Genomic DNA, 72,089 nt, shown 5'->3' with positions numbered 1-72,089 from the left:
TTTGGTGGTATGGGAGGACTCATGTTTCCACTTTTTAACAACAGGAAAGGAAGGGGTATCCTCCCCAAATGTTTGCGTCATGTCATTGTTGATCTCCTGTGTACTCATGCCCTTTTTCAGTAGAAACTGGATGACCGCACGTTTGCTTCCTTCATTCATTTTTCAAAATGTGTGTGTCACCTTCGCAACTTCAATCTTCAATATCTGAAATAAACAAAAAGATGTTAACGTGAAATTTGGTATGTAAGCTAGCAAGAATACATACTATTAGCTGCTAAAAGGATATTTATTTAGGATAAGTATTTCACAGGTAGGCTGAAAACTTTTCAGTCATTCCACGTATATTCCTGAAGAATGTGATGCTAGCTGGAAGCAGAGAATCTGTGTTCTATTTAGTACAAAATCTTTTCTTTTTGCGCATTTTGTACGGAAATTGGGGACTTAAAATGCCTGAAATTATCTCTATTGTATCATATGGTTCAGAAACATGGACGTTTGGTTTTAGCAAAGAATACAATCTGAACGTATTTGACAAAAAGTCCTTGAACGAATATTCGGAACAAAGACGAAAATGAGGAATTGCGGAAACTCCATAATGAAGAACTGCATAATTTAGTCTGCTTTCTTAACATTGTTACTTTCATTAGGTCTACTCAGCTGTGTAGGTTATGTAACCAGAATGTAAGAAAGTTAGAAAAAAGGTTTTTAAGATTTTAACTGGAAATCCAGTCAGAGAAAGACCATTAGGAAAACCTAGATATAGATAAGAGGACAATAAGATGGACTTCCCAGAATAGGAATTCAAAGTTGAAACTGTCCGGTTGGCTAAGAACAAAAGTGAATGGAGGTCTTTAGCTCACATAATTGAAGAACTGATGATGAGGATGGAGGAAGGAATTCCAATGGTCTCAGTCGAAATATTAAGTCGAACTGCGTCAAGTTCTCGCGAATGTGTGTCGAAATTGAAGGCATATTGAGAAATTTACAATACAATTTGGAAAATTTGAAATTAATGTTATGTTCAGCAAATGATGAGGTGCATTCTTCGTAATAAATATATGTACACTCATGTCCAAAATGATTGTCGCATATCTATAAGTGTCTTCTTGTAAGAATAAAATTTGATAATGATTTTGAAGAGCACTCTCAATACTGATACTATGTCTTTAATCGAGAAATATACATTTGTGGTAAATGTCATAAGGAAATAATTATAAATACGAAAATTAGAATGAGTAAAACAAAATCTTGCTAAAGAGACAAGAAAGTTTTATATTCGTTTTATTGTTCTTATTTACTGCTCTTTTGACATTAAAATTTGCCACATACATGTCTTTGCCGATTATACACATATTATTATAAGAAATACCGAGCGAATTCGCTATCAAATTATATTCTTAGAACAATATATTTATAGATATGCGACAATAATTTTTGGACGTGAGTGTAAATGGGTCGTTCATTATATAAGATTCCCTTTGATGAAAAAACAACTTTTAATATACATTTGTAAACTATACACTCATCTCTAGGTGGTTCCTTCGTCACTTCTCCACATGATTTCTGTCGAGATACAGGCATTTGTCTCACCACTGAATCAAATTCCGCCACATCCATTTCGCTTAGTTTCGAATGATCTCGCGAAACGTGTAGTGACGTTTTGAATTTTTTTTATTTTAGTATGAAATACTAAACTTTTAAACAAAATTCTGCTTCCATGGACTTCCTTTAGATCAAACATATACCAAGCCATATATAACCAAGGGCGCCGATCCTGGGGGGCCGAGGGGGACCAACCCCCCAAAGCTCATGTTGCCCCCCCCGTATTGTATTTATGAATATACAATATTTCGTATAATTTTAAAGCAATTTGTCTTAAAATCCTCATATATGCCTTCTGCATCTGAATTGGGCCCCCAAATTTACAGAGAAAACGGCTCCCTTGTATATAACTCAATTTCTGCAAATGTTGTTTGTTTTCCCATGATGCTTTGAAAAATTTATAACTTACGTACCTTCATACTTAAAATATTTCGGCTGACGCTTCGTTGTCCCATGATAAGTATTGTTTTTCTTTTACTCTTATTATTTTTAATTTTTATTTACCTTGAAACCTAATCTTAAGTACTGTACTATTTAAAGAATATTTCGTACGTTTTAATGATTCCAAAGAACTTAAAATTAGCTTGTGGATAACTTAGGAAACAGAAGCATGCACGATATAATATTTCAAACGCTTATAGAACAGATCAAGGTCTGACAGTAAACTACGAACGATCTCTGATTGGATGACGTATATGTTTATCTGTTTCGAAACTATAACTCAAAATTTGATCGCCCATTATTCAACAACCGAAATCCTGCACAACATAATTTTGACGTTTATATAGCAGACCATAATGCAAACTTTACTCCCGATTGGATGTACTCGGTGTATGTACGTTTTTGAATATATGAAGAAATATTTGAGATCCAAAAATCTGGATAACATATTTTACACGCTTATACTTGCACAACAGCTTAAAATCTACCCCCATTCCAAGGTTATTCTACGTAGATTGGTTGAACTGCACAATTTTAGTGCCCTTAATTTTTCAGGGAAAAGTGAAACGAAGGATGAAAAAGTAAACTATTTATTCATATTTGAGATACAATGAATTTGTCCTTTCGTCATTATTCATGTCAGAAATAACTACACTTTTCATTAATGATCCAATAATGAGAGGTAATCTATTTCTCCTGAAAACTTCCAAAAGGTGTATTTAATTCTAGATCCATTAACTTGGAACACCACCATCCCAAATTCACTGTTTTATATCTCATCGTTTTGCGTTCATTTTGCACCGTGTTGAACCTTGATTTAAACATTTTGTAACTCACTATTACTGAGAAATTCAAAATTCAAAATGGTGTTCCAAGTTAATGGTATTTTAGCCACTAACTCATTTTCAATATTCGACAGTACCATTACCATCCCTTAGTTTCCCACTGTTTTGCACCCTTTTAAGAAAAATGTACCATCACCCTAACTGAGAAAATAACATTTCAAAATTCAAAATTTGAAATTTGACACACAAGTGAAATTTAAGTTTCAACCTGCCGTAAGGTAGAGCACGTTTTGCACCCTCAGAAAATACCAATATTTCATTTTGTTCTCTCACATTTACCGAGAAATTTAAAATTCAAAATGCCGAATTTCCAATAACTAGGAACGCCACCGACTCGTTTCGAAGAATTAAGAACAGCAGCTTCCAGACGAGCAGACTTAGAATGGTTTGATGGATTTTGCTGGACATCACTTAAAGTAGGCCTATCTTCAAGGATTTTATTATCATATTCATCTGGATTACCTTAAGTCAAATAAACATAAGCAACAAAATTATTTCTAAGAAAATGAAATAATCCTAAGCTAAAATTATCCCGGAGTCGTTTTGCCTTTTGATATGGCTTCCATTAAATATGATCTTTTGTGACAAAACATGGAGAAGGCTTCAGCCTACATTGCTAAATGTATTCAGTAAAGCACCGAATTTTCAACAAATAGTGCCTCAGTTATATTCTAATTCATGCGTTAGTACAATTACAGCAAAAAGTAGGATTTACCTTATAAGCAATATTATGAAAATATCGTTTTCTTCGTATGGAAAACTTACAAAACGTTTCCCATCCAAAGAGAACTGATGAACCCGGACAGCTTATTTTGTGTGGAGAAGCAACCACGAGATACAACGGGCAAAGCCACCAGTTTCCGCTGTAGGGGTAGTGGATCATTTTAGCTGTAGGAATTATTTTACCCATCTCTCCCCTAAATATACCAAGCAGTGATCTGATGAGGCTGTGCCTAGTTACACCCCAAAAAACAGTGGGAAAAAATGAAAAATATATGCAGGTAACCTGATACTTACGGGAGGGTCCACGTAACGAAGAATACGGCAATACTGTCCCGCTAACAGTGTTGCCACGCAAACACAAACTTATAGTTTTATTCAAATAGAACGTATACCACTATATAGCATTAAAATAATTGACATAAAACGTGAAAGGAAATAAGAAAAAGGTGAGTTATCAGTGTTGCCATTTAAGGGAGATATGAGTCTGTAAAATTGAGAAATTATAGGGTCCGTATAATAATATGAACAAATATACAACAACAATCAGACTGCTGAAAGAGCAAATGTATAGTAAGGAGTAAGCCACAACATGCATAACATCCAGTGACCAACGGATTTGGTATGCCATATCGAGTGTGTGGCTAGGAAGAGAAATGTACGTATTTTTGCATACTATCTTTGGCTTTTTTGTTGTATGTATTGGTGTGTTATATTAACATATTTTGCGTCTGTATATTACTGGTAATCTGAATACAGTGTCTTTTATCTTTATCGTTGTGCCACATGCTAACGTTTAGTACGCTCTCCACTGACACTTATCATAAATCATTAATCTTTGCGAACCGATTCTGGAATACTTTCTTGTCACAGATTTTTTACCTTTCATGCTACAGCTTTTCTATACTCTTTTCAGAAGTACTTCCTCGTCGTTTCTGTGGTTCTGAAGGCATGCAGGATTTAATGCGGTGTTGCAACCCCAAGATAGTTCGTTTTATAGCTCTTGAAAACGGTTCGAGATATCGGTTCCACACAAATGCGATTGCTGCACTACAGGAAGACTTGCTGTTCACATTTCCGCTTTATGTCACATGGCGCTACCCTAACATGTGCCCTATTTGGGTGAATTCTATATCAAGCTCATTAGTCAGTGGGTGCTTTGCATGCTGTAGTTTACTTCCTACTCTATTTGTTGCTTCTGCAGTCTTGTTGTTCGTTCGTTTCTCTGTATTGACACCATAATTTCACAACTTTACAGAATCATGCCTCTCTTATTTGACAACACTGCTTTTGCTTATTTTGTTTTACGTTTTCTGCCAATTGCTTTCATGTCAAAAAATGGTACACATTCTATTTGAAAAACTGTACGCTTGTGTTGAGATAGCAACACTGCGTAGCGTCGGCCAAATGTTCTGCGAAAATTTCGCAAATTTTTGCCGCACTCCATAAAAAAATAATCAATTAACTACAATTAGCTTTGCTAATTACGCTATATAATATTATTTTTTTAAAAATCCTAAAACAGGAATAGAGAAAGAAAATATAGAAATCCGATATCATCTTTGCGCTCATCCAGCCCCTTCCAGCTGCTTTATTTTTTTCCTTTCTCAGTTGACAGATTTGTTATATTGTACCTATTCCATTCTCCTTCAGAAAGCTGACTTCATCTGCTTTGAGAGTAGTTAACCTATTATCCCTTTCGTATGGGAAAGATATTTTTTTTCTCTTTAGGAGAACAAGTAACAGATCGTCACTTCGTTATCACAGCTTTAAATAAATAGAAGAGACAGAAATACTCCAAATTAAATTTTATTTTGTTCACAGGTATACAAACTGCCAGTAATATATTCTGTAAGGCTAACACAATTTCCTTACATCAGAACCACAAGTGTTTGATTATAAATTTTATTACTCAGTGTGTTTTTGACGGTTTTCGTCATACAAATTGTCATAGGTCCTAAGTTATTATTTTCACAGTGCATGTGTGAAGATTGAACTTTTAAACTCTTCAAATTTAATTTGGATTATAATGTGTCTGGCTAGCAATGGAATAATTAAAATTGTCATATTAAATTTCCGCTTTCTGTAACCAGATGTGACTCTTTGTATACATGAGGTCAAATATCTAACCTCTTAAAGTTATCAGTATTCTGTATAAGAAAAGTATCTAATGTACAGGAAGCTTTTAGGAAACGTCTCTTTGTTGTCTTGTGCAACTCAGAGTCTCAATTTCATTTTACAGATAATTAAACTCCAATTAGGTAAGTCTCAAGATTACCCTTGTATCTACCCGACACTTCCATAGTGCAATTGATAACGACTAATCAAAAACCTAGTGCACCCTCTCTCTTGTGGGGAAACTCCCTCGAAATTTCACGACGTATTCATGCTGACAGTCGCGTAATGGGGAATTAGTGCGTTTTGTCGAGGCACCAGCCTTGCACTCACTGCTGTTCCGTTCATGGATGAATTAAGGTGTTGTCGCCGAGGTGCGAGCTTTACTGCTCGCTGCCCCTTTTACGGGAACTTATACTTGGAGACCTTGTCTCTGGTTGACACTTCATCTCCCGTCACCCCTACTACCGACTAGTGCTACTTAATTGTGTCGGTATTGACTCTTAATTCCAACTTAAGGCGTACGAACTGAGTATTTTAAATACGACGGTCGCTAAGTTAAGAACTTCCATCTCTTAACTTCAATACGAACAGTGCGTGTGTTATCGTCTATTCATTCAGCTGTGGTAACTTCAACTTAAGTTAAGAACTTTCATCTCTTAATTTCACTACGAACAGTGTTATTGTCCAGTCATTCATTAGCGGCAACTTCAGCTGGACAGTACTATATTTCTACTTGTGAGTATGCAGTCGATCTAGAACTTATTTGCTGCTAATTAGACTCTGTCTATCAATCTCTGAGAACCGACTATTCACGGATCCCCATCATTAACACTGACTTCTTTGGCTCCTAAACGCCTCCTCGTTCGCAATTATTGTTTGCTTGTGCTAATAGTGACATAATACTCGAGACCTCATGTAGGATGTCACTTGTCGTTGTATCAAGTCCACGGACTTACCGAGCCAAATAATAAAACTCTTTCTAACTCGAACAACTTGTGTCATTTACGTCATTTCAAATTCTCAATACTTCCTTATCCGGCTCTCTCATCGTTTTCTTGAGACATCTATTAACGCCTCATTCATCGGCGTGTGACTGCTATAGTCTACTAGAGAAGCAGACGACCTGTGCAGTGAAGTCCCGTTGGATGCCATTCTACTTGGGTACTGTGTTCTACCATTTGTCTCACCTATATTCCAATATATTCGATCCAGGAGAAGACCAGCCTGTGCGAACTCCCAATGCTCAGAAGATCTCTAATCCGGTATGAATCCCAGAGACGACGTCAATCTGTACGAAGTCCTGGTAATAGTCTGTTTATCCTGACCTTGTGTTTCAACTGCCCGAAATACAATTGAGTAATTGTAACAACAGTGTGAATTAGTGTGTTAAGTGAAACTTGCTACCTGGTGTGTGCGAAATGTCTATACCAACGCCGAGGTAACCCAGGAGTCTTCACCATCTCGACTTCAGAGTGCCTGCAGGTGCGACCATGGACCTCAGATGGGTTACAGCAGCTTCCTCCCAAGTAGTCTCAATATCACTTTGAAACTTTTGTATTGTTTTGATATAACTTATGTGAATGTTGATATAGCAAATCCTAAGCGCTCCTCTCTTTTGATTAATTGTTATTCATATTTGATTCCGAAGATCTCTTTTTAATCCGAGTGGTAATATCTTTTATTTAATGGTAGCGATATGAAGTATTTTGATATGGTAATTGTTAAGTAATCTAAAACTGTCTGACAGCAGTGGTATTCCAACTCGCTGAAGCCTACACACGAATATTAATTGTGCTATGAGATCTACTTTGGCATATTCTTTAAACGTTAATGCATCTTATTATTAATCATTCATAGTTTTGCGTGCTAACACCACTTGTCCGAATTCTAACGAGACCGCCACATTCTAGTTATTTGTATTGCTTTGGGACCCGAACTCTGTCCCCTTTGACGAGTGGTCATTCGGTAGCCGTATTGCTTGAGATGGGCATCTGCGCCTTTGCGCCTTGACTTAATTGATATTGTAATGTGTGCTAATAAATTATATACCACCCGAGCTGCATAGCTCGACTTTGATACGGACTACCCTAAAGTTCTTGTATAAACAGCCTTTTTCAAGGCTACCTCTGATTCTTTAATATTGTTATTTTGCAGTTTATCACAAGTGCTGGTGGCTGACAGTCTCCCCGATACTATTTATTCTAATGCTATTGCGCCCGATGAGCCCTGATATGAATTATGACATTCTAATGTGGTAGATTGTTACGAATTGTTCTTATTATGTGATATTTATTATCTGGCGGTATATAATTTGTTGTTGTTGGCTATCGTTCTCTGTAGATGTCTTAACGCCCTGTTAGTACGCAAATAAATTCGTTAAGCGCTCGTGTATGTTTACATCTATATTTGTGGATACTACCAAAGCCTACTTGGGAGAGTGAACAAACTATTCATTATTCTTTGAATATAAATGATAGAAGCAGTGTTCTCTTAACTTAGAAACACTTAAAAATCCTACCAGTCGACCACGAAGGTCTATTTCCCTTTGGGATTATTCGTGGGAGCGACAACTGCTTATGTATTGCCATGTTGTTGGTTAAGTGTTCTCCACCGTGTAGGTATCAGGTTACCTGCGTACATTTTTTTCATTTTCTGCCTTTTTCCGGTGATTATGGGGTGTAACTCGGAAAAGCCTCATCCGGTCACTGCTTGGTATATGCATATGTATACATAGAGGGTAAACCAGACATTTCCGTACCGAATGACTACCACCCCTATGATCCAAAATTAGCCATGGTACCAATTTTCATAAATATCTAGCTGTCACATTTCGCATACATCCCTTGTAAGATAAATACACAAAAACCCTAATATGATATGAATTTAGGAACTTTACCACTACCCCTTGATGAAATCCTGCACAAGCTGCTACTTACTTAGTTGAGTAGCAAGAGTTGTAACTCTTGAAGTAAGATCTTTTCGGATGATTGCCTCAATCATCACACAGGCAGTATGTTTTATTTTATAAATTAAAATTTTATTAACAACCTCATAACGACGTAAAGGCATTTCTCCGGAGAAAATTCACAGGAGGTACTGTATTCTTGTGGGACAAATTTTCAGGCGATTCTTTTCCATATTTCACATTCGTTTGTTGTTTATGATTATATGTAAGTTATTTTCCCTGAAATATTTCTAATTTGGCTCTTGCGTTTTATTGTATGAAGCGGTCATTTAAAAGATTCAGTCGAATTTGTTCGTATTTCTATATATATATATATATATATATATATATATATATATATATATATATATATATATATATATATATATATATATATATTCATACGCTTTTCTAAAAAAACTACTGAGCCTATTTGGTTAGTATTTCACTAAGAAATGTTAAAAGACAAATAGTATTTTCCTGGAGATATGTTTTCTCTATAAACCTATAACCCCTACTGTTAGGGCAAATCTCTTCAGGCAACTTTATCAGAAAGTGTTGAAGTCACTTTGTTCATATTTCATAAATAAGTATTTCATTAGGAATCTCATAATGTGGCATAGTCCGTTTCTTCTAAAGATATTCACAGAGGGTTTATATATTGTAGGTAGTTTCTATAGAGGAATTTAAAAAGCAAATAGTAAGTCACTTTTGTTCGTATTTCTGAAATAAACATGCCTGGCCTAAATGGGACATATGGCTCATCGAGACAAATCAATCTATGCTAGAACTGTCTTTCATATTGTTTTAAGTATTTCATTCATCCTTAATTTGATTTCCATTGTTTCTGATCCATTCGTTTCTCTTAAAAACTAAAATACACCAATATCTCATTGTTTCTATAATATTATCAACTAGTATCTGCATATGTAAGACAGATTATTGGATTCGAGAATAGAAACATATAAATTCCTAATTTATAAGACTAATTTATTCGTATGCAAATATGATATTTCCTAAAGAAATTCTTTATTAATTTAAACGAAAATTATTACGGAGGTGAAAGACGTGCTACAAACGAAATCATAAAACATCCGAAATTCTTTGAGATAAATTTTTCGGCTTTCATAGTGTAATAATAGTTTATTTTACAAGTTTTAGCACTTCGATTCTTTTAAACATCTAAATTTATTATAATATGATTGAGTATTAAAGTGGGGATCTGTTATGAGACTTTTGAATTCTCTTAGAAAATGTATCAGAATTTTTGATTCAACTAATTGTTTAAAATCTCTTCTTTTTGGTCAAAAGTTCCAGATTAAACTGAAATCATTTACCTATGATCACATTGAATTTTTGATAATTTGATTTTCCGTCTATGGATTTTCTGTCTATTGATTTTCTTCTAAAAATCTTTTTATATTTCATCATATCTTTCCAGTATCCGTTGCATTTGGAGATTCATACAACTCTACTAATATAAAAGAGATAATTAGGTAGTAGAGTAAAATAAACTGACTTTGTTGTGAACTTCGTTTTAAGAGTGCATTTATTTCTCAAGCACAAATGACATTTCAAACTTTTATGAAACGGAAGCACCATCTGAAATTTATAAGAATAGAAATAGTGAACACTGCCTCGTAAATAAATTTTATTGTTTGATCGTTGACTCCAAAATCTGTATGTAGTTTATATGCATGGAAAGAAAGATAGTTTTTACATTCAAGTACACTTTAGTACCGGTAACACCACATTCCATATTAATCGGTGGTCAGTTTTCTGCTTTTTAAAAGAACTTCTAATTGATTTCCACTGATGGAGCAGAACGTTATTGCTGAAAGAATGTGGTATTCTATTAATAGCTAAACTGAATAACTTCTAACACTTTTACACGGTGCAAACAATGTATAATAGCTAAATATAAATTGCTGTATTATTATAATTACAATGCATATTTATCGGTATGAATGTGCGTATGTTATTCAGAAACTCGTTACAGTATTCAATTTTTGGAATTTTAAATTCCTTTCCCTTTGTTACATTAATTATTGAAATTATCTAACAAATTTGGTCATAGTTTTTGTTCTTTTCATAGAAATTCCAGTCTTTCTCTCCGCTGCTGCCGATTTGCGTCCCTTGGGGTTTTGTTAGTGTACGAATTGATTCCCACATTCCACAAGTTTGTCTAACGTTAACATCCGAGTTGATTCCCAACACTACAAACCCTCAATATCCGTGTTGTTGCCCGGGCTGCTTTCACACAGTTCCTGCAGGTATCGCTACTCACTTGCGAGAAACCAGTTCATTGTGTGCCAGCCATGGAGTTTGAAGTGATACCAAGTGAAAAAGGAAACTACTGTTGATGATAGATGGTTACAAATTTTGTTTCCATAAGTGTCTCGTCGGTGGGGTTGAAACATATAAATGTACGAGAAGAACATGTAAGTCTTTTGTAAACCTAAACTCTTTAAATTGTGTTGTTCGCTCGCAATTAGATCATATTCATGAAAAAGATAACTCTGGTACATTAAACCGGGGAAAACAGTAATTCATTCAAAAGGAAGAAGGAAGGAAATTTGTGTGAGCGCCCGTCGAAACTTATACGCATCGAGTTAGCTAATAGTGATATCGACACACTCATAACACGTGATTTAGTTCGAATTAGGAAAAATATTAATGCTGTTCGCTCACGCAAGCTTCCGAAGTTGCCTAATAATTTAAAAGAACTGCACGAAGCCGTAGAGAAAAGTGTTTTGAACACAAACATGGGCGAAAACTTGTTTGTTTGTGAACGACTCAGAAAAGAATATTGTTGGTTTTTCTTGTGAAAGTAATTTGGATTTTCTTAAGAATTCGAAAACTTTACATGTAGATGGGACTTTCAAGAGCTGCCCTAGACTGTTTCACCAAATATTTATAATTCACGGTATAAATCAAAAACTATTTCCCGTTGGTATTTTTTCAAACAACACCTCTGAGGCATACAAGGAAGCTTTGTATTTAATTAAAAATATCACCAATCCAGACATTATATACGTTGAAAAATGAAATGAAATCTTTAAGTTTTACGTCCCTCGGTTATGCCGGTTAGGCTAAAGGAGACGGTGATGGTGAGAGATGAGTGAAATGGTGGAAGGAAGGGAGTGGGAGGAAACGGGAGAACCCCGGACGGTGTTTGTCCACCACAAAGTCCACTCGGCGAATATACGTTGAGTTTGAGACCGCAATCCACCAAGCAATTACTTACTTTGGCCTCAAACGACTATAAAGGGCTGCAGATTCCATCTCCGTCAGTCATGGTGGAGAAAAATTCAATCCTTGGGACAGTCAAATGATTTTAAATCAAAATACTCTGAACTAGGAGCACTTCTTAAAAGCTTGTTTGGACTGCCTCTTCTCCCACCAGATTAAATTGAAGACAGCTTCCTAGAAGATCTAATGTCCCGCAAACTTACACATGAAAAACTGGATTAATTTTTTGATTATTTACTTGAGACCTTTATTGTCGCAAACAGCGACTTCCCACCCATAATGTGGGGCTACTTTAATAGTAGTTTTGAACGTACTACTAAGTGTTGCGAAGGATTCCACTCTAAACTGAACACTTACTTTTACTCTTCCCATCCAAACATTTTCCAGCTGATAGAAACATTGAAGGGTGTTCATACTGAAACGTATCTTAAAATGAGAAGCGAGAAGAAGACTACTCCCAAAAATACGGAACAAACAGAACTATATAGAAGAACAAATTATTAAAGTAACAGAGTCTGCCATTACCCGTTATGAATATCTTCGGAAAATCTGCTAGAAGTTTCTACCATATATATAATTCCATTACTTATGCCTGATAGTTTAGCAGGTAAATTATGAGAGTAACAATACAAAAATAATAAAATGTGTAATGCATGTGAACTAGTGTTTCTTAATAGGTGGTCCGCGGCACCTTTGCTAGTAATTGTTTTCTGACTGTGTTTTGTGAATGACTGAGTTCAGTGATTAAAAATATTTTAGTGATGTGCTTAGTGATGCAAATGAAGTTATTATATTTACTCCAGCATCTTCCAAGTAGCGACAATGATGAGTCAAATGTAATTTTCTTCTTTTTCTGTAGTTTGTTCACTGTATAAAACTTCTCAAATTTATATTGCAACTTCTATCTGTCAAGTGAGTTATTCAAAAGTTGAAAGTTGGAATTATTTAGGATAGTTTGCTTAACTACAACTTCACAAGCAGCCAAGATGTGGTTGGCATACGTGAATCGGTACGGTATGCGAAATCGGAATCGCACTGTATGGGAATCAACTCGTACGCTAAGGGCAAATACGCACTCACCAGATGGGAATCAACTCGTACGCTAGAGATAAATCCACTGTCAGCTAATGGGAATCAACTCGTCCGTTTCGGAATCAATTCTGTACCAGCCTTTCTCTCGGAAACGAAATTGCTTATTATTATTTAGACATTATTTTCAACAAAGAACTATCTTTCCCTCAGTTGTGTAGGTTATATTTGTTTACAACTTTTCACAATTACTCTGGGGCACGATGTACTTTCCACTGTCCTATATTGTGCTACAAATTTGATTATCTCCATATGCAGTAAAATACTATGAGTTGTGAATATATCGATATTTTTTGTAACTTGACACCTTCTCGATCGATATTAGATCGAGTTATATTAGCATATCTATTAAAGGCTAACAAAAAAATTGTGTAAAAACAATGACTCAATTTCAATACTTCGGAAAGATTCAAGTTCATAAACTGGGATAGCAAAAGATTAAATTCATGAACTGATCCGATACAAGTTATTCGTCCTCTAATTCTGTATAGCCTAATATTAGATCCTTGCCAAGTTAAAAGATGGGCTAAAATTCTTGATGAGTCTTCCAATTTTCTATAATAGTTTAATTGGGAGTAAATTGGATTATGCAGCTATTATTTTTAATCCTTATTACAAGGATCATGGTATACATGGTATAGAACATATTATTTTTTTAAAGATTTTTTTATTACCAGGTCAATCATACATATTGCCCTTATTATTTATCCAGTACTATACTAAGAGAATACTTTGCACTAAGTTCACTCAGAGTTAGCCGATCAGTATCGTCGTTGATTTTTCTGATTAAAAAAAGCTATTGAATAATAGAATAGATTGTCTTTCCTTACTCCCTCATGTTTCTTATTATGTACCACGCTTTCGGCCTATGACCTTTTCTTTTATGTTTCATTTTCAAGGACTACTGAACATAAAAATTCATCGATTGTTAGAACTTAATATAATTTAGTGTCTAAATAATATGATATGCTTTATAATACTGAACCACATTTTCGTGTAAAAATTATGCAATTATGTAAGGATGAGGAGCTCTCAGGGTTAATGTTTTGAAAAAGGATTTTGGATTTTGATTGTAATGTATACACCGTAAAAATAATAGCACTAATTAAAACATTATTGCTATGTCCTTTGTATAGGCAAAGCGTATTGATAATATTTTTGACGTCGTAAAATAATGAATTGAAATTAATATTTATAATGCATTTAAAATATAAGTACATGTTGCAGGAAAGTGTTTATTCTTACATTTCATCTTTTTTTGTCTGTTGTATTTCGTATTTTGCATTTTTATCTTTTCTCGTTATGTCTTTGCAGCTTGCTTATTTTCTTTACTTGCCAATTTTCCTATAGACTAATGGCATTGTATTAAAATATTGTTAATAAGGCAATTGTAGGATTGTAATCCTCTATGACTTTTACAAATAAATAAGTAAATAGCTATTATTTATAATTAATTTACTAATTAAATTATACAAACAAGCCATTCCATCTATTCTCAAAAAATGCAACATTGGATACAGTGATTGGTCGCACTGCTTAGGTCTATTTTGTTGTTGTTTTTGTTGTTTTCATTATATTTGTTTATCTTTACTACGGTTTTAAAATAGACCTGTCATCTAGAAAGCGTCGCAGATGACAACGTTTTCTGCGGATGCTGGGTTGACATGCCTTATTCCTCTCGGTCACTATGTTGAAATATAAACAGCATTAATTTTAGCTTTGCTGTTCAGGATTGTTCTGACTTTTTTGTCTTATCGGAGGGTAAAACATAGCCTTTGTATGTACATAAACTTGGTCATGTTTCTATATTTATATATGTTTTTTTTAAATACTTTTAACGAGTGAAAACTTTGCACACTTTTCAATGAGTGATATACAATTTTAATTTTAAAATTTTACATTACAGAATATATGTTGGTGAAGAAATGTTGAAAATAAGAACATTATTTTCTAATCCAATTGAACTGAGATCATAAACTGTGAACAGTTAAGTCAGAATGAAAACACTGTAAGATTGGGTTTTTACTTTACTTCAGCTGGTCAATATAGGTTACTTTACGAATTTTAGGCATAATATTTCATGCATTGTAGAAAAAAAAGTTGGACAAATTAAGACTTCAGTTAACGTTAAGTTTAACGTCCACGAATATGCTCTTTATGGTAGTTTTCAAATCAGAGACATTTTCTAAGCCACACTCACCTCCTCGTTGGAAACCGAACTCGCAGGATATCTATACAGAAAACACGCACATTAGCTGCTTGATACCAAAGAAGCATAAAAAGTAGGATTAAAATAGTCTGTTATAAGTCTGTCTATTTTGGGGTGAAAACAGGAAGCAGTGGTATATTTAGAGAGTGGCTATCGGGTTCAAGCCCCCCTCCCGAAATCAATTTGTTACATGCAGAACTTCATTAAATTTTGTCGTCACACGAAATGAACAATATAAGTGCTTATTAACGTCTTATGCAAAGCCCCCCTAATCAAAATTCTAAACGTGCAACTGGTGGGAAGTATTCATATCAGAGATTCAATGAAATTACGTTGTTTGCAAATCAAAGTTGCAGTTACTTTACTGTGAAGTCGCAAAATAGAGAGACAATTTATAACGCACAACCATTTCAAATGTAGTTATTATTTCTGTTCTCTCATTGCGATATCAAACATATATTCCAACATTTACATATTATTATTATTATTATTGATTTATTTATTTATTTTGTAGTATAAGAAAATTAAAGAGTTGATATATTAGAGTTGAAAGGTATCTGATTTTTTCATTTGACGTGTCTATTATGAAAATAAAGGTGTGTCATATATATATATATATATATATATATATATATATATATATATATATCATATCATATTACCATTTCTTTTGATATTAAAAGTTGTTTGTGCATTTTAGCTGTTATTTCTTTGCTTTCACTTATTCATTAAAATTCTTTTTTTCATTTTCTCTATATTTCGTTTCTTTGCCTTTTCCTTTCATTTTCTTTGTTTTCATTCCTTCTCTTCCTTTTATTTCCTTCTGCAAGATTTGCATAACATTCTACATCTTCCTTAATTTTTCGGTTTCCATATCCGTTATTCCTTTTTTCCTTCTTTTGTTTTTGCTCCTTTCCTTCTCATTCTCTTCTTACTGAAATAGTTCGTGCAAGAAATATATATCGATCCTTTAGTTACGATTAGGAATTAGATCTCTGGGCTTTTAGTATCTACGGCCATTTAGCCCGTTACACATATGAGGGATAACGTCCCTGGATGATAACACTTTTCGGGCAATTGGGAGAGAAAAATAGGAGGCATGGGGAAGGAAGGATGCTGCCTGGGACTATTATTCTAGGTAGCATCTCGGCATTTGCCTGGTGCAAATGAGGATAACGAAGGAAAAACCTCATTCAGGATGGCTTGCCTGAAAACGCTGTTACACTTTTCCGGTGAGTGTCTCTATCGGTAATCGAACCCGGAACCGCTTTGACGTTTATTAACATGAGTTTATAGAAACTATCACAGTATAAAATATAACAAATGCTTATTCAAATAAGTGATATTGACATTTTTTAAGCTCGTGTTCCATTCAATCAATACAACATGAGAAAGATCTCAGAAGTTACCGATCTCTCATTGAAGTCGTTGCGTATATATTAAGATTAGTAAAACGAAAAGTAGAGTAAAACTAGATGAAGTGAACTTGGTATGTTCTTCCGTTCAATTTGACCACCGTGGTGGAATTACTCTTTCTTATGTTTAGTGACTGATGTGACAGAAAAGTAGGAAATTCAACAGGTAGGAGAAGACTAAGTTATCAAGTATATTTTTTCTAGAGACACACACATATCAAGATGATCACCGATAAAATACAAGTAACATGGGTAAATAAAGTCCTTCATTTAGCACAAGTAAGCAATGGGATATTGACTTCAAGAGAGGGAGAACTTCGACACAAAACAATTCGACCAAAACTGAAATTACCGTTGAAAACTTTATTTGCAGAAGACCATCTTCTCAGACAGAGAAATTTGCTGGAAGAGAATTGCAGGAAAGTATGTTCACCATATTGTTAATAAGTAACTAGGTATCAGGAAGTAGGTCTCAGAGACTTGAATGCCGACCAAAAACTCCGTCGTGTGCTCGCTTTACGAGCAATATTGGCCTACTTTCAACGTAATTCCTCCGACTTTTTAAGCTGTTCAGTGACTGTTGATGAAACATATCTCTATCACTATGACACAGAAGCCAAACAGCAGTATATAACTGTTGACATACTGCTTCACCGAAGTGAGAGATTTTGAAGACCATCAACCCTAATTAATAGAAAAAGCATTTGCTTCACGCTATTAAAATTCTAATTAAAGTACAAACGAAGAGCCTCTTTATCGCATAGTCTAATGCACGAATCTATTCGCACCATTCTATGTTAGGCCAGAAACTTTTAGACTTTCCTTTTCCTTCGTATGCTTTTAGTAAGAGTACAAATATAGCTTTGGAAATATTCGATGATGTTAATAAAGCAAAACTGACTACATATATATTTACAATACTTGCGTAACAGTTTCAGGCATGTAATATCGCCTTCTTCATTAGAAACGCTATGAAGATCGTCGTCGACAATGTAACATTGCCTTCATCAGAAAACGTGTCTGATAAAGGTGATGTTACTGCTGAAACTGTTACACAAGTGTTATTAATATACATCTAGAGAGCTGGGCAGCTTTTTAATTTTAATACTCTAAAATATATATTAGTTATTGTAGACCAACTATGTTCGTCTCTCTGTTTGTGAACACGTACCGCAGCAAAACAATAAGAGATAGATAAATAGATAGATAGATTCTACCGCCCAATGAAAGCTTTCTTCTACTCCAATATCATTCTACCAAACCGAAAATGGTAAAAAAAATCTACGATTTCAGATTTCAATACAGAACGCATATAGAAAAGAAATAATAACGGTAATATAAAAAAAGGATATTGAAACAGTATCGCAAGAATAGCTTCTTAATCGACTTCTATATCAAGTAAAACAGAAAGCTGTAGAAACCTACAACTTTCGATTTTAATTTTGGTCACCTTAGAGCAAAACTTGAGATATGTAGTCAGATTTTACCCCATATGAATTCAGATCTCAAGAATAGATTCCACATCTTATGATATCGTGCTATTGGAACCAATAATGAGTCTAGCATAGTTTTGAAGATCTGGAGTCTACTGAAACCTATAGTAATTTAAGACTGACCCTCTACTTACTTGTTGTTCATTTCGTATATGCCACTTCTTTCATATACCGGTACTCAAAGAAGTAGAACTAATATATAAAGTTAGAAGAAATGCAGATATTAATGACGTTCTACATAATGATGCAACAGGGGTTTAGCTTCGGTTTGCTCCTCCTTAAACGAAATGTGAAGCAGACCCAAGGAACAAAATAAGTTATCAGTGCACATGCGAATCAAGTGTTTTTTTTGCCCATTTTAGACATACTTCTTATCAAATCTAACATCTCTGTCTTAAGCTTCATGCAGGACTTAAACTAGTCACGCACACATATTGTAAATAACTGTTATAATTAAATAAATAAATATATCTTATGATTAAAAAATCGGAGATAAAGCAGTGCTAACATTTCCATGTACTTGAGCGTACAAAATTTTATCTCTCTCCTTATTACATTTGTAACAAGACACATGTGCTCTTATTACTAATTGTCCTCGATATTTCCGTGTTTGTGTTCCTATCGTTTTGATTTAAGTAGAAAATAAGATGGGAAAAGTGCAATTAGTAAAATAATGGTAGTTAAAAAAATATAAATGTAAGCAAGAAAGTTCTGTTCTTTTTTAAGATGCCTGTGTTCAGTTGCTCCTCATATTGTGCCTTGAATGCAAATGGAGATAAGGTGAAGGTTAGTTGTTAGTGTGGGTATGTCTAACATACTACCTGGTTGTGGCGGTTCAGGACAGAGTGAACATGCTATCTCAACAGAGCGTCATAAGGGGGTGTATGCTTTACGAGTTCAAACTGGGGTCAAACTCCACTGCAACGGGGAGGAAGATATGCCAGTCGTTTGGTGAGGGTATCGTGAATACCAAGAGAGTACAACGGCGGTTTCACAAATTTAAGGACGGTCAAGAAACACTCAAAGACGCACCACGTGCCGGAAGACCACACATGTACAAAATAAAGATCTTCAGGCAAACACTGGTCAGACATGTGAGGAACTGCCCACCCAACCAGGTACATTCTAGGAACGTGCCATTTAAGTTCCATATGTACCGTTTACGTACCTGGTACCTGAAAAATGTACATTTCATATGCATAGCACGTGTCGCTAGGTACGTGCCTTTCGAGGAATTTCTGACACTTGAAAGGTACTTTTACATGCTTCACTGGAATGTGAGGAATGTGAATGGCACATACCCCATGTACCATGGCATGGTTGTGCGTAAGTTGCTTCGTATTGCGACTAGGGTTGCCAATGTAGCCACTTTGTGACGAGATCTGGCCATTTTGAGAACGTCGGTAGTCACATATGCTTTTCACTTCTATAGCCACTTTCTGAGTTTAGCCACATTGTAATATATTGTGTGTGTCATACAATCGCTATATACAACAGTGTGGTGTTGGAATGTGTAATGATTAGGATGTGATGTTTTATTTTATTTTTTTGAAAGTTCAACACTTCCAATGTACCCGTAAAAATGTACTAAAGAAATAGTGCCCATGTTTTTTAAATATTCAATTAGAACTGGACAATCTACATGAAATTTGCAATCGATCAGTGAAAACGTCATCTTTCTAGAGCCTGTAGTTTCTGAGATCTCATTGTCGAGAAACATATATGTGTATTTTAAAAGAGCTCCAAAGATGGCAGCACAATTCATTTGCATGTATTTCGGAGAAGGCTTACTAAAGGCAAAGGCCTTTGAACAATAATTTAAAAGGATAAACTTTGTGAAAAATATTTAATTCAGTAATTTATTTAAACTACACTCTTTTAAAAATATTTGTCTTTGTTATAAACGTGAAATCACAAATAACCGTAAATCAAAGGTTTGAATTCTAAGATTATAGGTTAGAGCTCGGTCGCTCGTAAATGTTACTGTAGTATTTTAATAGATAGTTAAATTGCCACACAGTTGCCGGAGGAGGGCATATATTTTCCGAGTTAGTTGCTTGGCTTTTTTTAAAAGTACAAGCTTCTAAATTCGAACGTAAAAATGAAGCGTTAAGGTTTTAGTATTTAAGTACTCGCACCCCCAGTTGCATAGCACTGCCCTAAGGAACATTACTGACATGCCTAGTACATTCCTGGCACATGCCAATGCCAAGTAAATGTGTCAAGTACATACACGGTACGTGATATACACATAATAGATACATTCCTCGGTATGTGTCATGCACGTACTTTTGGGCGGAAGTAACCTTATTCCTTACATGCGTATTTCACATGATTGCTCTATTCACGTACCTATCATGTACATTCCAATGTACCTCGAGGAACATTCTTTACACATGATCAGTATGTACTTGTGTTGGGTGGGTGGGACTATAATTCAGTGTAAATGGAGAAACATATCGGCAGCACCTCCATCAACTTGGAAAATACTACAAGTTGAGTCAATGGGTCCCACATGATTTGACTCCGGGCCAGAAGGTAAGGCGAGCAGGCACCTGTCTCGTCTGAGTAAGGAGGCATTTCTGGGGAGGGTGTTGACATGTGAGAAGTGAGTCTCCACGGCTCCGTCATCATTAGTTACCATCCCATAAACCATTTGCAAAACAGCCCAAATCAGTACTGCAGCAGAAGAAGGTCCTGTGTGTTTGGTAGACTGCTCGAGGCATCGTACATCGGCAACTGCTACCAGCTGGTCTGGGAATCAATGCAACTGTGTACTGCTTCAGTTGAGCCGCGGGTATGAGAAATATAAAAGTCTGTAGCCAGCACTTCCGAATCCCAAAGGGGTTCTTCCCGGACCAAGTGTCCAGGTTGACCCGGGACACCATTCTACGCCTTGGGTGGGAAACACTACTTCATCCATCATACTTTCCGGAAATTACACTGTCAGATTATCACCTATTCCATTCCTTGGACAATCACCTCAGAGGATGCTATTTCAAATCCATAGTAGAAGTGCAAAATGCATTTGATACCTTCTTCGCCCACCACTTTCTACCGCGATCGAATCCATGGCATTCCAGAGCAATGCCAGAAAATCGCAGATGCTGATGGGGAGTACGTTTGGTTTCCTGGCACGTCTTATGTGACATATCGATGTTCCAAGGTGGTGGGTGAAAAAGCAACAGAACGTTTTTGGTTACCTCTATGAACGTTATTGAGAGAAAGTTGTCTTGAGCATGGTGCACGTGATAACGGATTATATTTCTAGTGTCAAGACACTAAATGTTAACTTTTGCAACAGCTCAGTTTCATTACTCATTAGTTCTCTTTAGCCTAAAGGGCATAACCGTTGTACGTACAACTAAGAGAAAAGTGTATTTCATTTTTAGAATACCCATAAGATGGGCGTTTTTTCAATATAACAAAGATAAAGAAACATGACAACCATAATTCATGAATGTAGCTTTAAAAACAAGTAAGGAACAGTAGTTTATATATATGATACGATACATTGTTTAGGGTCATTTATATTTCTGTTGATTTTTGTATCGAAACGGAAAAAGTTTACATTATTACACTGTATTATTTTCTATAGTAGTATCTGATAGGATTTTGTGGGCGTTGTGCCTCAGTTATGTATGTAACCTTGAAGTGTTTTTGTTCATGAAAGTTTAGCGTCCCATAACAGCATCGATGCTGTATGAAACTTTGATTACAATTTGAGGTCGAATCCGAATCACAGTAATGCGTTCAAATTTTAACGTTCTGCCACTGGGAATATAACTCGGGACCAAGTGTAACAACGGCGAACGCGCTAAACCATTACACCAAACGGAAAGGCTCAGTATTAGGATTGTGTGAAGCATTGTTAGAAGTATAGTATGAGCATCACCTAGGACTATTTGTGTCACATTTAGGAGTGTTTGTGTTGTCATTGTCAGAAGATGAACAACATTAGACACAATCTGCACCATAGCAGTGTATTTGTTCATGTATACAGTACCTAGAGTCAAATAAAAAAGGCAATATTTCTTGGCAAATTAAGAACTATATGTTATTATTGGGAATTAATCACATTTTTTTAGCTCCATAGAGAATGTTCTTTCTCCATTTCCTTCTCCATTGAAAACTATTTCTTGGAGTTAAAAAAGAGACGTTAAACTTCATTATTATTGGATTTTTAATTTAGAGAAATTAACGCGTAACTTAACTTCGCAATACAATACCACACTCAGCACATATGCTTTCATTGACTTTGTCTTCAGTTCTACATATATCAATATTTCTGGCTAGAAGATTATGCTTTTCTCTAAATAACTTCTCCAACCAAACTATCTTGATTTTAATCCCCCACTCTAAAGTGAAACTTCGAATTCATTTATCAGTTCTTATTTCTATTAAGTATGCTTTACAGAATTTACTAATCAAATACCTACTGCTTCACTTAATTAAAAATATTGAAGATGAAAACACTTTGAAAGCAGTTCAATTGGTTTATAGATTATATAATAATTTCTACACTATTTTCTTTTAAATAGAGTGAACCACCCGGTGCCCCTCGCTTCAGAGTTCAACACATAATTTTTCAATAATATTTATAGATAGTAAATTATGTGTTTTCCAATAAAGTTTTGACATTACAAAATAGGAACATAGTATAGCCGATTACAGATGTATAATTAAGCAATGTAAAAGACACCTTCACATGCACTATGAATAAATCTATTTTCGTTATTCTCTTCATCGTCTAAATGGTCAGGGTATTAGTGTTTTTGGTTGCATGTCGATTTATCTGTAGGCATACACTTCGTAATGAAGTTAACATATAAATATAATAATAATAATAATAATAATAATAATAATAATAATAATAATAATAATTATTATTATTATTATTATTATTATTAACCTATAAAGCAACACTGGCAGTGTAGCAAGCCTGTATCTAGCGAGAGTCTAGAGAGGGCGTGCCCCCCTAAATTTTTGCTGCCCCCCCTAAAACTTTCACGGTAGGATTGCAAATGAACTATAATATGGTGATGAACAATAATATGGTTGGATCGGGCCCCCCTAACTCAGCCGCCCCCCTTACATTTTGGGGCTAGCTACCGGCCTGCGGTGTAGTTCGTGAATAAAGGTGTTTATAGAAGTATTGTGCATCCTCTTATCTTTGGTGTTAACTCAAAAGTTTCAGTTAAAGCTTTACGTTGTCATTTGAATATTTAAGTTCTATGTTATGTGTCCGTAACTTTCCAAAATGTCTTCACGCGCTAGCGACACTAATACAGAACATAGCCAAAGGAGTTTTTTTTTTTTTAACGTCCCATATCCCATACATAGCAAAAGGAAGAGAAAGTAGGAACCAGTAGTGGATTTTCCTGATCTTATGGCAAGGTATTTAAAAACTAATCGCCTTACGAGAAAGGAAATAGGATATTACATCATCTCTGGTTTCCACTGCATTAGATTCTTCGACATTTTCAACGCTTTCTTCTCTGTCAATGATACTACATAGGTAGCAGCGTATGAAGGTTTCTCCAAACAGTTGAATTTACAAAATGGTCCAGGAATATAGTCACTGCAGACGAGCTTAGAATATGATCTATGATATTTCTGATCATTCTGTATGATCCACGAAAAATCTGTACTAAAGATGCATTTCATTTAATAAAATTTATACGAGAATTCGACTGATTACGTAACGGGATAGACACTTATTAGAGAAATAACTTCCGATATTGACAAATTAAATGTTTTGAATTCCGTATTGTGCCACTTGTTTATTTTTATTTATTTATTTATTTATTTATTTTTAAATCACAAACTCTTCGGTTCAACTGAGGGAGTACGTGAGAAGATGTATGTGGAATCATGTGGAAGTATCACGAAAACAACAGAATCAGTTTACAGTCACAAAGTCATAAAGGGTGAATGTTGAAATAGTTCGATATCAAAATGGATTGAAACGTGGAACAGCTATTGTTTGCCTATCCAAGATCGAAACTGGAGAAAGACACCGGAAATATATTTGTCAGAAATGATTAATTATTAAGTTTCTCAGCTTGTACGAATAATTAGGCACTCAGTAATGATAGAGAGAATTTGAACGCCAATTTTGGTGATTTAGTCAAGTAAATTGTTAGATGTAATGCAACTGTATGCTATATGAATTACGAGGAGGTAAATGATTACTATCTTTGAGCAATAATACTCAAAATAAATTAAACTTACGACAAGCAAAAAGGAAAAAAAAAATTAAGAAAAGTTCTTTAAACGCTAGTTATAACCTTATTATTCTTGATTTTGTTTGCAATTTGTAAACTAGTTCTCTGAAATCAAGAAGAATAGTTGAGTGCATATTCTGCCAGGTGCTGTACCGCTGATGACTCTTTTGCTTTTGAAATTATGCCATGGCAGCGGTGACGGGCCCCCAGGGTTTGCTTGCCACAGACATTGCAAAGGTTAATAATGCTTATGACTTTCAAACACTATACACTGTAATTAGTTTATTTTAGGGTTAAGTTTTCGGTAAGTAATTTATACTGTCCATATTCTGTGATATATCTTTTTATCCCAAGGTGAGCAGTTGAGAAGATTAGACCATGGATACTGGAGAAAATAAGGACATATATTTCTAATTCAATTGAACGACATTGTATAATGTGGACATGGAAGTCAATATAAAACACTGTAAGGTAATGTTTTTACTTTACTCACAGTTGGATAGTAATAGTTACTTTACAAATTTTAGGTACAATATTTCATACGTTGTAGGCAGTGTCCGATTTACGTATGAACTAAACAAACTATAGTTTAAGGCCCCACTTTAACAAAAAATGTAATGTAATTTCCAAATAACAAGAAAAAACAAATAAGATGAAACCACTTATAACAATGGTGTTTTTTATTGTTATGTACTAGGCTTTTATAAGGCAAGTAATAGGACTCGATTTCTCTGCCTCAATTGTAATGAGGCCCTGATATACATAACTGCTTAAAATGGAAACTCCGTTTACCAGCTCTGCTTGTAATTGGTACTTGTATGCATTTAGATATCCATTAGGATCAGAAATTAGCATATAGCATATATTCAAAACTAAAATCGGCGACATTTTACAGTTGGAAAAGAAAGCTTGACGTCTAAAGGGTCCCTAAAACATGACGCATAAAGAGCCCCTTTCAATAACTTACGGTCCCATCAAACCTAAATCGGGCACTGCTTGTAGGTTAAAGATAAATTAATCCCTTTGTTTAGTTCAGTTGATTTTGATATTAACGTGCTTCCAGCAGCGAAGCTATATGAGATCGGACCTACTGATTAATGTGGATTGCGAACCACATAAGCTCCCGCTGAGAATCCAACCCGGGTCTTCCACGCCAAAAGCACGTACACTAACTACTTAGCCACGAAGGAGCTCAGCCTTCTGTTTAATGTCCGCGTACAGTATATGCTCCTTATATTTTCAAGTCAAAGCGATATTTTCTAAAGCACAGCAATTTCATATGTGGGGTATTGTCTGTACTTCATCACCTCATTAATGTATCAACTAATTTTTGATCATCATCATCATCATCATCATCATCATCTTATTATTATTATTATTATTATTATTATTATTATTATTATTATTATTATTATTATTATTATTATTATTATTATTATTATTATTATTATAGGTAGAATATTTATTTAGATTTTAGTGCAAGAAAATTAAATATTGCAGTGCTTTAAATATTAAAGATGGAAAATATTTCTAATTTGGTTTATGAGAATTTTAAATATTGTATTTATGAGAAGAAAGGCATGCGTAAACCTTTATTTTTAAATGGGTACAACAATTTTCTTTGATATTAAAAACTCTTCGTGAAATGTAACACTATTATAGCCTTTCCTTTCTTTCCTTTGGTTCATTCCCTTTCTTTTCATTTTTCGTTTCTTTTTTCTCTTTTTCTTTTCCTTTTCTTTTTTCTTTTCGTGTCTTTCCTTTCCATTATATTTCTTGCTTTTCTTTTTCTTTATTCCTCGTCACTTTATATCCTTCTGCAATGATTTTCTGGACCTTCCTTACTTTTTGGTTGTTTTCAATATTCTTCCTTATTTTTCTTTCGTTTTGCCTCTTACTTTCTTTTCTTCCACCTAGGTTTCTTTCCTCTTCATTTAGCCATCCCATTCTTTTTCATATTTTCTCTGTAGAACATAAATGTTACTGTTATGTACTTGTTTGTTTTGTTACTCATAAAGTAGATGAAATAATGGAGAAATTTCAACAGTAATAAAACAATGACCTGTCATTGCCATGGGCTACAGACTCAGAAATTAGATTGTTTCAGATTGTGTGCATACATTATTTTTACACACAATGAGTTTCAGTTATCACGTATATAGTCAGTAGATGCCAACAATTACATAATATTGAATTTATTAAAAGTATTTTTGAATCACTTCGTTCATGGAAATCAAATATACTCTACTGAAATTGACTTATTTCTGCGTCTAAAGATTAAACCACTAAGTATGCAATAATTGCGAATTTGCAGGGAAGCGTTTGGCATTTTTTAATCATTCATAGAACTTTTTATAACATCAGTTCTTTTGATGAACGAACACGGCTGACAAATATTGAATTTAGAATCTTCCTCTTGAATCAAGAGAAAACTATGATCTCAGGACGAACTGACAAGTGCTTCGCCTTATTTCTAACGATGAATATTATATTTTCTATAGTTTACAGTAAGAATTCACGCGCAGAATCCTTATCCAATGTTTAGTTTATCGGCATCCAGGGTTTCTATGATTATTTCTAAATTCTATATCCTGTCGGGATACAGGTCCGCAGCCAGCCCGAAAATGTAGCGGGGGGGACTTGATCAAAAAATTTAGTTCATTATCATATTATAGTTAATTTGCAAGCTTACCGTGAAAATTTTAGAGGGGACAGTAAAAATTAAGGGGGCAGCCCCCTAGACCCCCTGGATACGGGCCTGTCGGGATATGCAATCCCTTACAACATTCAATGTGTGCTCTCGAATTATCATGTCAAATTTGAGTAAAACTTTCAGGCACCTAAGGGAAACGTATATGTAAGTCGGCTGAAAAGGATCCTCCCTCCAATTATAGCATTTACTGATTCTTTTGTATTTATAAAAAGGTTATTTTTATCCATTCCTGCAAATAAGTGACCACACCATAACAACTAATTTTTATTTATGAAGTGATAATACAGTAATATATGTTATACTTTTGGTTTTAAAGGTGATATCAATCAGCACAATGTTGGACTTCCAAGCCGCTAGCGGGATTTGAAAAGTTTTCGTCCTAACACGAAGAGGCGAAAGATTAGTAGAATGGGCATTTCTACTGATTTTTTTATTAGCTAGCTTATAACGGAAAACACTTCCTTTCGCTCATGCAACGATGCTAACTAGTCGAAATTTGCTATTGAATTCCGGTATGCTACTTTCGGCCTTAAAACAATGACCACGATGTTTATACGGCGTATGTCGGTACAGAGGAAAGTGTCTTCGCCGCTCAGTAGGAAAACAGATTAGTGAAACATGTTTCTTAAACGTCTTTGACGCTGTTAACACAAAGAATAAGAAAAGTAACAGAATGTAAGACTTCTATAAAAAGAGAGCTGTTTGTTTATTTATTAATTTATTACTAATTTTTTGAATATACTTTAATGCCTTAGACCGCAGTTTTAGTGTACTAATTTGCAACATTAGTGAATTTTTGTCCACAATGCTTTTAATTTTTACTAAACAGTTTTGGCGTAGTGGTGTGACCAACAAATGAACGTTTTAGGGCCAGGATAATATTTCCTTCTTTGAAACAAAGAAATGAAATTAATTAACCTCTTAGACTTCGAATTGTTCTGTAATCTTAGTTTGCAACGAATTTCAGTCGTTCAGGCTCAATCTAAAACGGCAAATCCACGTCTCATATAGCCTAGGTGTTTTAAACGACGCTAAAGTCATGCCAAGGAAATCATATCTTACTTTAAGTTAGAATTAATATCTCGTCGTAACCTTGTTTGAAAGTAAACGTTATCGTTATAAACCGTGTAAATATAAAGAGGTCGCAACTATATACATAATCGGTTTGTAAATACGAATAGAAACAGATAACATATATACGAATTTAGATATCTCTTCCTTAAAAGACAAGAGCTTACAATATGTGTCAGTACACTATTAAATTGTCGAGGAGATTAATTTTTTAATAAGGTTTCTGTGCAAAACTTCATCAAATAAATCACCAATTTTGGCTTAATAATTACGCTACTTAACTGAGCCTTCTGTATTATGCTAGAAAATTCTAAATACCCGTGAAATAACGGGACGAGCTCATAAAAGTCGTTCTAGAGGTAGACACAAAAGTACGTGTATCTACTTCTGAAAATAAGTACTGTCAACAAATTTATTTTCTGCAACTGCAAATGTCTCTTTCTAATTTCTAAACCAAATTTAAAAAAAGAACACTTTTGCTAGTTAGAAAATATATCGCTGCCATCTGTCAAAAGTAAGATAGACATTTTTAAATTATACTATAGAGAAAACTATAACATAATTCAGAATAGGTATGAGGGGAAAGCTGGTAAACAAGCTTTTCCAAATCCCGTCTATCAATACAAAACATGGTACAGTTATTTCTTATTTCCTATAGTAGTTTTGGAGATACATTTGGATCGTGTGCTTTTACCCCAGGCCACTCCAGAGGGGTCCAAAGTTGATGGGAGTTTTTCCTGGACGGAAATTTCCTGACATTCTCCCCATTTTCCCTGTTCAAGTACATTATGGGCCCCAATACATAGCACCTCTGGAAAGCTTGTTTTATAATGAAGAGAATGTACTATAAACCATGACTTTCCAATGAACAGTGTTGGTGCAATAACTATTTCATTGTAAGTGTACGACTTTTACTTAAACTAACAGGGCTAATGAGCCTTAGGGACTTACTCCATTGTCCATGGAACCTAATTTTCTGTGCATGAACATATCTTTATTATGTTTGTCGAATGGACTAGGTTTGATTCCTATGTCCGGATGGCAGGTTCATGTCTATTCCTTGTAAGAATAAGAATGAAACCATTTTTTCTGTATATGATACGATACATAACTTAAGATCATTTGCATTTCTGTCGATTTTCGCATCAAAGACGTAAAATTTATAGTATTATTATTTTACCTAGGTATTTAGTAGTATCTACGCCACTTATAAGGTTTTGGGCATAAATACTTGACCCACTGTTTTGACTACAAGTGTGTGACAGTCACTAGCGGGTCCAGAAGAGTCATTTGGAGGGGGCGGTTCGCTTCCTGGAAGATGAGCATAGCCTCAAAGTGATCAGAATTTCAATTTGGAAAAATGGGACACATATGAATCCGGGGCTGGAGGGAGGGTGTAAACTTGATTCCCATATATTTTATGACCCGAATTTGTAAGTTCTTTTAAAAAATGAAATTATATTCTTTCTCTAGATTTAAATTAAATACGCACTTCCATTTCGGAGGCGTGGCGGTATCATAATTCACTTCACACTTAGTCACCGCGATTTATCAGATGCGCTGTATTGAACAGTACTTACACAAAAGAAAGCGCTATATTGACGATGGTATTTATCCTGTCATCTGTTATCTGCCACGAAGCCTGTCCCATTTCTCCTCTTTGTATATAAATATAGTTTCCCTTTGTTTCACTAAAGTGATCGCAAGAAAACATGAAGCTTGACATAAATCTATCAATTTCATTATCCGATAGAATGATAGGGTATGTTCCGGTCGTCGATTCGTATCCATGATTTTTTTCAGTGCCTCTCTGAGAGGGACATCATCTTTGATCTCTGGCGCTATGCGAATAACATTTCCTAAGGACAAGATGTTGAATTTGCGTTACGTTTTGTTTTTCACCATGATTTCAGTTTGTCAACATTGTTGACATTTTCTTAAGTGCGCGTTAAGATTGCGGCTATATAAATTGTACCAAAATCTTCTGATGTATCAAAGGTGAAGAAAACATTTCTATGATTGGTATAGAACCCAGGATTCACGAGGAGTTGGGGAGTCACTGACTGATAAACTTTGACACCCATGGAATTGTTCATTTCTCAATAAAAGCTTCCAACTGTACTCAATTGATGTATTTAAAGATGAATGTGTAAGGAATTCAATTTCTGGTACATCCAGGGATTTTCCACTTAAACAGGAGAGAGCAAGAAGACATTACAAAAGTATAGGCCTCTGTACATAGGGTATTTTGATTTGTTGCTTGAGTTTAACGTTCCACGGTAATGACATGACGGCTAAAGAAGACGTGCACTTACTGATTATAGTGGAATTCGAACCAGCTATTTCGCTAAAATGCACCCTTACCGGGAACGAACCCTGGACCATGAGTACCGTATAGGGTGTTTTATCCGAATGCTCTGCTTTTGCAGTGGTATAATTGAGTATGTAAAGAAAAAAAACACATTAGACCAAATTAGGAACAGGGGGTTGGAAATTGGCTCTTTTAGGTAATTTCTTAAAAGCAGCATTTAGAAACATGTATAAATATAGTCATGCTTACAACAACAATAAAAGTATATTATAGTAGCCTTCGCGTAGGTGGGATTTCGCTCCCAGAACCCCAATTTCTTCGGAATACGGCTTCGCACAATATAGCAAATGCTTCTACGTGGTACTGTGACACAATATTTCGCGTTCCCCCTTCTGTGTCTTTCATATAGAATTGGATTAACCCTAGAAAAGTAGCGTTCTCAATATGTACGTTAAAGGTAGCGACACGTCAAATTGACGTGTAGGTCATAACGCTGGACAAAAGAGTGATGTTTAATGTATACATTTATTTTATTTATCATTTTGTTTTTATTAAAATATTTTATTTTTTTATTTATCTTAAACAGGACACTTTCTGCTATTACAAGAATAGTTTTGTTTCCACAAATGACTATCTAAGAAGTAGGCCGATTTATTTTACCGTATATAAAAGAAATTACAAATGTGCTTTAAAAAAACATCGTACTATGTATACATTTTACAATTATAAAAATCTACTCCTTGGATACAATGTTAAATAAGTATAATGAAGACAAGGACAGCAATGTAACACATTGGCATTTAGGTGCAGTCAGGGCAAACTATTTTCTGGTGCTCCCCCCATATCGCTTTTCCACATTCGCAGTAAGTATTCGTCATTCTTCTTTTTCTTACACCACAAAAGGCACAGTACTTTCTTGCTCCTCTTTGGTCAGCGGTTGGTTGCGATTTTTGTAATTTCCTATAGTCACCAACAATCTTCTCAATTGTCATCCTCAAGTCTCGACTCAATGTCCTTTCCCTCAGTCGTTCCTCTTGCCATGGTCTTGTTAACTGTTTGTGCAGGTCTATACAGAAGTCCTGCCTTGACATTGGTTTGGAATTCCTTCCACTCATTCTGAAATGGTTGTGAAGATAAATTACATATCCATTTATCAGAGAGAGAGGTTTATCATATTATAGAAACAGAGAGGCCACCTTTGTGTCTTACGACCACAGTTTATGTTTTGACACATTTGGTCCATGGTTCAACCGCACCTTTTGTTGCATTATATGTAATTACGATCTCTGGCTTCCTGTGTGGCTCAATAAGCACACCATCTTCTTCGAGTTTGGTTTATAGGAGACTGCTGCTACATCTTCATCAAATAGAAACATAAAAGATCCTTCTTGCCTATTCTGAAATTTCTTGTCTGTGAATTCTTCGGGTAATTCTGGTTTGTTTCTCTTCACAGTTGCAACTGCAGTCAATTTCTTTTGGAGAAGTTCTTTGAGCAGTGGGATGCTAGAGAACCAGTTGTCCATGGTAATGTTTCGGTTTGAATTTTGAATGGTTTTCACCAAGTCATTCACAAAATAGTTTGCAGCAGGAGTTTTTGGCGGAACTGTCCCTTTCCCCAAATAAACTTTTGCATCAACCATATATTTGGTTGCATTGTCACACATAACCATGATTTTAATACCATACTTATTTGGCTTTGAAGGAATGTACATTCGAAAAGGGCATTTACCCCGAAATCCAACAAGTTGCTCATCAATGGCTAAGTATGATCCAGCCTTGTAATTATCTCGACATCCTTGCAAAAACATATTCCAAATATCAGACATGGGGGCCAGTCTATCTTCTTTTTTCTTTACTTCTCTCGTTTCTTTATTATCAAATCTGAGACAGTTTATCAAGAACTTAAATCTCCTTTCCGACATGGTTGCCTTGTAGCGATCTCCACTACAACGAGATACTTTGTATCGTTTAATAATTACCTGTACCTTGGGCAGAAAGTGCTCATACACAAGCACTATACCTGATATAGTGTTAATTTAAAAATAACAAAAGAAGAATGTTTTTAATATATGTAAGAAATATACATTATTGTATAATTCGTTGCTATGTAGTTGTTGATAGTTATCTAACAAACATGTACGATTGGAAAGCAGTCTATGTGCATATTCGTTCATAAAGAATCAACGAATAAAACTGTTTAATACGTATCACCGTTTTGTAATTTCAGTATAAAAGGTGAGAATACAAGTAAATGTACTCACAGAAGATATTTTGAGGTGTGAATAATTACTACCACAAAAACTTGACTCAAATTATTAGCCGAACCAGGTTAACGATTACCTTTGGTAAGAACGTTATACCACATAGGGTCGTATCAAACATCTTTTCAGCGGGCAGATGATTGTCTTTCAGGGCAGCAGATAAAATTAATATCCCCAAGAGTGCTCGAAGCTCTTCCATACAAACATGCCTCACGCTTCCTTCAGGTCTTTTGTACTTCTTCCGTTGTTGCTCAATTTCTTCATTGGTGTATTGGAGAATAGTCGCAAGAATTTCGTCACAAAAAAAAGAGTTCAAAACATTCAAGAGAAGATGTGGCTTGACGGGAATTATTTGATACTGTGGGTCCTGGCCTTATATGAATAACATTTTTGGACGGTGTCTTCCCCTTCTTTAGGCATGACGTGTTCCAAACAAACCCATTCTTGCTTTTCAATGTTTCTTCTTGTACTTTGATAACACTTCCAGCAGATCTTCCCTCAACATTGTTAGAACATTCGTCTTTGTTTCTTTTACTTTCGTTCAGAACATTGTCTTTTTTCTTTTTCCGAGGCTGAGTTGGAGCAGTAGAAATTTCAATGTTCTTCACTGCTTCTACACAATCTAAGTCGTCTTCTCCCGGTGTGTATTCGGGGTCAGCATCACAATCGTAACAGCTTTCATCAGAATCCGAATGGACTTCAACTTCTAAATTATCTTTTTCCAAATTTTCGGAAATTTCTTCTTCCTCTTCGAAAGCAGCCAATATTGCATCTTCATTGTCCAAAATGTTTGTCATTATTCTCGTCCTTGAAGTGTCTGCCATCACCCAGAAAACGATCGATCACCCAGAACCAAAGCATTCAACAAAACACCCGTTAAAAGTAGCAACGCGTCAGATCTACGTGTACGAAAAAGGCGGTTAAAGGTAGCGACACGTCAAACTGACGTGTAGGTTTTAGAAAAAGAAAGTCGCCCAGAACAAAGAACGCGGAGACCACTTACACCCGACGCCAACTAGTCGGCAACTAACACAAGTAAGCACTGCTGGCGTGCGGAGATCTGGAAGCGAGGGGAGGGGAAAGGAGAGGCTATTATTCTCTACCTACACGTAAATTTTACGTACGCTACCTTTCCCGGGTTAAGCTAAAACCCTGTCACGAAATTCAAACACCTCACAAACATTTTAGTGAACACTCACCTCTATTTTTGCCCTTCTACGTTAAGTGGCAAAAAATGCTCAAATCCATGTTTCATTATTTTAAATGAATAATCAAACTAGCAACTTTGATATATCCGTAAGTGATTTCGAGATATATGCATCTTATAATAATAACAATAAGAAGAAGAAGAAGAAGAATACAAAAATCCTGAAATATGTACTGAATTGTTATAAGTGTCCATATACCAAATTCCATGTTTCTAACCTTCAAAGATTCTTAAATATCTTATTATAATAATTGCAATCCCCGCCTCCTTTTCTTTCCACATCTTTTCCCCATTTTACTAAAGTATCAAAATGTTGAAACGCGTGTCAAATTACTTTAAATGAGAAATCCCAATCTAAATTTCAAGTCTCTACTTTACGTTGTTTGGCCTGCGCGAAGATCAAAACCACAACAGCTTGTAGCTTGTATTATTTCCCAAGAAAAGATGAAATGCCATTAAAAGTCACAATGAATGTTTCCGTGTTGAACCTCAAAAGTCACAGTTTTTTGTTGATGTAGTATCTAGCGAGAGTACACTGAGAAAAAAAGGACTAGGATTTCTGTGTGGATACATCGTATTTACGCAGGTGCGCTCCTTAAGTAATGTAATTTCATGTATAAAAGTACAGCAGGTGGGAACACCATGCCGAGTCTGGAGGGGACAGTCGTAGGAAGGTGGTAACAACATTATATACGTAAGTTACCACCGTCGGAATGGGTATGGTGTTAATTCTAGATTTGAAATGATGGTCCCACAATACAAAATTTTCGCTGGACAGTGGTGTAGATCGTACTACGGATGAAACAACACTACTTAATGTGGTGACGCGCGTAACCTGGTAAAAACAGCATTTACATGCCGACTGGATTATGCATTTTTCTCTGTGTACCTTTGATCTTTGATGCATGAGGTTTTGTGGTTTGATACCCGGTGAGTGAACATCGAACGCACTACAGTGGTTCAGATCCAACTTTAAACTCTGGTTCTCGTTCTGTAAAGCATCACTTTTGACGAACGACGTAAAAACATATCAATCAATCAACCTAAAAGTCTCATCTCAGATTTAGAGAGCTTTACAGTAAGGAGCGCTGAATATTCTATATTTCTCTTTATTCAAGGTAAAGGTAATTGAAGTTTCAGGTTTTGAATTCCATCCCCACATTTTTTTTCTAGGACACAATTTTAAAATATAATTTTTACTTCACACAGTGAGCCGCCTTTCCTTCTTCCTACAGCTGTTCGTTCAACGTATGAATCATTCTCTCTCGTTTGCGGCCTATGGTAACCGTCCCAAGGAACTAGGGACAGAAGTATTCACAATTCAAATATGTCTGTATTAAGTACCATTAAGTACCACACATTTTGATTAGACTCTACTAGGGTTGTTACACAGATTGGATCGGCCAGGAAAAGACAATATTTGTATTTCCGAACGATACATGCTGGAAGTAGAAGACCTTTAGGGGGGCGGTTGTCCCCTCCGCACACCACGTGGATCCGCCAGTGGTGACAGTTAAGAGTTTTTTGTCCGTTGAAGTGTAGCGTCCCTTAACAGCATTGATGCTGTATCTGACGTTGATCTACCGTGTAAGGTCGGATCCGAATCACCATAATGCGTTCAAATAATAATGGTGTCCCACCGGAAATCGATCCCGAGACAAAGTGTATCAAAGGCTCAAGCGCTAAGCGACTACACCGGCGGAAAGACTCAGCGCTATTGTTAGAAGTATAGTATGTGTATCACTGAAGACCATACGCGTAACTTTTAGGAGTGTTTGTGTCACCATTGCCAGAATATAAACAACACCGGATACAATATGCTGTTTAACGGTGTATTGTTCACAGTTACAGTGCACAGAGTTAAATAAAGAGTCAATTAAGAACTGTGAGTTATTATGGGTAATTAACCAGAGATTTTTGCCCTATAAAAATACTCTTTTCTAGATTTTTCTTCTTAAAATCTACACATGAAATTTTACACTTAAACTTTCAGTGTTTATCAGCTTGATGTAATTGACCGATTAATGTAAGTCTTTCTATTCGGGAATGTTATAGTTTATTGTTTTTTTTTAAAAAAAAAAATACATTTTAAGAGTTGATAATAGTTTCAGGCTAAAACTCACTCATCATAACTAAGTACGCCGAGCGCCATCTACCCAGATTCATAAACTAAAAGCTTCAACATCCGAATCTTCTTGATAGTTATGACACTAAGATCTTGCGAAGAATCCTTTTTTTTTCTTTGTTTTCTCGAAACTTACACATGTGGATTTACAGTCATCCATTTCATTTTGGTCAGCATAATGAGATCTATTCATTGTTGTGTCTGACCTTTGCACATTTTGTTTCGTTGAACGCTAAATTATGTTCTTGAATTTCCCTTTTTCGTTGCTCTAGTGTCTAGCGTGGGCGAGTTCTAATCCCTGTGGGACACAATCCCGAAAATATTAAAGCCTGTGACGGTGGTTCGGTTTACACCCTGTAAGTCCATCCTTCTTCATGCCTCGGTGCTGAAAAGAGACACTATATTTAATTATTATTGAATTTTTAATTTCAAGAAATTAAAATGATTAAAAAAACTTTTATTACTATTACTACTATTATTTTTAATCACTAATATAGAATTTGTTACAAACCTCTTATTTTGCCGTGATATCTGGAAATAAAATTAATTGCTAATGCCAGTAGTCTACTAAGGCAATTTGTTATTTGTTGCCAGATTTATTAAGTCTGAGTTAAAATTAATTATCAAGTTCCTTCTAAATAGACCACCAATCTTTCTAATTGTTTGATCAAGCTCTCCATTCTTTGTTACATTGAGAAAAACATGTATGTGGCGTACACAAAAACGTAGGTTACATGTGTAAATCCTGTAATTTTTGGACTTCACGTACAACAAACGTATAACTGAAAAAGTATATTTCATACGTACTCTCCGCATAAGTGTTCCGAATAAACGTACTTTTTGTACGAAAGGAAGAACAGTATATAGTTGGTCAGGATCTCACATGGAGATGGACGTATTTAACGTATAGCTGACGTATGCAACATACGTATATATATGTAATATACAGAAGACTGTTAGATGTTAGAAATCCTGCAACAGCATGACGTAATATCTAAAGGCAATGCGTATGTAGCATATGGATAGCGTATGCTCTGTATAGATTTCCGTAGTGAATATATGAATCCGTGTATTTGTACTATATACTGCTATCCGAAGAATGGATTTTTCTCAGTGTACCTCACTTAGACTTTTCATTTCCCTGTACTTTTTCTCTTCTTTGTTAATATTTTGTCAGTATACTTCAATCTGTGATTTGTTTACTTATTTTTCCTTCTGCCATTTCCTCCATATAACTGAAGTGTGATTCCTTTATGTCTCAAATGTGCTTTTTCGTCATATATGTTCTTTTTGAAATATTCTTCAGTGTACTCCTGTCTCCTTCTACCATTTCCAATACTGTTTCATTGGATACCATGTTCATCCATTAATTTTAGTTATATTTATACGACACCACATTTCGAAGGCTTCCATTCTCTGTTTTATTTTCTCCTACAGTGCATGCCTCATAACAATACAATGCCACATTCCACACATATGCTTTCATTCCTTTTCATTCAATTTTATTTATCACAATATTTCCGGCTAGAAGCTAATGTTTTTTCTCTGAACAACTTCTCCGGCTGAGCTATCTTAGATTTTAGACCGCAGTCTCACAGAAACTTCAAATTGATTAATAAATAATTATTTCTATTAAACATGATTTAAAGAATCCGTTAATCAAATATTAACTATTCCGCTTAACTAAAGTACTGAACATGAAAACACTGAAAGAAGTCCAATGAGTTCCAATGAGTTCTAAAGAAGTCCAATGATGTAAAGGTTCATTTCCGTGTACATATTTTTTTACTGGCTAGGGTTATATGCCAGACCATTGCTGTTGAGGCACTTATTCCACCTTGACACGAGATTATGCATGCCCTGGAAAAAAGAACACTTTGAATGTAGTATGGACCCACTGCATCACAGCTTGACGCACTTCTTCATCCGATCCAAAGTGATGCTCCCGTAGGTTTCTGGAGTGGTCCAAAAACGTGGAAGTCAAGGGATTTAAGTCAGGACTATACACAGGATGGTCTAGCACTTCCCACTTCCATGATACGAAAAGATTATTTTTTTTTTTTTTTTTGGCAAAATGAGGCCGGGCATTGCATTGCAATAAAATGACGCCCTTTGTGAGGTTACTCAGGAATTTATTCTTGATTGCTAGCCGCAGCCGACAGATAATGTCGCCGAATTTGTTGGCGTATATTGTTTGTCCTTTGGGGAGGAACTCCACTAGCAGAGGCCTCTGCTCGTCGAAGAACACAGTTACCATGACTTTAGCATCTGATGTTGTGGAAGGGATGTTCTTTGGTTTAGGCTGCCTCGCATGCTTTCATTACATACACTCATGTTTTAATTCCAGTTGAAAATGTGGACATACGGATTCATCTCCGGCAATGATTTTTCCAATGAAATCATCATCCTCGTTCTGATATCGCGGCAAATGGTTCAGTAGTATTCAGATTCTGTTGTGCAGTTGTTCCCCGGACAATGACTTGGGGACCCATTGATAACAAACCTTCCGGTAATCTATTCTATTGCGCACAATGTCATGCACAATGCCATGGGATACCTCCACTTGAGCATTAATAGCATCCAAGGAGACCCGTCTATCAGTTTAAATGCAATTGTCAATAACAGGAACTGTCTCATCAGGAATACGATTCGTCACCTGCCTGGGTCGCGTATTGTCAATCAGTGTCTCCCTGCCATCACGAAAACGCAGACACCACTTTCGCACTGTTTTGCCTGAAACACACTTCGCAACATACACTCCCAGCGTTGTCCTGTCTATTTACGCTGGATGGATACTTTCCGCACAAAAAAAGCGTATCACAAACGGCTGTTCTTCCTTGGTAACATTGGTCACTTGTACCGGCATTGGTGTGTTAGACTGCGCCACGTCCTACCTAAGGGAGAGAAAGGAACATTAATAAGTGGCCAACCTCTGCTAAAGTGTCAGACAACGTCCGTGTGCAACAAAGGTAACATTTATTATGGCCTACACATATACGAATACAAACATATAACAGGACTAATATCTCCCTTAACACGTTGTCCGGATATTTGCAACTGAACCCTTTCCTTTGACTGAACTTAATAGATTATATAGGGGGGTCTAATAATTTCTACACTATTGGCCTTTACATAGGATGAAAACACGGCGCAACACGCTTCCGACTTCAACTATTGATTTTTCAATAATATTTATAGACAACAATTTAAACGTCGTTCGATAAAGTTTTGAAGTTGTAAAGCCAAGAACCAAAGTAGTAAAGCCGATTAGAGATGTATATGTAGCATATTTAAAGGACACCAGCACCTGTACCATGAATAAAAATATTATTATTTTCTTCATGATCTAAATGGTCAGTGTAATAATGTTTCTTGTTGCACGACGATTTAGTCTATCTTCATACACTTCGTAATGAACTTAATTCTTAAAGCAACACTAGCGGTGTAGTTCATGAATAAAGGTGCTTATAGAAGTGTTGGGCATTCGGTTATCATTTGGTATTAACTTAAAAGTTTTAATTACAGCTTTGTGTTATCATTGGGAAATTTAAAGCCTACGTTATGTGTCTACGACATTCCAAAATGTCTTCATGCGATCGTGACACTAATACAAAAAAATGGGAAATAAAAGACAAGGAAGAATCCAGTACAGCATCTTCATGGATTTACGGCAAGGTATTTAAAAACTAATAATTAGGTTGGAAGTGTAATTGGTTATTAATTTGATGGATCACCAGGCCTGTAGCTAGACCAAAAATGTCGGAAGGGGGCGGCTAAAGTTAGGGGCGCCCATGCAGCCATATTATAGTCCAGCCTACCGTGCAAAATCTAGGGGGCAGCCAAAATTTATGGGGGCGGCCCCCTAGCTCCCTGGATCATCTAAAGATTTTAGAAAAAGAGATAGGATGCATCATCGTCACTGTCAACGGTACAATTAGCCAATGAGGATTCCAGTAAACACTTGAACTTACATACTGATCCAGGAATATGATCACCACAGATAAGTAACGTTAAGTAGAATACGATTGTTACTAAACGTCCAGTTTGATCAACAAAAGAAAATCTAAATTAAAACTGGAAGACATTTAATAAATTTTATTTGAGATTTCTTCTAATGACGAAACAAACGATAGATGATGATTAATTATTTCCGAAATTAAAAGTTCTGTATACCTTTTCGTTTATTTTTTATTTATCTATTAAAAAGAATGTTTTCGGTTGAACTGAGTGTGTGAGAGATTTAGCGAAAAGAACACGATGACTTTCAGATACGAAGTCACAAATATCGAAAATGAACTGAAACGTGGAATATGCATAGTGTTCTTATCCCAGATCCATAATGGAGTAAAGGTAGAATGCCAGAAATATATTTCTGAGAAGTTATTAGTTAGGGGATTAGGAATAGGAATTAGATTTCTGGGCTTTCGACAACTATGTCATGTTAGCCCTTTATGTATGAAGGATAACGTCTCTCGGTGATCACCCTGTTCAAAGAAAGAAAGAAAGAAATTATTGGGGAAGCAAGGAAGCGGCCTGCGACCTGTATGTTAACTACCATCCCGATATTTGCCAAGTGTGAATGAGGAAAAGTCAAGAAATCTACACTCAGGATGGCTGGCGTGAAAAAACTTTTACACTTTTTAGACCGAGTGTCTTCACTGGGAATCGAACCTGCGAACACCAAAGATGAGAGCATTAGCAACTAGAAGCTATTAGTTATTGTTGAGTTTGTTATCTCGTACATTTTTAGCATTTAGTAGTCATAGAGAAAAAATGAACTTCATTTGGGTAGTAAGGTTTAGAATGTAGTAAAATAACTTGTTTGTTTTAATTTAATTTTACTCCAAATAACTAGCATGGAGATAAATGATTAATATTTCTGGACAAATCTATTCCAATTAAACTCATATCAAGGAAAAAGGAAAGAAATAAAAGTTATTAAAGTATTGCACTAACAGGCACGTAGCCAGGATTTCGTAATAGGGGGGGGGGGGTCCGAGACATGAAATACTGTGGTTATCACATCAGAGTTCGATTATTCTAAACTATTTTACTGGTAGCATATGGTTCGTTTAGTCAGGATTTCGTAATGAAGGGGGGGGGGGTTGACACGAATATTGTTGTTATCACAGCAGGGGCTTGATCAATTTAAACTATTTTAATAGCAACATATATTAGTTTATTAAGACTTTAAAATTAGGACATGTTAGTAAGTATTTTAGTAACTAACTATGAAGAAATTTCGAATAAAAGAATATTTAAAAAAATGATTTGACATGAAAATGAAATCAAATCTTTAAGTTTTACGTCCCACGGTTATGCCGGTTAGGCTAAAGGAGACGGTGATGATGAGAGATGAGTGAAAGGGTGAAATGAAGAAAGTGGGAGGTAACGGGACAATCCCGGGAAAACCCACTAGCACGGTGTTTGTCCACCACGAAGTCCACACGGCGCGTAATGCTACCGAACCAGGGACCCCAAGCACCGGAGGTGAACACTCTACCACTGAGCTACCGCGCAAAAAAAAAAAGAAAGAAAGAAAGAGAGATTTAAAAATAGATTTTACAATATCTACGTTCCTTCTTCTGTCTATCCAAATATAACAATTTTCCTTTCATTATGACCTCAAATATTAAAAAAAAAGTACGTATCCAATAATGTCTTGTAAAATATTTTATTATATCTGGCTTCCTTTCTCTGTTTAATCAAATGTTACTAGAACTTTCTTTCCACATAACTTTTTTTTTTTTATTATTTCGTCAACTGCTGTCTGTTCCAAATGACAAGTTAAACGAGCAGAAAACTGTTTCTCAAATAACATGTTTGATACTGCAGAGAAGTGATGATGAAAAATTATTTTTATTTTTAGCTTTTTTATTTTTAACGCTTATTCTTCCTATTACTTGTTTCTTTTTGTTTCATCCTTCCTTAATTTTTTTCTGCTCTCGAAGGGGGAGGGGGTCCGGACCCCCCGGACCCACCCCTTGGCTACGTGCCTGGTACTAACCCACTATTGTTGATTTTGTTTAACAGTTGTAATATTGTAATTTGTAAACTATTACCGCTAAAATTGAGAAGAATTGTATATTTGTTTGTGGATATTCCGTCAGGCGATGTTCTGTTCCCGATGTTCTTTACTTTTGAAACTACATCATAGCACTGACGAAGGGCCCCGCGGTGCTTGCTTTCCATAGGATCTGCCGAAGCTAACAATGCCTGTGCGTTTGTATCACGATACATCTCATTTAGTTTGTTTTAAGATTAAGTTTTCGGTAAGCAACTTATATTGTTCATATGCTATGAGGTTTATTTTTTTAATTCCCAGGTGCGAAGTTGAGATGATTTGACCATGAATACTGTCGAATTCTAACTGTGGAATATATCTGCTGAAGAAATATAGCATATTGAGTTCCTTGGAGACGTCTGTGCTGCATCCATAATGTACTTTCTACCCATTTAATACAATTTTTATTTCTTTATTTGTTTGACTTTCTAATGCCTTTTAAGCATGTAATTGTTTCTGAGTTTATGAGCGATGGTTACGGGGTAAGTAATTTCCAATGAAAGAAACACATTCAAGGCCTTAAGTCTCTTCTTCTTTTCCTTCCTCTTGGAAATGGAAGTAGGTAGAAATATAAAAGTAGTTTTAACCTTTCAACTACGGAGGTAAATTCTTTAACACACTGCACGTAGTTGGTCTTTAATTTTTTTCTAAAAAATAGCACAGTACCATCTGATAAATATACACTTGTTGCGCTGCAACAAAACCTCTGTAGCGTAAGTGGTGATATACATGTACAGTACGTTCGAAGATTATCTTTTTCATATTCGTTTGATCTACTTGATGAGCGATTCATTAACGTTCATCCTCAAGTAAGTGAAAAAAAGTGGGTGCGTCATGGACATGACATATCATCGTCTCACTTAGTTGACGAAATATGTTATTGGGTGCCATTCGACGCAACTAGAGGAATGTTAAAACCACATTGGTCTTAACTAATTACATGGTAAATGTTGTCCCATCATCTAAAATACTTCATTCGAGAGACAGTTTACAGTGAGACACAGCTCTAAGCTTTCCGTGAATGGGGTGGTGATAATACCTAGTGACAAAACAAGAGCATCGCCGAGTTATTTATTTATTTATTTATTTTAAATATAACTTTCCTACCATCTTCTATTCCTTAGGAAGCAAATAGGAGACCTCACATTTTGAACTTACATGTCTGACCAGAATGGAACTTTAATGTCATTAAAAATTACGTAAAAATATAAAAGGTTTATTTTGTTAAAACAAAATATCTTGCGCATTACTTGAAGCGTTTAAAAGTTTAATCTGATAATTTGCTTGGAAGTTCTTCAAACAAATACTTAGCTGTTACGGAGTAGGCTATAGTATCTGAAGCTGATAATTTATATTCAGATTAGCAACCGACCTAATTTATTACGGAACTATAGTTTTGACACATATGGTGCGGTTTTATTATACTGTTTACAGGGAGTTGCTTCTAAGTATTATATATTATTTGGGCAAGTGATGTGGGAACATACTAAAAGTCTTCGAACCATTAGTACTATATAGTGTATATAATATATAAAATCGAAAAGTTTAGTTACTGTATCAACGGCAATTTGTGTTTTTATAACAGCTTAATTTATATGAGGATTGTCGAGAATAGACTTTTATTGCCCAAAATAATGTGGTTTTACACAAACATTATAATTTTGAGTATTAAGAGTTTCCCAAATATCAAAATGAATCAAAATATAAATTATAAACTATGAATGCTACAATCAACTAGAAAACAATTATCTTTATTTTGTAATCAAATTCTTAAGTTTCTTTTACGGAAACAAGTCAAACCCGCATAAAAATTAACGAATTTACAGAAAAAGCCTCCAAGTCGATTACTCTCCTGGTGGCGTTCCTTTCTTAAGGATTCTAGGAGAAGACAATTTTCAACTGTAACTTTATACTTAGCATCTGGACATCAGTATAACTCGGAAACTAACTTATAGATTACCGTTTCGTAGTTACAAACCTGCTTCCGGCTCGTTACGTAGAACACGTAAGGTGAATCGATAATAATAATAATAATAATAATAATAATAATAATAATAATAATAATAATAATAATAATAATAATAATAATAATAATAATAATAATAATAATAATAATAAATCTGCTTGAAAAAAGAATTAGTGTTTTGAAAGATTGCAAGTTCAGTATTTATTTCAAAGAAATGAAAACCTTTCGAAAATCCATTAAGGTTAAGTGCACCTTTCTCCCCTCCATTGCGGGCGGATTCTTGAAACAAGGATGTATCGAGAGGATGAATTCTGGAAATTGCCAAATGTGAAGAAAGAACGTTAGTACTATATCATTGGAACTTATGAAGAAATACAAATTATAAAATCAATAAAACGTTTTAGAAAAACAGTATTCCGAATAATTCAGTCTCCGGAAAATTGTCACTAATTGGGGTTGACTTATGGTCTTTCAAAATAATCTGTAACATAAGATATTGATATTCGCAATGTAATCGATAAATAATAAACAAAGATGAGAGAAAATGATATATTATTTGACTTTAGAAAAATATTTACTATCACATACCCCCACATCTTACTGTGGACACTATTTTACATTCGAACGTTTCGTATGTATGTCTTAATAAGGCACCTGCACCTTTTACTTCCATTCTAGGTCAAACACTTGATACATGTATTTAATTTATTACTTTAGATCGAATTTAACGCCTCTGACTTTTTGGAATTCGTAGATGAAGGCATTTCAATATTAACAATTAAAACCCCTCATTAACATCCTTCCTCGTCGAATTTCAAGAAACTCCCTTCCTAGTTGTATCTTACGTCAACAATGATATGTATTGTTCGAATTTCAAGTTTCTAGCTTATGCGATTTGGCCAGGTCGTTTATCATTCACTCTCTCAAGACTTCTTTTATACATATAAACATGTATTTTCCGTCACTATTTTTTTTATATACCATCCTGCAACTGCATGCCATACAAATGTTGAAATGACAATATCATAAGAGCAGTTTCTTCTCAGAGGAATCAACGCGGGTGTAATCAGCAAATTATTCGAAGGCAGGGGGAATACTTTTTACATACGGGGCGGACTTTTTACATACTAAACGCAAACAAAAAGTCTTCTATCAGAATACGAAAACATAAACAGCACAAATATAATGTACACATATTATTATTATAACATATGTGTTATTATTATATTTTGAAAGTGTTATGGTAAAGAGGGGTTGATTTTGAACACACATTTTTGTATGTTGAGCATAATGGGGAATGTCCTGTTACAGCAAAAAGCAGAACTCCATGGCCCCCTCATCAGAAATGTAAGCTTGTACTACTATTTAATCTTCTCAGAAGCATTGTAGTATGAAGTCTAGGCACTGCAAGATTTTGTCGTGCGAGGTTTTGGTGACGAGGTTCTGGCCAGGCGAGATTTTTGATCGCGAGGGATTGGACGGCGAAGTTTTGGCCAGGCTAGGTTTTTGTCCCCAGAGTTGTGCAACACAAGCTATCTCAAGTATTTTATGACATATAAAGTGTTTTTCCACTATATCCCTTTATGTTTACACCCAACGCCGCTGACGCGCCTGCTCCCAACAAACGCACCACCTCGCTATAGTAAGACACAGATGCCGTGAGGTGTGAATTCTGATTTCAGTGGTGGCGCTAGGATCAACTAGGCGGTGAGAACCCTTTCCGCTTTCTGTTTGACAAGTCGCTGTTAGCACGTTCTCACCCTATTCCTCTTCCCCGTCTCTTCCCTCTTCATATTAACAACACCTCAGAAAGTAGAAGGACGCTAGAGACTTTTTACTCAGGATCACATAATATTATGTTAGTAGTGGATACAAAATTTGCTTATTTTGTTAAACTATTTTCAGACTACCACGTGTCTGTTAGTATATATCTTCTTGTAGGCATTTGTATGAGCTCTTTATTCGTTTTAGGCCTATATACCGGTACGTTTACGTTTAGGTATGCACTCTGCCGTTCCATTATTATAACTGATTTATGTAAATTCTCTTGCATTTCGTTAAAACGTAAGATGAAGACTACGAAGGACTTACTGTATAATAATGCAATAGACTAAGCTTCCTCAATCTATTTATTTTATATCACGACCCCATTCTATCACATCTTCTTGCCTGCGAAACTCACAATTAATTTTCTGTTTATAAGTTTTCTTTTAATTGCTGTTCATCGCTTACGGTAAGTTCTATATATATATATATATATATATATATATATATATATATATATATATATATATATATATATATATATATATAATTCTGCAGATTTTAACGAGGTTCATTCCTCTTTTATTCCAATTAGTTTTAAAACGATTCTAGTAGCTAATTTCTCAATATGCTTTTTTGTATCTGGAAACAAGTGTACAAATAAAAATATGTCTATCAAAAGAAGTTCAAGATATTAAAAAAATATTTTTCTGCTACTAGACCCTAATTACATTTATCATTTACATTTCCGTTCGCACCCTCATATCGGGCTGTGGTGGCTCCGTGGTAAGCAGGTGGCAAAGGCCGAATGATCTCGGGCGTTTGACTTCGAATCATGAGGTGCAATCCACTTAGGATTCGAGTACCTCTGAAGAGCATGGTCGGATTTTTAACTGTCCTGGAACTTTCTGTGTTCGTCCCCCTGTCGTGTTTGGATTACGCATAAATTGCACGAACTGTCCATGGTGAACACTATTCCGCTTGGGACGAACTTTGAAAAAAAAAAGAGGTAGAGCGTTCATCTATGGCGCATAGGATCCTTGGTTCGATCGCAACTCGGGCCAAGTGAGCTTTGTGGTACAAACATCGTGTGCATGTGTTTCCTTGAGTTCTGCCGTTTCCTCCTACTCCATCCCACCATTTAATTCATTTCTCATCATCACCGTCTTATTTAGTCTAGCCGGCATGATCGTAGGACGTAAAAGTCATTGTTTTCAACCCTGATATTGTAGCGAGTCCAAGGTTGAGAAACCTCGCAATAGACAAAGTGGACAATTTATAATGAAAAAAAAAATATATCCCACGACTTTGTCCTTCAGGCTAAATGAAACAGATGATCGATGAAAGTAAATTATAAAGTGCATGTACTTTTGTGGTTTCACTGGAAATCGAACCGGGGACTATCTGCAACAAAGCCAAATACGGTAGCTACTTGACCAGAGGAAGGGCTATTTTAATATCGAATAATATAGTGAAATATGCATGTGGTATAATACAAAAGGCCTAGACTAAAGACGGGATTTTCAAGAAATGTCAACATGCTTATTATACCGTTAGGAGGCAATCATGATGAGATAGAACGAAGGGATATTACGTTGTGTACATCAAGTAAGTTTTTTGCCATGATTTTTTTATTTAATAATAATAATAATAATAATAATAATAATAATAATAATAATAATAATAATTTAATTCTTTTTGATTACGTGTTCATTTGTATCTTACCGACAAATATTTACATAACCGTAGTAATATATATATATATATATATATATATATATATATATATATATATATATATATATATATATCATCATAGGTATTCTGCCTTTATTGGCAGGTCACTTGCCGCAGCTGAGAAGCTTCCATGCTCCACGGTCCTCCGCTAACCTTTTCGTCTTCGCGTATGATCTTTCTGTTTTAATATCATCCATTAATTGTAGTCTCATTCGCCCCCTCCCTCTCTTTCCCGCCACCATACCCTCTAGGACATCCCTCATGATACAATCTCTTCTTAGGCAATGTCCCAACCAGTTTCTCTTCCTCTTCCTAATAATATCTAAAAGTGTTCTTTTCTCACCCACCATTTCTAACACTCTCTCATTCGTTTTCCGCTCGACCCAACTAACTCTTTCCATTCTTCTCCACACCCACATTTCGAAGGCTTCCAGTCGATTTTCGTCACCCTTACGCAATGTCCACGTTTTCGCCCCATACAGCACAACACTCCACACGAAGCATTTTATGAGTCTTTTTCTCAACTCTTTGTTCAAGGTCCCACAAAACAGACTTTTCTTTCTTTTAAAGGCTTCTTTCGCCATTCCTATCCTTGCTTTTATTTCACGTTCACATTTCATGTCATTACTAAAAACACTACCCAGGTATATAAGAACTACATATATATGCCCGTAACCAGCGCAAAAATGTAGGGGGGGGGGGGCCGATCCAACCATATGATAGTTCATCACCATAATAGTTCATTTGTAAGCCTACCGTGAACATTTTTGGGGGCCAGCAAAAATTTAGGGGGGGCCGGCCCCCCTAGACTCCCTCTGGATACGGGTCTGTAATATATATGAAGAAAGTTTAAAATGCGTCTTTCCCAAAGTAACTCTTTGTTGAGTTCACCATTGCTACCCAGAATGCTTCATATGTTTTACAATAGTGTATATTGAGCACGTAACGAACGCTAACCAACTTCCTGATACAGCCTGAGACACAAATTTATACTGAAAACAGAAACAATCTATAACAATATAAGATGAAGTTGAAGGAAGTTGGTCAGTGGCTGCACTGAAAAATATAATTTATTTGCTTGATGGTACTTGAGGAAAGCATGTAGAGAAACCTCAGACAGGATAGATAGTCTTCGGATTTGTACCTCGGAACATAACATTAAGACAGAAGTTCGCTAACACTAGCCTATATTTGTGATTGATATTTTTTATTTGATGTTTAGCGTCTTTTTCAGCAGCGAGACAATATGGGACAGGTGGATCTACAGGTTAATGAGGAATCCGAACTACATGTGCGCCCGCCGATAGCCGCTTAGGCACGAGCTAGCTACTTCTCTACATTTATTCGATAAGCATTTCCCTTTTAAAATCTCGGGTTTTCCTTGCATTCCAGTGAGTAGCATGTTCCAAGCAGGTTTTCTGAAGGAAATTCGAAGGAACGAACAAAATCTCGTATAATTATTACAGTTCAATTTTCAAATAAGGATTCATAATCTCTGATATATATATATATATATATATATATATATATATATATATATATATATATATATATATACAGGGGTGCAAAGAAGCAACAAAATTTACTTGCCCAAGCAAAAAGCTACTAGCCCACACCCCACAATAGGAATAATTTACTTACCTTCGATATGATATTAAATACTAGCCCAAGGCGAGTGGGCGAGTGGTTATTTGCATCATTTCTTATTATTTTCATGAAAAATCGTATTTTCATTGTGAGTGCAAATTGTGGGTAATCCTTTATCATATAGGACATTCTTTCATCTTATCTTACAAAAACAATAAAACACAGAGTGGGATATACGAAACACGAAATTCAAATCAACTTAAATCTTAAATTACTATAACCACAGTGTCTTTATTTTGACATAACAAAATCCTATTGTTCGCAAAATCATTCAATTGTTGTGTAATATCATGCACTTACTTAAATAACTATTCCAGAGAAGCAATATACTCCATCGTGGCTAAATGATTGTCTTTTCACATTGTTTTAATAGGTAATGGGTTGAGTCTTTCTGGGAGCTTATGTTTTCAATTCCAAGTTAAGCTGCCTGATAATACTCGCTTGCCTTCCCTTCTTATAACGCTCGCTCAGTTCCTCATCTAGCTAGAAAAAAAAATCTTGTTGAAGCATACTAAATAAAAATAAAACGTTAACTATAGATTAAGAGAGTTAAAATAGTTTAGGAATCAGTTTTATTCATAACTCACTGTAGAACACACTCGTGTCTGTGTGGATAGTGTACGCGCCTGTGGTGGGGAAGACCCTGGTTCGAATCCCGGTAGGAGCTCATGTGGTTCGGATCCCAAGTCAAGCTGTAGGTCTACGTCCCACATATTCTTGCTGCTGAAACGGACGCTAAACTCAAATAAAAAAGCATATCGTAACCAATTGTATTTATATTTATTATATATATAAATCTCCTCATTGTTCAGCCGACAAAGAAAAGGATATATTTCTCGCGTACGATTCGACAATGAAAGGGAAAGGAATAATATGAACACAAGAAAAGTAAACACTTTTTCTTTCTTGATTAATAGCAAAATATAATTCTTATAGCAATAGTAAGTACTAGAGTTCATAAATTTGCAACACTGTTTTAGTTCACATATTTTCCGTCTATCTTGTCATCTGTGGCGCACTATATCACTGTGGTTCTCCTGCCGTGACGTAAGAGATAGCATTCGAGCTTTTTCGTAGCCATTTAGCACAACTTGTATCGTGTTTGTGCATTAGTTTCTATGTCATACGTATACACTGTATTTCAAACAATCACTACCGAGTGTGCCTTGGTCATTTAGGGGAGAAACTAAATAATATTCCCCTTTTTCCTATTTTCATGTTGCCCGACGATACAACAGCAATGCCCTAGGCTATGTCTCACATTCGTTTCGCTTTCTTGAAGCCCTATCATGAAAATGATAATGAACAACATATCCGTAGCAGATACACTACGCTCCTGCAAGTAACTTAGAATTGTTATTAATAAACTATCATATTATTTCGAAAATAATGTTCTTGATTAGCCGAAATCAATTAGCAATTTCTTCTGAAGAAAAAACTGGAATCATCGTAGAGTTATACCAATAGTCTGAGAAATCGGTATGCAAGCTGCACTACAGATGTCCCACTTGCTATCTTAATTGCTACAAGCAAAATCCAACCTTAGAAGTGGATCCCTTACAGGTTTATTATGCATTGAAAAAATAAGTATCTTTTCCTGTTGATCACTACAGTACTCTTAGTGTTCGTATGTATAATTTTGTCCTTTAAGATTTATATTGAATTTTATTTCCCGGTAAGTATTTCTTATTTTTTTATGATCAATGAATACTGTTTGTTTTGACACCGTATTTAGTTGCCTACACAATAACACTGACCATTTTTTCTTTTTGAAATGAATAGTTTTGAGATACGCCAGTGTTGCGTGACTCATGCTATTTGGAATGTTGTACATAAGTTCCTTAGATTAAAGTAAGAAGTATGGGCTGTAGAATTTAAGGTTTGAAACTTCATTTGCAAGTAGAGTTACCATATGCTAGACTATTTTTATGAAAGAGGGCATTTTTGCTTTACAAAAATATTTTTTTTTTCTATTCCTCGGTAAATTTCTTAATGACATAACAAGACAATATAATTTATATAACTGAAGTTTTAGAATATCGATTACGAAAATATTGAATTTCATTGCTTCACACTTACAACTGGATCTGTTCAATTTATTTACAAGGTACACTTATGTCCAAAATGATTGTCGCATATCTATAACTGCCTTTTGTAAGAATATCATGTGATAATGATTTTGCAGGGTACTTCCAATACTGATACTATGTGTATAATCGGGAGATGTATGTTTCTGGTAAAGTTCATAGTAAAAGAATAATAAATGCGAAAATTAGAATGAGTAAACAAAAAGTTGCTAAATGGACAAGAAAGTTTTATTTTCGTTTTCTTGTTCTTATTTACTGCTAATTTGACATGAAATTTGCCACATACATGTCTTTGCCGATTATACGCAAGGGTGGCTGGTGGGCTACAGTCCATCTCCCCCCGCCGAAATTTTGAGAAATCAAAATGTTCAAATTAAAGTACTAAAAAGGCTATAAAAATCTAAAAAAAGAAAGCAATCGAGAAAATGCAGTCTTTCCCGAAAGAGAACTGGAATTTTCTTTCGCAATAGTAAAGAAAAGATATATACATAGACTATATTTTAATCTGGAGAAGTAGACGCTCTCAGATTTTAGAAAGGATATGCACACTATTAACTGAAGTCAATTCTTTAATTTTATAAAACTCAAATAAACGAACAACGTGATATAAGTTACATTCGAGTTTCATTGATATATTTGCAGCGAAAAGTTGAATTATCCTGCCCAGGCGGAGAAGCAAGCAGTTAGGTGCGTCTCTTTCAAAGCGAAATGGTACTTTGAGAATTGGACTGCACCAGGGGGTGCACAGAGATGGAGGAACGAGGGGAACATTTGCCCCTTCCTGATTTATACGATTTCCTTACATTTTCAGGGATTTCGGGATATTCCTTACTTTACAGGGGCTTCCCCATGGAAAATCTTCCCCCTTAGAAATCTATTGCTGACGCTCATGGCCTACACTGTGATGTGATCTCGTGTCATAGTTGGAGAACTCATAACTATATGCTACTTCCAAGTTAATTGATGTCACTACAATACCTTGTTTGCTTTTTTTCCAGTTTTACGTCCCTTGTCACTTGCTAGCACCGAGGTCTACAGCTAAAAGTGACAACCCAGCTGCTACTCAGGTTTTTATTCGCTTTTAGCTCCCAGGAGGATTTGAACCCTCCAATAAATAGTTCGTATATTCTGAAATAGCCAACGTGAGATAGAGATATACGGCCATGCGTTGGCTATTTCCACTTTCCCGGTGATGAAGTTATTAACTAACTTCATTAAAACCATTTGAAAATTTGTCATGGTTTTTGGATATCTTACAGTACTCCATACTACTTTAAGCTAGAATGTTACAATACAGCAAAATTCTTCTTCTTCTTCTTCTTATTCTTATTCTTATTCTTATTCTTCTTCTTCTTCTTATTATTATTAAATGATCTAGTTGAAAAGTAGTTATTCTGAAGCAATGAAAATAATGGAATAGATACTGCATCTTATTCTTTCTTGACTACGGAAAGTTGTGTTTTTACTGTGCAAGTAAAATGTTTATTCCATTAAAGAAACTGCGGGGCGAAAATTGTTTTCCAAAGGAAAATAAACAGCTGCATATGATAACGATAGTATAGCTTTAAATATTCGTCTCATTCTAGATCAGCGTTTCCCAACCTTTTTCAACTTGCTGCACACTACAAGTGTAATTTGAATTTTCGCGGCACACCCATATTTATATATATATATATATATATATATATATATATATATATATATATATATATATATATATATATATATATATATATATATATATATATATATATAATTACTACTATTATTTCTAAATATAAAATACCTTGGTATTTTGCTGTGATTACTAATCTCCTTCTTACAGAGAAGAAAGCTCGATCACTGGTTTTCTTCCGTGGTAAATCATTATGCTTATTTTTCATTCTAATTTTAAAATAGAAAACTATTGCAATGAAATATAGGACTCGGGTTTTAAAAAGTCCACTTTCGCTTTCGAAAACTGTATCTAATCTTTCACTAAAAAGGAAGATCACTAAATAACGAACAAATAAACATATCTCCTATACCTTTAAAACACAAATGTAAGTAATTTGTATACATGTTTGCTTTGTTGAATTTATTGAATGATATGTTAAAATTTCAAGTTACGTAATAGTCTGCAACAATAAAGAAGCAATAATGGTCATGACAATGATAAATACGTTTTCCAACATTAAAAATGTACAGAAAAGTAACACACTATGCAACTTACAATTTTAGATTTATAGTAGAGGTTTATAGTAATGTGAAATACAAATATACATTTTCCCCTATGTCTTGCAATTTGGTTCCTATAGAATTAATAATTTGTTTCGATTTCCTCGCGGCACACCAGCGGCCCATTCGCGGCACACCAGTGTGCCGCGGCACACCGGTTGGGAAACGCTGTTCTAGATGGTGACTTCGAAAAACAGAACAGTGTCCACACGAGGTGTATCATTGGTAATGGTCTTGAATTGCGGAATTTTGTTACGGGAAATTCATCTCCCGGACGACTTCCGATCTTAATGTTGATCATCTTACAGCAATATCAGTGATATATATCCAGATTTTTTACCATATGAATTCAGATCTTAAGGATAGTTTCCATCCCCGAAGTTATTATACTAGTGTAAGCAATATTGAATCCACCATAGTTTTGAAGATCTCTAGTCTACTGACATCTACAGTAGTGTGAGATTGAGCAGCTATTTATTTGTTGTTTATTTCTTATGTGCCCACTCTTTAATATGCACTCAAAAAAATGGGAAATATCATTAATTTCACAAGAAAATCACAAATTAATTATGTTCTACATAATGATAGTTATTTTCAAAAAAAACAAAAACTTATCACTTACACTCTAGTACCAATAAATAGATAAATAGGAAAGAGTAAAAGATTTTCATATATATATATATATATATATATATATATATGTTCATAACTATTGTGAACGCCCAGTAAGTGTTCTTTCGTATCCTCATAATAAGTATATTGTTTCCATTCGTATGTCTCTTGTAGCAGATTGAGGATTTTTATACGCGCTATGGTCACCAAATACTCTTTTTATCATGGGGTAGAAAACATTCCTGTTAATAATACCACCAATTTTAGACATTTCCTTACGTTTTTTGTATGTAATCATACATTGTATCATGACGCTCAAGATACATCTTCTTGTTCAACAGTGTGCAAACAGATTACTCTTTTTCACTATAATTGCATCCAATTATTTTATTTTCTTCCTTTTCATTCATATCCTTGCTAGTTCGCTATTTGCTCGACCCAGCTACGTTTATTCATCTAAATTTCGAAAATATCTAGTTGTTTCCCCTTTCTTTTCTGCTAGGTTTATGGTTCCACCCAATATAAGTATTTAGGGGAGCAGGGGCTCAGTGGTAGAGCGTTTACCTCCGGTGCTTGATGACCCTGGTTCGATCCCAGCTCGCGCCATGTGGACTTCGTGGTGGACAAACACCGTGCTCGTTAGTTTTCTAGGGGTTGTTCCGTTTCCTTCCACTTCCTTCATTCCACCATTTCATTCATTCTCATCATCACCGTCTCCTTTATCCTAACTGGCATAACCATAGGACGTAAAACTAAAGATTTCATTTCATTTTTCCAACATAATGTATGAAATTTACTGTACGTCATAATCTTAACTTTTCATTCTAAACAGATTTTTCTTTCTAAAGATTTCTTTCCTCATTCGTAGTTTTCCATCCATTTCCATTCAATAACACTCTATCAGCATCGAACACAAATCACTTGTTCTATTTTCCACCACTCTACTTTTATTATTTGATACAAATTTTATCGTTCTAATACTCACTACTTTTGTCTTTCTTGTATTTACTTTCAACGCATAATTTGTGCATCTTTTCCAAGAGTTTGTTAACGCCTAAATACGTTAAGATAATTAGAGCAAAAGATTGAAATCATCTTGTAACTATGTCGTCTTGACTTAACACTCCTGAATTCTATTAAAATACCGTGTTTTCTATGAAGAAGTCTTTTCACTATTTCTTCTAGATTTGTGTATATAATTCCTTAAATTCAATCTCTCATATAATAAATAAAAATAATTTAAAGTACTCAAACATTTTTATATATAAAATTTTGATAATATCTTCTCGAGAGCTTAACTTTGTAGTATCGTCATCAATACTATGAAGATTAGATTTTAAATAAATGACTCTGCTCAGAATGTGGATATACTTTTGACGATCCTTAGACAAAACTTATATTTAATCACAGGCACATAAATAATACTCTAAAGAATGATCTTATGTTTAAAATGTGTTGAGGCCAGGCAATGACACATCGAATTACTCGAATTCCGCGACAGGAAGGGGACATTTTCAGATGGTCATATAAAAGATTATATTGGCAATAACAAAGTGAGTGAAGAATTAACTGTTCTGTATTCATCAACTGTAACTGAGCCAAATAATGCCTGAAGATCATTTAATGAAAACACAAAAACACGGAAATCATGATTGAATTACAAGTATTTCTATGTAGTTTTTACTTAAAAATAAAATACCATAATAATTATGATCCTCTTCTTCCACTGCGACTATTTCGTCCGCTCGTACTGAACCAATACATAAAGAGATCACAAAATTCTATTATGTCAAGCAACACACATTGTCTAAAGCAAGTTTATTTTCTTATTTTCAAAGATTAAAATAAAACACATAATGATAAATTTTATGGGGTCCACAGTGGCACAATGGTAGGGCGTTCGCCTCTGATAGGTGGAGTGTCTGGTTCGATCCGAGCTCGCGCTTCTGGTGGACAAACACCGTATGTGTGCGTTTCCTCAGGGTAATACCATTTCCTCCTACTTACTTTGTTCCACCATTCCATTCATCTCATGATCATCGTCTCCTTTATCCTTAGTGCATAAACGTGGTACGATAAACTGAATATTTAATTTCATTTTGTTCAATAAGAAATTTTCTGTCAACCTCCTACAGTAAAACTTCTATACTTTTAGTAAGGGAATACGACATTTGAATTCGCGCATAAATTTATCTCGATGTATTATTTTCATGCCCGTATATTAAAACAAAAAATAAATATCTTAGAACGAAATCCGAAGGACTTAAACCGATCAGCGCTAGCCCATTCATCTCTATTGAATTTATTGAAAAGGTTCACTTTAGAGTTCACCGGTTGAAAATAAATATGTCAGTAGGAAAACGTGCTTTTACTTTCCCCCCTTAAATCTTGAATTTTATAAAAATAAAAATGGTTATTTCAAGTAAATGTCGCAAACAATAATCAATCATCTTGTCCACAATGCTTTTAATTTTTACTAAACAGTTTTGGCGTAATGGTGTGACCAACAAATGAACGTTTTAGAGCAAGGATAATATTTCCTTCTTTGAAACAAAGAAATGAAATTAATTAACCTCTTAGACTTCGAATTGTTCTGTAATCTTAGTTTCCAACGAATTTCGGTCGTTCAGGCTCAATCTAAAACGGCAAATCCACGTCTCATATAGCCTAGATGTTTTAAACGATGCTAAAATCATACCAAGGAAATCATATTTTACTTTAAGTTACAATTAATTTCTCGTCGTAACCTTGTTTGAAAGTAAACATTATCGTTACAAACCGTGTACTTTGTACATATAAAGAGGTCGCAACTATATACGTAATCGGTTTGTAAATTCAAATAGAAACAGATAACATATATACAAATTTAGATATCACTTCCTTAAACAACAAGAGCTTACAATATTTGTCAGTACAATATTGTGGCAGAGCCTGTATTTTCATGTAGCAGAGGCCGTAATTCAATGATTAATTTTATGTATATTTTGAAATATCAGATTTATTAAAGATTTTAATTTTGTTTGGTGAAGGGAGAAAAACAGTGAAATAATTTATGTCAATCTAAATATTCTTACTAATGCAATTTTCACGAAATTTGTACGATTGTTTTGTCAGCTTTTTAAAATCATTAAAGCACATTGTTCGCTGTCTGCGAATTCAGGAACTGAATTCACAAAATGTGTTAGTAAAAGCAATCTACAGAATTTACCAAGTTGCAATTGTATAATTATTGTGAACAAGAAAACACATTGACGGGTATGTAGAAATTGTCTAGAATCATGAGAGCAGAGATCACACGTGCCTGACGTCAGTTGATACAGTCAAATTCCTTGGGACAAGATTGGAACAAAAACAGAGGACGAGAGGTCTCGAGAGGGAGGCAGAGGCAGACGGAGACTCAGCTAGGAGACGCAGTAAGCCAGACTGAGAAGTTGGAGAAGGTGAGACTGGAGTCTCAAATCGTTTACTTTGAGCAAACTAACGTTGGTGTTAGTTATCAAGTACTTTCGACAGAGCTTAACCAGATCATCGTCACCAATGACTGCAGTGTCTTAACCAGCGAGACACAATCCCGAAAAGATATCAACTTGGCGATATCTTCTATCCAGAGACCACACCAGGAGAGGACCACAGAGGACCACCAACTGAAGTAAAACCCAAGGTATGTGTAACCTTAATAACAGTAATCAATCGCTCAATGCTTGGTATGCGTTGCTCTTCTGGCAAACCTTCTAGATACCCGAATTTGAACATCACATTTTTACACAGCAACACAAGTTATGAGAAATATAACCATCAAACATTAATTCGATATCTGAGTTGTCATTTCTTGGTAATTTCCTATAAAGACATGGTTCAATCAATAACCTCTCGCTTAGTAATTGTAAATGTTCCCACTCATTCTAGATGGTGAGTGGAAGGTGATCTTCTCAGTTCAACATCTTCATCCCCGTTTTAAAGACACGAACTGAGGAGGTTGTCAATATTAAATTGTCGAAGAGATTAATTTCTTAATAATGTTTCTGTGCAAAACTTCCTCAAATATATCACCAATTACGGCATAATAATTACGCTACACTCAACTGAATCTTCTGTAGTATGCCAGAGAATACTAAATACGCGTGAAATAACTGGACGAGCTCATAAAAGTCGTTCTAGAGGTAGACACAGAAGTACATGTGTCTACTTCTGAAAATAAGTACTGTCAACAAATTTATTTTCTGCGACTGTAAATGTCTGTTTCTAATTTCTAAACCAAATTTAAGAAAATAACACTTTTGCTAGTTAGAAAATATATCGCTGCTATCTGTCGAAAGTAAGACAGACATTTTTAAATTATAATATAGAGAAAACTATAATATAATTAAGAATAGGTATGAGGGGAAAGCTGCTATACAAGCTTTTCTTTCATATATATGCCGTCTATCAATAGAAAACATGGTACAGTTATTTCTTATTTCCTATAGTAGTTTTGGAGATACATTTGGATCGTGTGCTTTTACCCCCAGGCCACTCCAGAGGGGTCCAAAGTTGATGGGAGGGTTTTCTGGACGGAATTTTCCTGATATTCTCCCAATTTTTCCTGTTCAAGTACTTTATGGGTCCCAATACATAGCACCTCTGGAAACCTTGTTCTATAGTGAAGAGAATGAACTTTAAACCATGACTTTCCAATAAACACTGTTGGTGCAATAGCTATTTCATTGTAAGTGTAATTAGTAACATTTCTAATTTTGTATTTCATGTATTTTCATTTTTATAGACTACGCATGCGCTCATCTACTTTTCGGTAGTTGTCATATGTATTTTTGTAACCCGATGCATTGGGGTTTTATAAATTAATCATACCCAAATCAACTTTTTCGTTGTACTCAAAGTAGACTCTAAATAACAAAGAGTTCACCTTCCTAGTAGCTAGTATGCCAGTAACTAGTCTGTGACTAACCCTCGATTAACGAATTTTCTCTGAATACCGCCCTCAGTGTTTATCAGCTTGACGCAATTGACCGATTAATGTAAGGCTTGCTATTCGGGAATATTATAATTTATTTTCTTAAAATATAGTTTAAGAGTTGATAATACTTTCAGGCTAAATCTTACTCATCATAACTAAGTATGCCCCGCGTCGTCTATCCAGATTCATAAACTAAAGGCTTCAATATCCGAATCTTCTTGATAGGTATTAGTATCAAGTTGGCCCCACCACTTTTGAACGGAGAAAAATAAATAATGCTATTCGTTTGTGCAACGTTAGTGCTGGTTAGTGCCCAAATTTCAGCGTTTGTGCAATCAAAATAACAAAGTAATGAACAATTTAAATTCGCTTTTTTCCCTAACTGAGATAGAATGGATTTTCTAACGTCAAATGTTTGTGCTACGTTAGTGCTGATTAGTGCCCAAATTTCATCGTTAGTGCTGTTCAAATAACGCCGTTATAAGGAATTAAATAGCGTCAAGTTGGCCCCGCCATTTTTCCCTAATCGAGATAGAATGGATTTTCTAACGTCAAACGTTAGTGCTACGTTAGTGATGATTAGTGCCCAAATTTCACCGTTAGTGCTGTTCAAATAACGCCGTTATAACGAATTAATTAGAGTCAACTTGGCCCCGACTTTTTTCTTGAGATAGAATGGATTTTCTAATGCTAAACGTTAGTGCTACGTTAGTGCTGGTTAGTGCCCAAATTTCACCGTTAGTGCTGTTCAAATAACGCCGTTATAACAAACTAGCGTCAAGTTAGCTCCGCCTATTTTCCCTAATTGAGATAGAATGAATTTTCTAATGCTAAACGTTAGTGCTACGTTAGTACTGATTAGTGTCCAATTTTCACAGTTAGTGCTGTTCAAATAACGCCGTTATAACGAATTAATTAGCGTCAAGTTGGCCCCTCCTTTTTCCCTAATTGAGATAGAATTTATTTTCTAACGTCAAACGTTAGTGCTACGTTAGTGCTGGTTAGTGCGCAAATTTCACTGTTAGTACTGTTCAAATAACGCCGTTATAACGAATTAATTAGCCTCAACTTGGCCGCGCCTTTTTTCCCTAATTGAGATAGAATGGATTTTCTACGTCAAACGTTAGTGCTTCGTTAGTGCTGATTAGTGCCCAAATTTCACCGTCAGTGCTGTTCAAATAACGCCGTTATAACGAATTAATTAGAGTCAACTTGGCCCCGCCTTTTTTCCTAACTGATATAGAATGGATTTTTTAACGTCAGACGTTAGTGCTACGTTAGTGCCCAAATTTCAACGTTAGTGCTCTTCAAATAACGTCGTTATAACGAAATTAATTTGCGTCCAGCTGGTCCCGCTTTTTTCCCTAATTGAGATAGAATGGATTTCCTAACGTCGAACGTTAGTGCTACGCTAGTGCAGGTTAGTGCCCAAATTTGAGCGTTAGTGGTATTCAAATAACGCCGGTATAACCACGTTAACTAGCGTCAAGTTGGCTCCGTCTTTTTCCGCTAATTGAGATAGAATAGATTTTCTAATGCCAATCGTTAGTGCTACGTTAGTGCTCTGATTTCACGGTTAGTGCTCTTGAAATAACGCTGTTATAACGAAGGTAATTAGCGACAAGTTGGTCTCGCTTTTCTTCCCTAATTGAGATAGAATGGATTTTATAATGCCAAACGTTTGTGCTACGTTAGTGCTAATTAGTGCCCATATTTGACCGTTAGTGCTCTTCAAATAACGCCGTTATAACGAATTTAATTAGCGTCAAGTTGGCCCCGCTATTTTTCACTAATTGAGGTAGAATTTTTTATTAAATGCAAACAGTTTGTGCTTGATCGTTGGTGCTTGGTCGTGCTTCAATTTGTCCGTTAGTGGTGTTGAAATTACACATCCATGAACTTTGCGTCTCCACTTAACGCATTAACGATAAAATTAGTGTCAATCATTATTGCATCGTTAATGATACTTAGTGCAGCAACCTCTAACGTTAGTGCTTCGTTAGTGTAAATGCTACAAGTAAAACAAGTTTAGGGTTTCAAATTGGCGCTGGGCCTCACTTTAAGGATTAACGAAATAATTAATGCATTCGGTTGTGCATCCTCAGTGCTTCTTACTGCACTAACCACTAACGTTAGTGTTTCATTAGTGTAGGTTTTAGAGCCAAAGGAATGGTCCTCGCTGATCTCTCCACACTATGCATTAATGAAAAAATCGTGCCATTCGTTTGTGCATCGTTAGTGCTTTTAGGAAACACTAATAGTTTCGTAAATGCTTTACTACTCGTGTAGATATAGCCAAGTATGTGTCACGAAACTCCCTTAAGAAATATATGGGGAATTTTTCATTTCGTGAAATTCATTGCAAATTTAAAAGCACTAATGACTTCTTCTAGTGCAATCGTTAGTGCTTCTTAGTGCACCATCCCCTACGTTTGTTCTTCATCAGTGTCGCTGGAACAAGTGGAAAACCTTTGTGATCAGTGTGATCTTGATCCCTACTTTAAGCACTGACGAAGAAATCAGTACTTTTCGTCAGTGCATCGTTAGGCTTCTGGAAAACACTGATTGTTTCGTGAATGCTTCACTATTAGTGTAAATGTAGCAAATTATAAGTTCCAAAACTCCCATATAAAATGCATGGACAATTTTCTAATTGCGTGAAATTCCCGCCAAATTCAAAAGCACTAATGACATCTTTTATTGTACTCGTTAGTAAATCGTTAGTGCTTCTTAGTGAACCAATAACATTAGTGCTTTTTCAGTGTAGATGCTACAAGTAAAAATCTTTGGGGAGCTAAGTTCACGCTGCTTCCACTTCAAGCAGTAACGTAAAATCAGTGCCTTCATTAGTGCATCGTTATTGCTTCTTAGTGCGCCAACCAATGACGTTAGTGCTTCATTAGTGTATTCTCTAGAACCAAATCAATGATAGGGAGTAATTACCCTGTAAGCCCCACTTTAAGCACTAACGGAAAAATAGTGGAATTTCTTAGTGCATCGTTAGTGCTTCTAAAAACGCTAATAGTTTCATTAGTACTTCGTTATTGTTGTAGATATAGCCATTTATATGTCACGAAACTCCCAAAAGAAAAACGTTAATTTTTTTACTACTCAAATTCTCGCCAAGTTCAAAAGCAGTAATGATCTCTTCTAGTGCAATCGTTAATGGTCTCTTCTAGTGCAATCGCCTCTCATTGTGAATGTTTTTGTAGGGAAGAGCTAGCGTGTAGTTAGCATCCTCTAAGTTTTATTTTATAGCGTCCATACTGTTGAAGCACTAATGTTGGGAGTTCTGCAATAAGACCTATTAACGAAGTAGTAACCATTACAATACACGTCGTCATTAGTGCTTTTAAATTTGGTCTTAATTTTACAAAATGAAAAATACTACGTCCGTAAAGTTAGCCCCGCACGGTTCTCAAATGCTACTATTTTTTTTTTTTACATATTTACAGCTTTTTTAGTGCACATTAGTGCACTAAATACTTACCTTAGTACCATAGTACTTTAAAAGTTATTAATGAATAACTACGGTAGTTCTAATTTTAGATTTTTCAACTTACGCACAATTTTATAGTAATTGTGCCACAAAAGTGGAACTAACACCAGCGGTTAGTGCATTGTTAGAGCTCTATGACACAGTAAGCCCTAAAGTTAGTGCTAGCATAATTTAGAAGTTATAAGTGCATAACTCACTCAGGACTAAAGTTAAATTTATCGAATTTTACAATGATTGTCTCGCAAAGGTAGAATAAACGTCGAATTTTTGTACATCGTTAGTACTCCAAAAAGTTCTAACGGTAGTGATATTTAATCTGTAAAGTTAGTGCTATCATAGTTTGGGAGTTACTGATGAATAACTCGTGCGGGGCTAACTTTAGATCTTTCAGTTTTTTTTGTAGAATTTTACATTTATTGTCAGATAGAAACAACATCAACAACATTAGTCAGTGTATTGTTCGGCCTCCATTAAACAGTAAGCACTAACGTTAGTGTTGTCATAATTTAGGAGTTATTATTGAATTACACTGATGGTACAGTATTGAAACTTACTGAATTTTACACTAATTTCCCCATAAAGATAGGACAAACTCTAAAGATGAGTACATTGTTAGTGCTACATACAACTCAAAACACTAACGTTAGTGCTATCATAGTTTAGGAGATACCAATGAATAACAGAATTTAAAATTATCGAATTTTACTCTAATTGTTCCACAAAGGTGAATAAGCACCAAAGCTTAGTGCACTATTGGTGCTCCATAATACACTAATCACTAACGTCAGTGCCATCACAGTTTACGAGTTATTAATAAATAACTCGGCAGGGATAAAATCAGGTTTTACAACTTTTACACAATTAATTTAAAATTCAATAAATTTTAATTTAATTTCTTTCGAGTTATTCACTAATAGCTCTTAAACTATGATATCGTTATCGTCAGTGCTTACTATGTTTAGAGCACTAACAAAACACTAATATTTAGCGATTACACTATCTTTTGAGTGACAATTATTGTAAAATTCGATAAATTTAAATTTAGCCTCGCGCGAGTTATTCATTAATAACTTCTAAATTGGGATAGCACTAACGTTAGTGCTTAGTTTATGGAGCACTAACCTCTGGTTTTGTCTCATTTCTGTCTGACAATTAGTGTAAAATTGTATAAAAATTGAAAGATTTAAAGTTAGCCCCGCCCGAGTTGTTCATTAATAACTTCTAACTACGATAGCAGTAAAGGTAATGTTTAGTATCTTTTGGAGCACTAACGATGCACTAACCTTTGACGTTTACTGCACCTGTATGGGACGATTATTGTAAAATTCGATAAAACTGAATTAGTCCCGAGCGAGTTATTCACTGATAATTCCTAAACTATGAGAGCACTAACGTTAGTGCTTGATGTTTCGGCAAGCAATAACGATGCACTACCTTTTGATGTTTATCCCACCTTTCAAGGACATTTATTGTAGAGTTCAATAAATTTCAATTTAGTCCCACGAGAGGTATTCACTAATAACTCCTAAACTCACATAGCAAAAATGTTAGTGTTTAGTGAAGCACTAACCATGTGAACTGTTTTGGTAGTAATTCAGATGCGTGCGAATCTAAATTTAGACAAGTGGCATTTTCCAGTTTGTAAAATCCCCGCCAAATTTAAAAGCACTAATGAACATATATAGTGTAATGGTAACTATTACATTAGGAGGTTTTATTGCAGAACTCCTAATATTAGTACTTCAATTGTATGGATGCTAAAAGGTGAAACTTGGGGGAAGCTAACTACACGCTAGGACTAGCCCCTCCGCACAAAAGCATTCACGACAAGAACCACTAGTGTTCGGAATTGGTGCACTAGCAAACACAAACGATTACACTAGAAGAGATCATTACTACTTTTGAATTTGGTGATAATTTGACTCAATGAAAAATTCCCCATGTATTTTTTATGGGAGTTTCATGATATAATTTGCCATTCTACACTAGCTACTAGTGAAGCACTAACGAAACTATTAATGTTTTCTAGAAGCACGACCGATGCACTGGGTTTCATCGTTAGTGCTTTCTCGGGAAACTAACATGTATTTAGACCTCCCAAAGTTTTTTTCCTTCTGGCATTCAAACTATTGAACCAATAATGTTGGGAGTTAATGCTCCAAGAAGCACTAACGAAACATTAACGATTTTACTAGAAGAGATTATTAGTGCATTTGAATTTGGTGGAAGTTTGAGACAATAAAAATTGCCCATGTATTTGTTATGGGAGCTTCGAGACATAAAATTGGCCATATCTACAGTAATAGCGCAGCACTAATGAAACTATTAGAGTTTTCTAGAAATACTAACGATGCAGTATCGATTTCACTAGGTTTCATCGTTAGTGCTTTCTTAAGAGCTAACGTTTTTCGCTTCTAGCGTCCAACCTATTGAAACATTAATGTTGATAGTTGGTGCTCTAAGATGCACTAACGAAGCAATAACAATTGCACTAAAAGAGATCATCAGTGCTTTTAAATTTGACCAAAATTTGAGCCAATGAAAAATTCCCAATGTACTTCTTATGGGAGTTTCCTGACATGCAATTGGCTATATCTACTCTAATAGTGAAGTACTAGCGAAACTATTAATGTTTCCTAGAAGCACCAAAGATGCAATAACGAATGGCGCTAATTTTTTCGTTAGTGTTTGAAGTGGCGACCGGAGTGTAATTACATACTATCATGTTTTGGCTTTAGAGCCTCCACTAATGAAACACTAACGTTAGGAGTTTGTGCACTAAAAAACAGGAACAATCCACTAACGAATGACACTACCTTTTTGTTAGTGCTAGAAGTGGGGCAGAAGGTTTTAGCCCCACTAATCAATATTATTGTTTTGGTTCTAGAGCTTACATTCACAAGCACTTACGTTAGTGTTTGGTGCATTAATAAGCACTAACGATGCACTACAAACGGCAGTATTTTTTTGTTTGTGCTTGAACTGGGGGCAGTGTCAACTTGATCCCAAAGGGTTTTTACTTATACCACCTACATACACCAATGAGTACTAACGTTAGGGGTTGCTGTACAAAGAAACACTAACGATGCACTAATGAATGACAATAATTTATTCGTTAGTGCTTAAATGGGAGACTAAGTTCACACTGGCCCTCCAAATATGTTTTACTTGTAGCACCTACACTAATGAACAACTAACGTTACGTGTTGATGCACCAAAACGCACCAATGATGTACTAATAATCACACTAGAACAGAGCATTAGTGCTCTCGAATTTGGCGGGAGTTTGACGTAATCAGAAATTACCCATGTATTTCTTATGGAAGTTTCGTGACATGTAATTAGCCATAACCTCACTAATAGTGAGCACTAACGAAAATATCACAGTTTTCTAGAAGCATTAACGATGCACTAACGAATGTCATTAATTTCTTCGTTAGTTCCTAAAATGGGGGCCAAGTTCACGCTAGCCCTCCAGAGATGCTTTACTTGTACAACCTACACTAATGAAGAACTAACATTGGAGGTTCTACACTAAGAAGCACTAACGATTGCACTAGAATAGATCATAAGTGCTTTTGAATTTACCGGGAATTTGACAAAATGAAAAATTACTCATTTATTTCTTTAGGGAAGTTTCCTGAAATGTGATTCCCATAACAACACTAATATTGAAACATTACGAAACGATTAGTATTTTCTACACGCACTGACAATGCATTAACTAATGACTGATTATTCAGCTAGTGCTTGAAGTGGAGGCCAGCGTGAAGTTGGAGCCATGAAGGTTTTCTTTTACTTGTAGCATGTACACTAATGAAGAACTAACGTTAGAGGTTGTACACTAAGATGAACCAACGATTGACACTAATTTTATTGTTAATGCCTCAGGTGGGCGCCAAGTTCACTGACGTGAAATTTCATCACAACTATATAACATATGGAAGCACGACCAAGTTCTAACATAGCACAAACGCTTGACATTATAAAAATTCTACCTCAAATAAGAAACAAAACCGGACCAACTTAACGTTAATTAATTTCGTTATAACGGCGTTATTTCAACAGCACTAACCATTACATTTGGACATTAACCAGCTCTAAAGTAGCACTGACATTTGGCATTAGAAAATCCATTCTATCTCAATCAGGAAAAAAAGGCGGTGCCAATTTGACGCTAGATAATTTTATTATAAACGCGTTATTTGAAGAGCACTAACGGCGAAATTTGGGCACAAACCAGTACTAACGTTTGGCATTAGAAAATCAATTCTATCTCAATTAGCGGAAAAAGGCGGGGCCAACTTGATACTAATTAATTCGTTATAACGGCGTTATTTGAACAGCACTAACGTTTAAATTTGGACACTAACAAGAACTAACGTAGCACTAGCGTTTGGCATTAGAAAATCCATTCTATCTCAATTAAGTAAAAAGGTGGGGCCAATTTGACGCTAATTTCGTTATGACGGCGCTATTTGAACAACACTAACCAGCACTATCGTAGCACTAAAGTTTGGAGTTAAAAAATCCTTTCTATCTCAATTAGGGAAAAAAGGCGGGGCCAATTTGACGCTAATTAATTTCATTATAACGGCGTTATTTGAACAGAACTAACCAGCACTAATGTAACACTAACGTTTGACATTAGAAAATCCATTCTATCTCAATTAGGGAAAAAAGGCGGGGACAAGTTGACGGTAATTAATTCATTATAACGGCGTTATTTGAACAGCACTAACCATGAAATTTGGGCACTAACCAGCACTAACGTTTGACGTTAGAAAATCCATTCTATCTCAATTAGGGAAAAAAGCTGGGCCAAGTTGACGCTAATTAATTCGTTATAACGTCGTTATTTGAACAGCACTAACGGTGAAATTTGGGGACTAACCAGCACTAAGGTTTGACGTTAGAAATTCCATTCTATCTCAATTAGGGAAAAAAGGCGGGACCATTTTGACGCTAATAAATTTTGGTATAACGGCGTTATTTGAACAGCACTAACGGTGAAATTTGGGCACTAACCAGCACTAACGTAGCACTAACGTTTGACGTTAGAAAATCCATTCTATCTCAATTAGGGAAAAGCGGGGCCAACTTGACGCTACTTTATTCGTTATAACGGCGTATTTGAACAGCACTAACGGTGAAATTTGGGCCCTAACCAGCACTAACGTAGCACTAACGTTTGACCTAAATTAGGGAAAAAAGGCGGGGCCAATTTGACGCTAATTAATTCGTTATAGCGGCGTTATATGAACAGCACTAACGGTGAAATTTGGGCACTAACGTAGCACTAACGTTTGGCATTAGAAAATCAATTTTATCTCAATTAGGGGAAAAAGGCGGAGACAAGTTGACGCTAATTATTTCCTTATAACGGCGTTATTTGAACAGCACTAACGATGAAATTTGGGCAGTAACCAGCACTGACGTAGCACTAACGTTTGGTATTAGAAAATCCATTCTATTTCAATTAGGGAAAAGAGGCGGGGCCAACTTGACGCTAATTAATTCGTTATAACTGCGTTATTTGAACAGCACTAACCGTGAAATTTGGGCACTAACCAGCACTAACGTAGCACTAACGTTTGACTTTAGAAAATCCATTCTATCTCGATTAGGAAAAAATGGCGGGGCCATTTTGATGTTAATTAATTTCATTATAACGGTGTCATTTTAACAGCACTAACGGTGAAATTTGGGCACTAACCAGCACTAACGTTTGACTTTAGAAAATCCATTCTATCTCAGTTAGGAAAAAAGGCGGGGCCATTTTGATGCTAATTAATTTCATTATAACGGTGTTATTTGAACAGCACTAACGGTGAAATTTGGGCACTAACCAGCACTAACGTAGCATTAACGTTTGACGTTAGAAAATCCATTCTATCTCAGTTAGGAAAAAAAGTCGGGGCCGTTTTGACGCTAAATTATTTCATTATAACGGCGTTATTTGAACAGCACTAACGGTGAAATTTTCGGCACTAATCAGCACTAACGTAGCACTAACGTTTGACGTTAGAAAATCCATTTTATCTCAATTAGGGAAAAGCGGGGCCAACTTGACGCTAATTTATTCGTTATAACGGCGTTATTTGAACAGCACTAACGGTGAAATTTTGGCCCTAACCAGCACTAACGTTTGGCATTAGAAAATCCATTCTATCTAAATTAGGGAAAAAAGGCGGGGCCAACTTGACGCTAATTAATTCGTTATAACTGCGTTATTTGAACAGCACTAACGATGAAATTTGGGCACTAACCAGCACTAACGTAGCACAAACATTTGACGTTAGAAAATCAATTCTATCTCAGTCAGGGAAAAAAGCGGGGCCAACTTGACGTCAAGTTGGCCCCGAAATTTAAATTGTTCATAACTTTGTTATTTTGATTGCACAAACGCTGAAATTTGGGCACTAACCAGCACTAACGTAGCACAAACGAATAGCATTATTTATTTTTCTCCGTCGAAAAGTGGTGGGGCCAACTTGATACTAATTTGATAGGTGGCATGGTTATAACAAGGCATACACCTTAAGATTTTGCTAAGTATCTCTTTTCATAGTTTTTTCTTTGTTTCCTCGAAAATTACAAATGTGGATTTACAGTCATCCATTTCATTTTAGTCAGCGTAATGTGATCTATTGATTGTTATGTCTCACCTTTGCACATTTTGTTTCGTTAAACACTAAATTATGTTTTTAAATTGCCCCTTTTCGTTGGTCTAGTGTGTAGCGTGTGCGAGTTTTAATCCCTGCGGGACACGATCCCAAAAATATTAAAGCCTGTAACGGTGGTTCGGTTAAAGTCCATCCTTCTTCATTCCTCGGTGCTGAAAAGAGACACTATATTTAATTATTATTGAATTATTAATTTCCAGAAATGAAAATGATTGTAAAAACGTTTATTATTATTACTACTATTATTTTAATCACTAATATAGAATTTGTTACAAACCTCTTATTTTGCCGTGATATCTGGGAATAAGATTAATTGCTAATCCCAGTACTCCAGTAAGGCAATTTGTTATTAGTTGCCTGATTTGATAAGTCTGAGATTAAACTAATTATCAAGTTCCTTCTCCTAAATAGACCACCAATCTTTCTATTTGTATGACCAAGCTATCCATTCTTCGTTACTCTGAGAAAAAAATGTATGTGGCGTACGTAATAACGTAAGTTACATATGTAAATCCTGTAGTTTTTTTAACTTAACGTACACTAAACTAGTAACTGAAAAAGTATATTTTATACGTACTTTCCGCATGTGTTCCAAATAAACGTACTTTTCGTACGAAAGGAAGAACAGTATATAGGTGGTCAGGATCTCACATACAGATGGACGTATGTAACATATAGCTGACATATGTAACGTACGTACGAAAGACTGTTAGATGTGAGAGATCCTGCAACGGTATGATGTAATATCTAAAGGCAATGCGTATGTAGCATATGGATTACGTATGCTCCGTACAGATTACCGTAGTGAATATATGGATCCGTATATTTGTACTATATACTGCTATCCGGAAAACAGACTTCTCTCAGTGTACCCTCACTTATACTTTTCATTTCCCTGTACTTTTTCTCTCCTTTTGTAATATTTTGTCAGTATACTTCAATCGTGTTCATTGTTTGCTTATTTTTTCTTTTGCCATTTCCTCCATACAACTAAAGTGTGATTCCTTCATGTCTCAAATGTGCTCTTTCGTGATATCTGTTCTTTTTAAAATATTCTCCAGTGTACCCCTCTCTTCTTCTACCATTTCCAACACTGTTTCATTGGATGCCACATCCATCCATTTATTATAGTTATATTTATACGACACCACATTTCGAAGGCTTCCATTCTCTGCTTTTCCTCTTCTCCTACAGACCATGCATCATAACAATACAATGCCACATTCCACACATATGCTTTCATCACCCTTTCATACAATTCTACTTATTACAATATTTCCGCCTAGAAGCCAATGTATTTTTTCTGAACATCTTCTCCGGCTGAGCTATTTTGGATTTTAGCCCGCACCCACAATAGAAACTTTAAATTGATAAATAAATTCTTATTTCTATTAAACATGATATATAGAATCTACTAATCTAATATTAACTATTCCGCTTAACTAAACACACTGAACATGAAAACACTTTGAAAGAAGTCCAATTAGTTCATATAACGTGCAGTCAAACAAAAAGGTCCATTTCTATGTACAGACTTTATTACTGGCTTGAGCTACATATAATGACCATTGCTGTTGAGTCACTTATTCCACCTTGACACGATATTATGAATGCCCTGGAAGAAGAACTCCTTGGATTTAGTATGGAGCCACTGTATCACAGCATGCCGCTTCATCCCATCCAAAGTGATGACCCCGTAGGTGTTTCTTGAATAGCCCAAAACGTGGAAGTGAAGGGACTTAAGTCAACACTATACGCAGGATGGTTTAGCACTTCCCACTTTCATGATACGAAAGGATTCTGTGTTGGTTTGGTAAAATGAGGCCGGGCATTGTCGTGCAATAAAATGACGCCCTTTGTGAGGTTACTCAGGCATTTATTCTTGATTGCTAGCCGCAGCCGACGAAGAATGTTGCCAAATTTGATGGCGTCTATTGTTTCTTGTTTGGGAAGAAACTCCAATAGCAGAGATCTATGCTCGTCGAAGAATACAGTTACCATGACCTTAGCAACTGTTGTGTAATGGATGTTCTTTGGTTTAGGTGGCCCTGCATGCTTTCAATACATACACTCACGTTTGGATTCCAGTTGAAAAAAGTGGACATACGGATTCATCTCCAGAAATGATTTTTCTAAGGAAATCATCCCCCTCGTTCTGATATCGCTTCAAATGGCTCAGTAGTATTTAGATTCTGTTGTGTACTGCTCCTCGGTCAAACACGTGCGGACCCATTGAGCACAAACCTTCCGGTAATCTATTCTATTGCGCACAATGTCATGCACAATGCCATGGGTCACCTATACTTGCGCATATGGCATCTAAGGAGACCCATCTATTAGTTTGAATGCAATTGCCAATCGTAGCAATTGTCTCATCAGGAATACGATTCGTCACCTGCCTGGGTCGCGCGTTATCAGTCAGTGTCTCCCTACTGCCAAGAAAACGCCGACACCACTTTCGCACTGTTTTGTCTGAAACACACTTCGCAACATACACACTCTGCATTGCCCTGTGTAGTACGCTGGATGGATACCTTCTGCACAAAGAAAGCGTATCACACCCGGCTGTTCTTCCTTGGTAACGTCGATCACTTGTACCGGCTTGGTGTGTCGTACTGCTCCACGTCCTACCTAGGGGAGAGAAAGGAACATTGATAAGCGACCAACCTCTGCTAAAGTGCCAAACAACTCCCGTGTGCAACAAAGGTAGCATTTATTACGGCCTACACATATACGATACAAACAGATAACAGGACAAATATCTCGCTTAACACGTTTTCCGGATATTAGCAACTGGACCCTTTCATTTGACT

The 72,089-nt window shown here is 35.5% G+C and overlaps 1 long non-coding RNA gene across 1 annotated transcript; it reads right to left on the bottom strand.

Moving 5' to 3' along the window:
• Positions 1–35,951: 35,951 nt before the first annotated feature.
• LOC145663728 (uncharacterized) lies at positions 35,952–49,420 on the bottom strand. The gene is made up of 2 exons (XR_014127259.1): positions 49,216–49,420; positions 35,952–36,428 (listed from the first exon to the last, which is right to left on the bottom strand). It is a non-coding gene; the product is annotated as an uncharacterized LOC145663728 (long non-coding RNA).
• Positions 49,421–72,089: the final 22,669 nt, after the last annotated feature.

Source organism: Thermobia domestica, chromosome 11, assembly GCF_964235325.1.
Source record: "Thermobia domestica chromosome 11, izTheDome1.hap1.1, whole genome shotgun sequence".
NCBI lineage: Eukaryota > Metazoa > Arthropoda > Insecta > Zygentoma > Lepismatidae > Thermobia > Thermobia domestica.
Note: the sequence above shows the minus strand (reverse complement) of the source record. Positions and strands in the feature narration are given on the sequence as shown.